Source organism: Magnolia sinica, chromosome 19, assembly GCF_029962835.1.
Source record: "Magnolia sinica isolate HGM2019 chromosome 19, MsV1, whole genome shotgun sequence".
Classification (NCBI taxonomy): Eukaryota; Viridiplantae; Streptophyta; class Magnoliopsida; order Magnoliales; family Magnoliaceae; genus Magnolia; species Magnolia sinica.
Window position 1 is genome coordinate 6,885,436 of NC_080591.1, and position 72,089 is coordinate 6,957,524.

Here is a 72,089-nt window from a genome sequence, read left to right on the forward strand (position 1 = left end):
ACGGTCAGATCTGACAACTTTAATTCTCTTATCGAGTTGATTTTCAACCTCGGCTTTATAGATTTTAAAAGCATCCAGGGCATCTGATTTCTCACTGATAAGGTATAGGTACCCAAAGCGAGAGTAGTCATCTATAAAGGTAATGAAATATTTGTGGCCACTCCATGAGGCTGTAGGGAATGGTTCACAGATATCTGTATGTATAACCTCTAATAGATCTACACTCCTGGTTGCACCTTTCTTTCTCGTTCTAGTCTGTTTGCCTTTTATGCAATCAATCCATACTTTATAATCAGAAAAGTCTAGAGAATGCAAAATTCCTTCTCACACAAGCCTGTCTAATCTCTCACAAGATATATGGCATAGCCGCCTGTACCACAACATGGAGGAATTCTCATAGTCTAGTCTTTTCTTAGATCCCACTACATTTCCATGCAAAGTATTAATATTATAGACGTGAGAGGCAATCAAGTCTAACTGGTATAAGTTGTTTACTAAAGAGCCGGTTCCAACTTTAATCGAATTAAAGTAAATACTAAAACTTTTATTTCCAAAGTGGAACGTATATCCCAACTTATCCAAACAGGAAATTGAAACTAAATTGCGCCTTATAGATGGCACACAGAATGTATTTACTAAATTCAAAAAATGACCAGTCTTCAACTTAAGCCTGTAGACTCCTATTGCCTCCACGTCAACTTTGACACCATTGCCTACGTATACTGAGCGCTCCGCATCAGTTGGTGGCCTGGCCTGTAGTAATTCCTGCATAGAAGTGCATATGTGAATAGTAGTTCCTGAATCTATCCACCAGGAATCCACTGACACATTGGTCAGATTAGATTCAAAACAGACAAGAACAGAATGATTACCTTTCTTTATGAGCCAATCCTTAAAACCTTCGCAGTCTTTCTTTAGATGACCCGTCTTTTTACAAAAGTAGCACGGCTTGCCTTTTACCCGTTTGCGTTTAGATCCATTTCCAGATTGATTCTCATGGTTTCCAGATGGAGGACCAGAGAATCCATTATTAGAGCCTTGTTTCCTCTTCTTTCTACCTTTATTCCCTTGCCCATGCCCTTGTCCTGACGTCACCATATTAACATTTTGAACCTTTATCATCTGTCTGATCTGTCTTCTTCTTGGACGCACTGAGTGATGAGTTCATCCAATGTCCACATGTCCTTCAGAGTGTTATAGTTTACCAGGAACGTGCCGAATTGGGGAGGTAGGTTGTTCATGATCAAATGAACCAGTTGATCATCAGTGAGTACAAGCCCTAGAGCACGGATCTTAGAAACAACTTCGATCTGCTCTACAATGTATTCACGGATGTTGTCTTTTCCATCATAGGACGAGTGAGTCAATTTATTTAGAAGAATGCTCACTTTAGATTTATCAGATTTCTTAAAATATTTTTCCATTTTAGTCAGGAAAACTTTAGCCTTATCTGTTTTAGGCATGACATCCTGCATCAATTTAGAAATTGAATACTTAATGACTTTCAGGCATGTATCATTTGATCTAAACCATGCAACCCATCTATTATATTCACTTGGTGGCATTATCGAGATGGCTTTGGCGGTTACGGTGTTATCAGGGCAAGATCTAATTGAAGACAGCCCAGTACAACTTCAATGGCGTTCTTCCATTGAGTATAATTAGACCCATTTAAGGCAGGGACTTGATGCGTATTAGTTGGAATTGAGACTGAAATATAAGAGATACACATATACTCACATTAATTCATTATTTCACAAAGCAATTTAGTGAATGTAAACAAATATCAGGCAAAGATAACTGATTCAGTTGCTAAGGGAGGCATCAACTGAATCATCCAGGGTGACGATGGGCCCAACCATCTCATCCTAGTGAGAATCTGTTACATTATCATCATTCCTCCTATGGGTGGTAACGACAACATGTTAGTAATCCTCCTAAATATGAAGCTAAGTGATGTCAGTGATGTAAATCTGAGACACTCAACACCTGTGGGTGAGATGAGTCTTTCAGCTTTACATTACCTACACCATTTACTCCACCCGTTCACTTGACTGCCATACGATAATCATCTATATTTTCGTTACCGTACGCATGAAAAATTGAATGCAACTGTATGCAACCCTCATTATCCCAATGTTATAAGTATGTACTTGTAAAGTTTTCATCAATTGAGGTCACTATGGTGGCTAACACAACCGAATCCAAATCTACAAATATAGACTTTAGGATTGCTATTATAATCCTGCCTCTCTATGGATTATTTCTTAATTAGTCCGATGCGGTCCATAAGTTAGTTGATACTGACCTTTTGGAATTCTTCAAAGTGAAATATATAAATAGGTTTCACACCTTATATTCCAACGGTCCATATCAATACTTAAAGATGGGTGATGGGCCAACTATAGGGCCGAATCAGGACTACCTATCGTCAGTTCACACTGAATGAGTAAAGCAAATCTAGTACATTACATTTACATGATAGATAGGAAACATTAACCTTTAAACAACTGGATGTGTGGATTCATTCATGGGTGTCTACAACATGGATGGATCAGCCCACATACTAAATATTTGTCAAATATAGGTTTATCAGCTACATTATCTATCTAGAGAATGTGTCATATTGATTGCTCATAGTGAATTGTTCACACTAGATGTTGGCTAACAAATGACCCAACCAGAATGGTCCAAAATTGGACTTTATCCAAAACAGTCATTCTATATGAATGAGACATTCCATGTAGAAAACGTTATATGTGGGTAATGAGCCGCTGCCCAGACACGGCCCATGATAGACTAAGGTACTAATCAAATGGGCCATATCTGCAATGGCCGTGTTGCAGCGTCAGGTCCATCAGATAAAACAGCGTGAGCCCACTCGCAGGTCCATATGGTGGACCCGAATGCATGTAATCGGGTCTGTTGGACCGATTATCTATAAGGTCGTCTACGACCGAACAGCATCAACGACCGATTGAGGGTATCATCTAGAGAAGAAAAAAAAAATTCCTCTTCCATCGTCCATGATGCCGATTCAAGAAAGATCAGGCCGTATTTTCGACCTGCTGAGAGCAGCTGCAAAAGGGAGAGGAAGATTTCTCCTTCTCCACAGATGGATTCGCTGCCAGTCGAACGCCCGGTCGCCTTCATCGACCACGATGACGATGACGATGATGCTTTCCCCTTGAAGGTGGGCTACATGCCCGACGGTAGTGCTGAAATCCATGACTGCCTCCATTGAAGACACAGGTGGGTATAAAATCCCCAATTTTGGGTTTTTCGGTTTCGAATTAGAATTCTGGAATCAGTAATCTGAAATCCCCAATTGCGGTATATGGGGATTTGAGAACGAAATCCCTAATTATATGAGTATTTGAGATTCGAAATCCTCAATACTGGATTTCTAAATTCAGGGATTCGAAAATCCCTAATATGCGATGACTGTATTTAGGGGTTTTAATGGAAAACCCTAATTGCAGAATTTGGATTTGGGGATTCGAATCTAAATCCCTAATAGAAACTGGATTTAGGGTTGTAGATCTGAAATCCCTAATCTAACTGATTTCTGATTTTAGGGATTCAAAAATCCCTAATTAAATTCTGGATCTGAGGATTCGAATTCGAAATCCCTAATATTTTATAATTTGGGAATTCAAATCTGAAAAACCCTAATTGAAAATCGAAATTTCAATTTGAAAAAACTGGTTTCAGGGTTTTCGAAATTCAAATCCCTAATTTGAACATTTCAGGATTCAGGGATTCGAAAATCCCTGATCACAACTGTTTCAGGAATTCATAAATTCCTGATGTGATCAGATGTGGCTGGATGTGATCATCTATGCCTATGCACAGATAGCTCTGATACCAACTGTGGGATCTAATCTAAATGCGGAATAGGCCCACGGATCTGTCTGTGCATGGGACATGGCGATCAGGGGTTCAGATAGCTTACCTAGCTGATACGCCGCCATGGAAGCCCGATAAGAACTCCAGAATACCAGAATTCCTTTAGAGCTTAGGATCTTCCTTTCCTTCACACCCTTTCTGCAAATCAGTAGATGAGACTCGAATTTTTACTGTGGTGTAGGATTGGGGACCCAGCTCTCTTTTATAGAGTCTGTGGAGAGAGAGTTTGAAACCCATCACAACTCTCTCTCCCATGCTCCACGTTGTAGCATCCTAGTTCAACTCAAACTGCTGTCTGCGTAAGACAGCTATAGCATTCCAGCCCTAGTACGCAGAGCTGCGCAGATAGCTGCGCAGCGCATCACCTGAAAGTGGGGCCCACTGGTTTACTCAATCATCCAGTCCAACTGTATAACAATCCAGACCGTTGATCAGTGAGGCCCACTAAATAGAGTTCTTACAGTGGCATCTACAAACATAAAAGGAGGAGTTTAATTTTAAGGTAGAAAGCACAAGAAACTCAACCCGTAGCTTTAAGATTCAACGAGTACAATTTGGTAAGAATATGTTACCTATGACTTTTATGGCCTCTTCCAAGGCAGACCCGTAACCTGTTGAAATAGCAAACATAAATGTCAAAGGCAGATTGAAAATGATTACTTAGGGTATATATGTCTTGATGCAGTTTAAATTACAACTACCAGTCTAATAAAGTAGAAGAAGAAAAATTGCATCTAGACATTGACCTAGATAGTGTAATTAAGTGCATATACATACTGTCTGGTTAGATGATCCTAACCTCTAATTAATAGGCATTTATTTGCTTTACTTCTGCAGTTGACTATATTTTCATTTTAAGGTTTTTACAAATTCACACATCAATTATAGAATATTTGCAAATACCCACATAAAACATATGACTGTTGTTGCAACTACCCACATTCCTTTAGTTTTTCATAACTTCCATTAGCAACCATTAGCTATTAGCTAGGCTCATGTTTCAGGCTTGGGTTTGACATGACATGCATGGCCCGATCAATTTTCTTATTTAGGCTTGGGCTCGAGTCATTTTAGCCTGACCTAATCTAACCCTCCCTGGCCTGACCTGTCTTCATATATACATCTTATATCCCAACATATATCATTCCCATCCTTGACAAGGTAATCCATCCATCATGAATGTCAACTAATAATTATTATTTTTTTCGTTTTAAGTGTTTTTTGTTTAATGCATGTGATGCTCATGATCAATGGATAGATCAGGAACTTGGTTGGGCTCTTTTGGGACTCAAGCTTGGACCTATATGCATGGAACGAGCTCGAACGTAGGTCCCTAAATGTCAAGCAAGGTTGGGTCTAGCACAAACCCTACCCATTGCCATCCCTAATGTATATTTAGGGCGGAGGGAGAAATGTGAATGCAATTAAAAGAAAAACTACTATTTGAATATTAAAAATAATCATTTTTTCGTTAAAATATTAGCCGGGAATAAAAGTTATTCACTTTTCATTGCTTAGCTAAACACAATTAAAAAAGAGAAAACTCAGTTATTGGTACATCCAAGAAGCCCTTAGGCCCGTTGGGCCATCTTAAATCTAGAAGTTAGAACTTCGAATCTAATTGGTAATTGGGTTGGGCTCGGTAAAGTTCTTCTCTATCATGAATGATTAGTGTCCTAAACTGGTGCTTGTAGACTTGTCATGAACGGCTAATGTCCTAAACGAATAACCCTAGTATCCTATTGACCCTGATGAGTTGGGTCAGCATCCCAAGCCTAACCCATTTACTAAATGGGCTAAGAAATCTAGCATAAGCCCTACCCTCAATCCACTATCCTGAGGTCTAGCCCAATCCATTTGAAATATGCTAAGCCCATGCCCAACCTGACAAATTTAAATTTTTTTGAGACTAAGCCGAGCCCAACCCGACCCAACCCATTTAATCGTAATTGGATTAAGCATGACCAACTCACCCATGTTTTAAAATGTTAGTGTTTTACTAATGAAGTGTTCGTGCATGTTCATCCATTAGCAATAAAATTTAAGAGGTCTATGGATCCAAGCTAAGTGAGAATATTTACTAATGAGTGTGTGGCGTCTACTGGACCTAAGAGAATACCATTCAACTATTTTATTTCATTTGCGTAAGCCTTATTTTTATTGAGTCCTTACAATCTCTAATAAAATTTGTGGAATCTAAAAATAGAATTCCTACCTATCTAAGATCTTTTTTAAAAAAAACTACCTAAATAAAAAAGCATTTTATTTAAGAAATCAGTTAAAAAGAAAGTGCTTAAATGAGAGAAATCTAAGATTATTTCGCCTAATATAAATATGCGAAAGAATGAGAAAATTCTTTAATATAGAAATTCGAAAGAAAAGAAAAGTAAAGATGTTTCTTAATGTAAAGATTTAAAAGAAAAGAAAAGTAGAATGGACTAAAAAGTATGATAATAGGACTTTTCTCATGCACACGTACGGAGGGTGCACATGTGAGATGTGGGGCATCAATCAAACCCATCTTGACTCAAAGAAAGAGAACTACGTACTCAAGCCTATCAAACCTTGAATCCTCTTTCACAAGAGTAGATTCTCCTTACATGCAAGTATTTGTGCGCACATGCTTGATTAACTAATTTCCATGTTAGTTTTCTTATTGTGCTGGCCTTGGCACGCATATAAATCAAAGTATAATAATGCACTAATTTAAAACACTAAGGAGTGAAGATTTATAAACCCTTTAAAATTCTTGTTCCTATCCGTTGTGGGAAGTTGATTGTGGTGTGCCGCACACCACCGACTTTGGTAGTGTGTTAACGTCATCAACTTCTGTGGGCCCACCATGATATATGTTATATCCACACCATCCATCCATTTTTTGAGAATGTTTTAGGGCATGAACAAAAAAATGAGGCAGATCTAAAGCTCAATTGGACCCCACCACAGAAAGCGCTGCCTACTACTGGAAACTTCTTAGGGGCCACAGAGGTTTTGGATAAAGCTAATATTTGTGATTTTACTTCATCCAAGTCCTTGTTAATGTATTAACAAGTTGGACAGCAATTAAACATCGTGGTGGGCCCAAGGAATGTTTCAATGGTGGGCATCATTGTCCCCACTGGTTTATATGGTGTGTTCAACTTGAGCTTTGGACCTGCTTCATTTTTTGGCTTATGCCCTAAGATGATCTCGCAAAATGGATGGACATATGGTGTGGATATAACACATACATCATGGTGGGGCTCATAGATGCGGGTCATGTCAACACCACCCAGTGCATGGTAATGATATCGCAAAATGAATGGACGGTGTGGATATAACACATACATCATGGTGGGACCCAAAGAAGCTGGTCAAGTTGACACACTACGAGGTGCGTGGTGTGTGGCACACCACACAATCTGCCTCCTCCTTAATCGAACCAAACTTTAAAACAAATGAAAATGCCACTTTTTCAAAACATTTTTTTCACTCTTCTATCCTTCTCAACGTACGAACAGCCACAACAGAGGGAAAAACGAAGAAGCAAAATCTCAATTAAAATCATTAAATTCACGCAGGCTGGCCTGCCTGAGTTGTAGGTCAGAGTCATTTGTACAGCCTCCCTACATCCCCGTGGACCCACATCTGATGAACGGTTTGGAAGGAATATACACTATGGTGGCCCCACGCACAAACCATGTGGCATCTCTCTATCACATCTCCATGTGGCACTGCCCAACTGCCATTTCTTTTTTCCCAGAGCGTAACATCGAGTGTCATCCGATGGGCAGCGTAGATGTCGAGCACACAACACGGTCGGCCGTACAAGGAGTGCAATTTGGTAATTTCTATTTTATTAGACTAAAATTGCATTTCAAATCAATAGTGCATCCAAACACGTCCTTGTCTTCCAAGAATGAGAACAATACCTGATATGGTTTCATCAGTTGCTAATTTCCTTGATTGGATTGGAGACACGATCAGAGTAAAGAAGAAGAGAGAAATGAGAGCCACGTAGACATTCTTTTGAGAGCCCTTCATCTTTTCCACACCTTTCAGAAACAAAAACGCGGATAGGAACGGATTAGGTTCGGCCCCGGACTCTTCCAAGAAGGTGCGCCCCTACTGGGAGGACCATCTTGATATATTCACTTTGTATCCACACCGTCCATCCATTTTTTTCAGATCATTTTATGGCATGTGCCTGAAAATTAAGTAAGATCAATATCTCAGGTGGACCTAGGAAACAACGGTGAATGGAACCCCTTACCATTAAAAAAATTCTTAAGGCCCACCATAATGTTTGGGTAATTTTTATTTGCCATCAACGTGGTGATAAGATCACATAAAACTGGATGAAGTGAAAAAAAAAAAAACAAATAACAGCTTAATCGAAACTTTTTTGGCTCATTAATGGTCGATCATCACTATTTCCAATGCTATGGTCCACCTGAAAATTGGATCTACTTCAGTTTTTGGTTCATGCACCAAAATGACCTGAAAAAATGGATGAACGGCATAGATATGAAACAAATACATAAAGGTGGGCCTCACCGTAAGGGCCGAACGGTCCATCCGCATCCAGTCCACTCCCGACATCGCAGATGCAATTCAGTCAACATCATTTAAGGACGCGGATTGCGTCCTACCCCCGCCCGGACAGTAATCCGTCCGGGTGGGGCTCTGTGGGGACCAACGTGATGTAAGTATTTTATCCACACCGTTCATCGCTTTTATCAGATTATTTTAAGGTATCATATAGAAAACGAAGCAGATTCATAGCTCCAGTGGACCACATCAAAGGAAGATGCAGTAACAATGACACCACCATTGAAACCTCTCTAAGGGTCACAATGATTTTTTTTTTTACCACCCAACCTATTAATAAGGTCATGCAGACTTGGATGAAGTAAAAACACAAATTTCAGCTTGATCTGACAGTTCTCCAGCTCCCAAGAAGTTTTTAATGGTGAACGTTCAATCCCCACTTTGTGGTCCAATTAAACCCTTAAACTAACTCAAATTTTGGCTTTTACCTTAAAATAATCATATAAAAATGATTAACTGTGTGGATAAAATACTTACATTACGGTGGGCCCCACAGGTGGGAGTAGGACGCAATCCGCGTCCAACATTTAAAGCATCCCTCACTAGCTGCCATGCCCCGTTGACTAACGAGTGCGACTTGGCTGCCACCCCGGAACAAGCCATGTCGGTGGGATCATGACCGTGCTGCCCTCGCCGTGGACCCACCTTGATGTATTTATTTGTATTTACATTGTCCATATATTTTTTCAGATCATTTTAAGGCATAAACCCAAAAATTAAGAAGATTTAAATCTCACGTGGACCATATTGTAGGAAACGGTGGTGATTGAAATCTCTACTACTAAAAAATTACTAGGGCCCACGGTAATATTTATTTTCCATCCAAGCTGTTGATAAGATCACATAAATCTTGATGAAGTGAAAAAACAAATATCAGCTTGATCCAAAACTTATGTGGCTCATTAATGGTCAATTACAACTGTTTTGTATGGTATGGTCCACCTGAAAATTGGATCTCATCATTTTTGGAAGAAACTGAAAAGATGAATGGACGGTGTGGATATAAAATACATACATCAAGTGGCCACCATGCTTGGGGCCACAGTGTCTTGGTTGAGGCCGGGGCCACACCAAATCCTCCCCCTGATGGATACATACGCACTGAGTAAAAGATAGGTGGTCCTCGAGAGCACGTGATACTTGATGGACGGTTGGAACGGGTCCATATGTGGGTCCCACATTGGCTTGATCTCCTTAGCTGATTTCCCTTCAACGTTGGGATCACTTGAATGGGTTTTGTGTATACCAGTATTGGGTGTGACTTGGGTGAGACCCTGGAAGCAGTAACCAGAGATGTGGGTGGGATTCTGATGTGTCACTATACCATTCGATCCAAGTCAGCACGCTACATTCATTGCACCCTAACGTCCATCAGCCAAGATCCGAGCGCATCTGGGTCTCACCCAAGTCCCACCAGTACGTGGCCTCTCTATTGTGGGGCCTACAACTTGAATGATTGCTATCATCAGGTAGTCTTTCAAGTGTACCCGTGACTTATTCTGGGAGGAATTGCATATTCAAGTCGGCCAACATCATTTAATAAGAAGCGGTTTGGCTGGTGACCCTAATCCCAGCCGACTCGCTGATATCGGAGCTCTATGGCCCCACCATAATTTATATGTTTTATCCACACCGTCCATCCATTTTTTCAGCTCGTAATAAGACATGACCCAAAAAAATGAATCAAATCCAAAGCTCAAGTGGCCCACACAAGAGGAATAAGTGAGAAGAATGATGCCCACCGTTGAAACCTTCCTAAGGCTCACATAGACATGGATGAAAGGAAAACACCAATACTAGTTTGATCTAAAACTTTTACTGCTCTTAATTAAGTTTTTAGCCTTGAGCGTTCAATCCCACTGTTCCCTGTAGCGTGGCCTATTTTAACTGCTTTAATCTGCCTCATTTATAGGCTCATGCTTGGAAAAATAGACAGACACCGTGGATAAAACTAATACATCGTGGTTGGGCCCACTGAGCTTTGCTAGCTAGCCAGCTGATGCTCGAGTCACAGGCAAATCGCCTCGGACGCAGATTGCGTCCTACCCTCGTCTCTAGCAACGAATAGGCAGTTCTCCAGGAGAGCCCACTGTGATGTATCTGTTTATCCATGCCGTCTATCCCTTCTCTTGGATCATTTAAAGCTATCTGCAAAAAAAATGAGGCAAATACAAAGCTCAAATGAACCACAACAAAGATTAATCTTGCATTTAATGTTTTGTGCTTTTAATACAGCCAAACTTATTATTTGGTGTGATCCACTTGAGCTTTGGATATCCCTCATTTTTTGTAAACATACCTTGAAATGATCTGAGAGAAGCATGGACGGCGTGGATAAACAGGTAAATCATGATGGGCCCGCCCACATAAATGCACATTCGTAGCTAGAGATGGGAGTGGGTAGGAAGAAACCCGCGTCCAATTTACGTCACATTTGATAAACATGCTTGACTATTTGACCTTCCCGAAGACTAACGCGCTTAGAAGTGGGCCCACCACGGCATTACCTTTAATAATTCGGATTGACAGGTTAAGTAGCGAGTCGGCTACTGAAGTGACGTCACCAAGTTCTGTGGGCCCCAGTATGATGTATGTGTTGTATCCGCACCGTACATACATTTTGAGATATTATTTTAGGGCATGAACCAAAGAAGGGGTCAGATAAAAAGATGTAGTGGACCACACCACAGAAAATAGTGGGGAGAGTGATTCCTACCGTTAAAACTATCCTAACGCCCATCATAATTTTTATTTGAAATCCAACCTGTTCAAAAGTTAAAAAAGACATGAAATAAGGTAAAACACAAATATCCGCTTGATCTAAAACTTCTGTGGCCTTTAGAAGTTTTTAATGGTGCGCGTCACTGTCTTTACTGTTTTCTGTGCTGAGGTCTACTGGAGCTTTGGATTTAACTCATTCTTTGGGTATTCCCCTAAAATGATCTCTACAAATGGATGGAAGGTGTGGATACAAAACATACATTATGGTGGGGCACACGGAACTTGGTGGCGTCACTTCAGTAGCGAGTCTCGCTACTCAACCTGTCAGTAGCTAATCCGCGCCCAAAGCTAGTGGTCAGGAGCGAGTCAGGACTGACTGTAAAGTGTGTGGTCAGCGATCGAGGACTGACTGTAAATCACGGTCGGCCCTCAGGAAGGTTTCAACCGTGCGGTCATCGCTACCACTGCTTCTTGTTGTGTGGTCCACTCGAGATCGGGTAAAAGGTGAAAACATAACAGATCTAAGTTTCAGATGGGTCGCGCGATCGAAAACAATGAAAAAAAGAAATACTTGCCGTTGAAACCACGTTAACGCCCACTTGGATGAACGGTTTAGATATTTTGCCTATGGTTTCGGGCTTCTCATTGCAAACCTCTTGCAATTTCAAGAAGAAGTCCAGATAAGGAGGTGACGTGAACCAGTTTGTTTGTTGATTTAATGAAACGGTACATGTATGTATAATTAGCAACGTGCATGTTAGTTTGTATTTCGCCTTGATCTTTATGTACATGCGCCAAATGTAGGTAAGGTTTGATGGATGGTCTGTTCAAAAAAGGCAAGTAGAAAATGACGATTTTAAGTCCCCGATGGGATGCACAGTTGAATGGACTCGATTTTCATTAACAATTTAGATCCACAGTTGAAGCAATCCGATGAACAGTCCAGATCGCTGGTTAAATCTTCGGGTTCTAATTGCATAGCTAAATATGTATATGGCATCATGCCATTTTCTATTGTCCCGATTTCTACCGGTCCTGAAGTCTGAATGGACTATCAAATTGGCGTGAAACTTCCACTTCCCATCATTTTAAACGCTTTATCAATAGATTGAGTTGGGTCTTTATCTGACCATGATGACCATGATGATCAAGATGTCATTTTTAATAGGCTCTCACACTTAGTAAACCAAAATAACATTTATATACATATGATAGGAAAGTTAGCTAGTAAATTTGGCACATACCATGTGATCACTACTAGAAAAATGGGCAAAAGCTACAAATTCAATATGTTGCCATATATCCATTGCTATAAATAAATCCGTAGCATAACTGTCGTCGTAGGTCCCAAGACATTGGTCTAAAACTAATAGGTGCCAAGCCTTTAGACTAAAATAGCTATGGATATAATCCGTAGCAAATATTTCTGTAGCCAAAAACACCTATAGCTACGGATATTATTGGTAGAAAGTAGTGTTGGATCCGTAGTAATATGCCGAATTTTATAACAGCTACGGTTGTAAGATTAACAGCTACAGTTAATATCCACAGCTATTGCCTACATTAAAAAAATTATAATCATTCATTCATTCATTCAATTACAATCATTCATTCAATAATGAATCAATTACAATCCTTCATTCAATTAAAAGAAAGTGAGCATAGAGAGTGTCTTGGTAACCAACACATTTTCATTTGCCTCCTGAAAAATCAAATCCTCAAATTCCACATGGTAGAGAGGGCTCAACACAAACCTATTTCAAAAGAATGACCAAAAGCAGATAATAGTTGCCCACATTAGAAAAGAACAATAGAAAATGCTTCCACCCTCATTCTTCATAAGGCCATGGGCTATAGTTGGGCGCTATTCCTTACTCTTCATCTTGCAGATCTCCGTGTTTTGCTGCTCAAGATAGCATGCAAAGTGAACATATGATGCTAAACTTAGGCTACTTTCATATGCAGCACTGATAATTATAGCCATCTTTTTATGCTGCTATGCCCATTTTGCAATCACTGCTGCATTTTCAAACCCCCCCAACACTTGGTTTAATAACTTGACATGACCATCATAGTAAAATCAGGTGATGTTCACAATACAATATATTGAAGTCATTAGTAACATTTTCTCAGTTATAACTTCATAAAGATTAGTTTTTACTTACAACAGCAACTATTCCTGGGTGTACAAATGCCACAAGCTTATTGATAGGATCTCCTTGAATATGGTCAATAGTTTCATCTAAGGCCACAAGTAAACCAGTTTCTTCACAGAACTTTATGATATCATCTTCAGAATGCACGGGTTCTTGAAAATTAGAAAGGTAACATATAAAGAAATTAGCAAACACAATCCCAAAGGTCAACTTTAAGAAGGCATCCATGAATCTTGCTAATATGATTTGGCAAATCCAACATATCAAATCCAATAGTTCCAACAGTGGGACATAATAAACATGGCATCTTGCAGTGCAATTGGACAGAGACTCATCTATGGTGAACTTGTGGAAACGTAGCATGTCCATCACGCTGACATGTGCAAGAGCACATGTAGCAGACAAGCTGCACCTTCAAAGAATGAACTTTAATAGGATTGAACTTCTTGTAGCAGACAAGATACATTGTTTACTAACCTAATTTACTTCACTCAAAATTTAAGCACCATACACAACATTTGGAACCAGGCTACAACATAATTATGAGTAAGAAATGGCATGCAATAAATCATGCTCATATGATTTTAACATAATCTAGAGAGAGAGAGAGAGAGAGAGAGAGAGAGAGAGAGAGAGAGAGAGAGTCCACATGAAAAAGAAAAAAAGAAAAAAGAGAGAGGACTTGTCGAGTACTCAAAACCACTTGATTGATTTTTCTAAGGATTTTAAAGAATAAAGTTTCACCTTTAAAAAAAAAATAAAAAATAAAGTTTTGCCTTTAACTACTCGTTCATATCATTGAGCACTGATATAAGATATCGTCAGAGTTTCACATTTCAAAAAAAAAAAACAAAGTTTTGCCTTTAGCTAGTCGTTCATATTATTGAGCACTGATATAAGGTTACGTTTCAAGTGCAACTCAGTCAAAGTTTTAGAGTAGGGTTTTTGTCCAATATCCGATACAGTTGGTTGAGTTTCAAGTCAGCTGACTAAATTTTTAAATTAGGGTTCCCACAATAATAAACATAACACTCAAATCCAGAATCCAGACTAAAATGTTATGATACTCTGTCAAAACTGTCCAGGGGATTCAAATTCTCTCATGGACCAAAGAGTTGATCTGGCTTTTTATCTCATCAGGTCAACTGTGGCTTATTCCATCTCTAGAAAAGGGGGGAGAGGATAACAAATAGAGAAATGAGGTTTTAGAGGCAAAAGGAAACATGCCTCCATCAGCTTGCCAAGATCAAATTTTAGGGCCTTGAGGATCTTAACTTTCCGAATGAAGACATTCTGCAGAGGATAGATGTTGGATGTTGCCTTCTCAATCTCCTTTCCAATTACCTCAGGGATGAACTTCTGCACTAACTCCTTGAGATCACAGGGTGTTGCCTGGTTAACCATGATTTTCCTTATTTTTCTGCGAATCTGACACCACCACCAACAGTATATTAATGCTACTTGTACAAGATTTGGACAAATACACATGTTTTGCAACAGTGATAATGCTATATAGTAAAAACATATCCAATACAAACAAAAGTTTGTTAGATCTTCACCTGTCTGATTTGGCTTGACTGGGCATAATAAGTTCGCTTAACCTGGTTAGGGCGCCTCTTGGTGAATCCAATGCAAAACATTCTCAGGATGTAGTTGTCTGTTGTCTTCACATCTACATGTGCCTCAATTAAGGTTTGCCACTTATGGACCAGCGATCTTAATTTGTCGGTTGTAAAATCCATTCCCTGAAAAATTCTAGTCGATTAGACTCTTCTTCTCTAAAGAGCATAACAAGTGAAGGTGGAAAGAACTTTTCCTACCCAAAAGTTTGTGAGGACATTCCTTCCTTGGATATCCTCTGCTTTAAGATGGATCTTCCTGTAAGACTGATCCTCATCAGCCTGAAGGTCTGCCAAGGAACACTCAAACACTCGGTGTTTGAGACCTTCAGAAGCAATCTGTCATGGGCAAGAAATAAATATGATTTAGAAGCCAGATTGCTATAGTTCAGATTCCAAACAATAAAAAAAAAAAAAAAAACCATGGATTCAAAATATGTTTGCGAGTGTTGCCCACTGCAGACAAGAATGCCCATTAAATGTAATCTATGAAAAACTAGAAACAATAGCCAGCAAGTTCAAACTAGAAAAAGCCTACCATGATAGTAACCGAGTTATCCTTCAGCTAATGACAACCACATTAGCTTTAGCTACCCAGATACAGATTATAGGCAGGTAGAAACCCAATTATCCTTCAACTAATGACAACCACATTAGCTTTAACTACAGGCATGGTGTGCCATAACAGCCTTTACATAATGGTAACAATGGCATCAGTTGCATTTTACTGGGTTGTAAGTTGCGAAGTAAAGTATAAGTGAAAACTACCAAGAATTTCATATGCCCAATCTCTCAATTTTTGAATGTTAAGCAAAGTGATTACAATTTAGTCATTTCCATTTTCTTACATTAGTGGTGAAACAGAGCAAGCAAGCTGTTGAAGTACCCATCTAGAATCAATAGCCCAACCTGTTCAAAATTCAAAAATTCAAAAAAAATAAAAAAATAAAAAAATCAATACCCATCTTTCCGAATCACCATTGCAGCATTCTCCACATCTGTCTACTGGTCATCGCAATATTTCCTAAATCAAAACCTGAAACAGATGTTTGCTAAGCCTGCACGTGTGTGGAGCTGTGCCCATCCACATGTAGCCACACATGCCAATATGGAAGATGTGTATGAGATCCCAGCTTTTCATAATTTCATTATATTAACTAGATTGATTGGATGTTCTTGTACAAAAATCAGGTAGTGTTGCTTCTCAGGTTGGGGACAAAAGACAAAAGAAATCTTCAGGCAACTTACTGCAAGGCCAATAGTCCCAAGCCCGAAAATAGCAACAATAAATCCTGGTTCTACCTTTGTTGTGTTCCAAACTGCTCCAAATCCGGAAAAAAAGTGGGCCCCACATGTACAGTTTATTAGGCCTAGCGAGTCGGATGTAACCAAATATGCATCAGAATGTTCCATTAATTCAAAACTAAGGATGAATTAAACATCTGTGAACACTTAATGAGTTGGAAAATCCATTCACAAGATGAGCAAGGAATGGAGTCTATAGTTTCAAGGAGATGTGAACGAGATGAAGGAAACAATGGCTGCATTAGAGCATGGGAGGGAAGAGGAAATCAACTATTGGGAACGAAAGAAAGATCAATTGTGGAAAAGGGAAATCCAAATTAATTTCCTTAATTCTGATGGGAGTAAGGGGTAAATAATTGAGTGTTGAAAGAATCTACAAGAGAACCATAAAAGGATATGGAACAAGTTCACACGATACAAAGCCCCCAAGGAAAAATGCTGCAATTTCCCACATCATCAGCCTCTCTCTCTTTTTTATGACAACAGGGTGTCCCTGCCCCTTTTGATGGCAAGACTACCCTGCAGATGCACGCAATCACCTGTAAACCATGTGCATCGGGTAAGAGCGTGGGAGGGGAATTGAAGCTACATCTATGGGGAGCACACCCACGACGCTAGCCATTCCCCCAAACCCACGTCAGGTATCATCAGCCTCTCTTACCACATAGGGAAACAAAATGTTTAGCCTAGAAACAGTTGTGCTGAACTTGGTCAACGGCAAAGGACAACTTTCAAGGCCCCAAATGCTAGGAATATGCCCAAGAGATGACCTTTTGGATCCCTTCCACAATCAAATCATTGAAGAAATTATTGAAAGATCAATGAGCCCTTGAAAAAAGAACTCAAGGTGAAAGCACCTTTAGGAGCAAATTTCCGCAACACAGCATCCCCTTCTTCTAGGAACAAACAACTCGTCCAAAAAGCACACAATGCCATTGAATCTTTTGCTTCTTCCTCCTCAAGGTTCCTTCCACATGTGATATTCCTTAGAAATTTATACATTGGAATACAAGTGAAGGGACCAACAATTGAAGGATGGCATGAAAGAGATGCAAGGAGCATGCATTCATACATAGGTATGTCAATAGACCAAGCTCGGACCTGATTACTGAAGGAGATGGAAAGGGTGTGTGTGTGTGTGATTCATACATATACATGAATGGTGTAATACATACATCACTCATTTCTATTATTATGGTGTGATTCAACAAGCCTAGGAATATCTAGACCAAATCCCAACCCATGACAAGCCGGTTGTTAGGTAGTTGTAATTAGATAGATGCAATGAGAAAATAATATTCGACAAAAAGTTACCATATTTAGTTCTGGTGCATGCTAGTGACCTTGGTAGATGCTGTGGGGATTGATCTGTATGTATGATAACAACATATGCTTGAATCTGAAATATGTAGCTTCAATCCTCCCACATGCAACATCCACCTTAAAGAAAGCGCATAACCGTTATGCATGAGCAATCAATATAGGACTGTACAAGTAAAACCATAAAACCAGAGATACCCATTGCACTATCAGGATCTCCTCCATAATTAACGATCTCATTCTAAAGCCCTTCTCCCTCCTCCTTTACCCGGGCTTGGGACTGGCAATGCAAGGAGTTGCATTAGTGGAATTAAAAAAGGGCTTAGGCTCCATTTGGTTTGAAAAAAAAATGTATTCATAAATACTAATGTGATGACCAAATGGAGCCTAAGACTATAAATAAGTTCAAATATAGAGCACAAAATTCATTCAATATTTAATTAAAAAAAATCAAATCAAATAACATCTAGTGTAACTAGAAAGAACATGTGTACTATAACTATGTTGAACTATAAAATGTCAAATTAGTTCAAAATTAAGAAACAAACAAGCTAAACATCATATAAAGTAACTAAAAAAAACATGCACACCACACATGTTCAATTATAGAGTACTAAATTTATTTAAATTATTGAATTTTCAAAGCCTCTTTCCCCCATTGCACAAATGATCCCGGACCGGCCTCTCCAAGTGTAGATGCGAACCCATCTTCTTTCCACAAAGGAGCGTAAGGTTGTATAACCTCAATCAGGACAACAACAAAAGCTCCATCCTCCAAAGGTTCGCAATGGACAGTTGCATTTGGATTAACTTCGTGTACTTGACCACGAGCAACTTCACCACGTTTTTCAAAACCAAGCAAGTCGCATCTCTTACCAATATATATAATATCCGGCTACATTTACACATAAAATGGCATTGGTATATATTGTTAGCGTTTATAATATAATTGTAAGCTCAATACAGTAAAAAATTTATACTTGCATACCGACGATGCCTAAGTAGATTTAGCGACTGCTGGTGATGAGAGATTTTGAGTATACTGTCCCTCTTTCTGCATATCCACCCAGATTTTCTTCATCTCAGATAACTCTTGAGTTATATCAACCAATGATTTCTTCATCTCAAATAACTCTTGAGTTAGGCTCTCTTTTTCTTTTGTCACATTCTCTACCTTTGAACGAGCATGATATTTACAGCAAGATCATCAGGATTAACAAGGACATATAAAAAAAATACAAAATCATAATCATAAAACGATCATATTCCTTGAAAAACCTTCAAAAGCTTAAATGATATCAATTACCAGATGAAACAATTCCTCAATCCATAAATGAGAGAACTGCAGAAGTGGAATAAATCAAAATAAATATACGCTTCACTCATTAGGAATTGCAAGTAGAATGCCATACCTTCCAAGAAACCCTTCAAATTCTCCAGAAAACTGAAATCTGTTCACAGCTCACAATAAAAACGCTCCAAAGCGAGGTATCCTAACATGAAATCCGAATAAACTAAAATTTAAAATTTAATGAAACACAAACGAAAAATTATTGAGATTTCTAAAGACTTACCTGAGAAAAAATCAACGAAATTGGATTATTTCTTCAGAAAATCTCTGGATTGGACTGTAGAGCAGCGTTGATTTCACGACACTGAGATTTCTCTGTTCTATATATTGATTTTCCAGGAAAAACGAGAACAATTACTTCAAAGCAAATCAAGAAACAAAAAATGAGCAAAATTCTATAACAAATTCAAACAAAAGGCAGGAAAACTAATCTGAAGCTTCGTATTCATGAAAATCTGAAATTACTTCAAACAAGTCATTGAAACCGCTCCTTTTCAAATCTGAACCTTTTTCTATGGAGAATCTCTCGATCTTAGGGCCAAAGAGCATGCATTTTCACATGGGAACATCTTGAAGTCTGTCTATACAGAGATCTTCTTCTCCTTCTCCTTCTTATTCTCCTTCTTATGGCGATACAATGTCAGACTGTGGGGCCCAGCAATGCGTGTCCCAGACAGTGGTGTTTGGATCCGGATTGAGGGTATACCGTGTTCACTCCCCAAGTATAAGGTTGTGATGTAGTAATAAACTCGGTAAGACCGAGGTCGAATCCCATGGGACTGATACTTGTCTATTACCTGAAACTAGGTAGAAATAGAACTAGCTTAAGATGAAATCTAAATCCAATATAAAGTGATGAATAATGGTGAGAGATTAATCTAAAACTTAAACAATTCAGGGAAGGAAAACTAGGGATTCAAAGGATCCACTTGTAGAGATCAGAGAGATCTTATAGCTGCATCAAACATTATGGAAATTAAGCTGAACTTGTTTGATCTAATTTTCACGAGATGAAAGGTATATGAATTAGAATGGATTCCATCACCAAACCATGCCCAGGAGACAAAGCAAACAACAGAATTACACTAATTACCAACCAATCAACAATGCATGAAGGTTAGGAAGGGTACCGTCATCTGACCATGCCCATGAGACAATGGCGAACAACAGGGCTTCCTGACGTCATAAACATCAAAAGGAGGAAGAAATACTCAAAGCCATCGCATATATATTATAATTTCAGTCACAACAAACTATAAAAAAAACTGAAAGTATTCCTTTTAATTGAAGTAAAATCAACATCAGTCAATCTAAACAAAAGGCATAAGCAAAGTCTCTCCCATCAGACTACAAGCTTCACCTCTTAGCCTTAGCTAAGAGGTTCAACCAGACATGGATGGCTAGATCTCTTAAAAAAAGAAAATAAAAAAATTAAAATAATAGGAAAAGAAAAACAAACTCTCTATCCCCTCTCGCTGCTTCAAGCTTCACGTCCCTGATTTCGATCCTCTCTTTTCTCTCTTCTTCTCCCCTCTTATAAGCAACCGAAGACAGTCAGATGGCGCTGGCTGGAGTCGGTGCGGAATGCGTGTCTTTATGCAGCAGGTGCGGAACTTGTTACGCATTCCTGATTTGGAATTTACGCTGACATGTATGGTGGGGCCATGCTTGGTGTAACTTAACAAAGCCAGTCCGTTCATTGGATTGTGCACGGAAAACCAGTTGGACCTGATCGATTTTGGATCTGATTCGTGGTGGTTTACGAATAATTTTAATTCACCGTTAGTCTTCTATTTGGATGATCAAGGATTGATCTTCTGTGGTTTCCTAAATGTGTTACCTAGGTTAGGAAGAGAGGGACCTTGGGCTCTTAATGGACGGTCCAGATCCGACCGATGGAGTACGGTGGCGGCCCACAAGATTCGCCCGTAAGCTCTGTTGCGAAACAGAGCCTGCGCGTTTTAGCGCTGTGATGGTCGGTGGACCCATGATTGATGTTAGTTAAAAAATCCACATCGATCATTGAACTCTACTCGAAAAACCAATTAGAAATAGCTAATTTTTTATTAGAATCGGTGTGACCCACGTCGTTTTTTATTCAGCCGTCCATTCTGCAATTGACGATTGGGAACATGCATACGCTTGCATGGTGGAAAAAGGAAACCTAGGCGTTGGTCTTGGTCGTCTCCTGAGACAATTTAACAGTTCAGATCATCAAACGGATGATGAGTGGGGCCCACAATGATCAACCGGCGAAACCATGCAAAGACGCTGTTGCGTCTTTGCTTTGTTTAGAAATAGTCGGTCAGCGCCCGCTAACCGACCTTTGGAAAACTGGTGCGCGGTCGGAGTGTATATGCTATGCACACACATCGCTTGTGTGGGTCCGAAGGTGATATATTTAAGAAATCTGCTCCGTTCAATTGTTTTATCACCCAATTAAAGCAGTTGAAACCGAATTTGGAGCATATCTTGATATCATACGGGCCCCAAATCGAGATTTTATGGGCTGATCTATCCGTTGAGCCACTTTCACAGGGATCTAATGGTTGAAATTCGACGTGTACAGTTAATTTATGGTCCTCAGGCGATGTATGAATTTTCGAGCTGAATGGATGGTGGCAACCCTGTGATCTTGCATTCTGGATGTCTTTCGGGCCACTTGAGCTTCAGCTTCTTGATTTTCTTGGATCCCTGGCGTGCAAATCTGTCGATCTTGGTCTCCTAGGGTCCGTCGCTTGCCTTGGTGACTTTAGAGCATTAAATTTATACTTTTAGTATCCCGATCCAGTCCCAGCTCGCAATTCCACCTTGCAACACAAACATGATTAAAATGAGCTATTAAACAGTACCATGTTCATAAATTCAGGCAATAACTGGGTCTAATATGCAATATTTGACCCTCAACACAACCCCCAACCAGCATTTTGCTAGTCCCGAGCAAAATATGCAAAAAGTAAGTTGAGAATTACAGAACAATTTCTATAAACTCGAGTGATTTTTGCAGAATAATCCAGATATGAGAATTCTCAGATTCATGAATGTTGGGTATTACTTTCTCCTAGACTCAGGCGCACGGTAAACTTCATAATCAAGTTCAAAGTATTATTCCATTAATTAGAAAAATTCTAATCATTGAGTTCCATGAGTGTATAATGTAATCTCCGCTTTATCGTTAAGGTTCACTTCTCTATTTCGTGATATCATTGGTAACTCATAAGAGAATTCATGTCCACCAAAACCTAAACCCAAAACCTGCCCCATAGATCAACCTACCAACTTCTGATTTTTTCATCGATGAGCAGGGGAATCGAATCTGCACCTATAGGGAGCAAACCCATGGTGAAGACTGTACACCCAACTTTTTCACATATCATCCATGGGGAATTAAATCTACACCTATAGGGAGCAAACCTATGGTATAGACCATTCGCCCAATCCTTTCAAGCTTAGTGATCACCAAGTTAATCCTTTAATATCGAACTGAACCCTTAATGTCCAAGCGAGATGTGTTTTGTGAAATTATGATTCAATCAATATTTAAAACCTCTAACCATGGATTAATAGTTCGAACTTAACTGTGAAATCTAACAAATAGCTGAATCCAAGAATCATAAATTTCCAGCATCACTTATCTTGTAATTCTAAATCTACGATGGCCGTCAAAATCACTTCAAATTCATAAGAAATTTCAGAAAAATTAAAAAAATTTCATAATTTTTGCTCAAGACCAAGAAAACACTGATTAGGAAACCTAATCTCCCACCCCCAACCTAAAATCTACATTGTCCTCAATGTAAAAGAAATAAACATGCAATGCACATGGGACAACAAAAATATAAGAGGAGTGATGGAAATATAGTACCTGGACGAAAGAATCAAGAGGCTTTCCAAAGATATCTACGTAAGAGCGGATCAGCACAAGAAAGAAACCAACAGAAGTAAAACAAAAATAAAATCCTACTTACACCACTTTCGCAGGTGCTCTCGATTGCATTTAGCGTATGCAACAAGCCTTTAAACCCCTAGGTTGCCCCCTAGTGGATGAGTTGTAGTCTCGTGAGGGTTTGCAGCAATGTTACCCATAAACATTGAACTAACTAACTAAGGAAATGAAACAGAATGAAAAGTTGGGTTAGCTCCCAGGAGCGCTAAGTTTACCGTTTATCCTAAAACAGCATAAAGGAAACTATCCTAGTCCTATGAAAACAGGAAACCTACTTATACCACCATAAGATTAGGAGATCAATCCTGGTAAACAGGATCAGTCAGAGGTATGGACATGTCCTCTGAATCAAATTTCTCGACAAATGGCTTTAAGTGATATCCATTTACTTTAAATTCCTTGCCATTGTCAGGATCTCTTATCTCGATGGCCCCATGAGAATATGTAGTAACCACAATGTAAGGGCCGGTCTAACGAGATCGAAGCTTACCTGAAAAGAGATGTAATCGAGAATTATACAAAAGGACTTTCTGACCAGGTGTGAATGATTTCCATAGAATACGTTGGTCATGAAACGCCTTCATTCTATCTTTGTAATTCTCGAGTTCTCGTATGCATCGTTCCGGATTTCTTCAAGTTCATTTAATTGAAGTTTACGTAGCGAGCCAGCGTTGTCCAGATTGAAATTCAGATTTTTGATCGCCCAGTACGCTTTATGTTCCAACTCCACAGGAAAGTGACAAGCTTTCCCATAGACAAGTCTAAAGGGAGACGTTCCAATAGGGGTTTTAAAAGCAGTACGGTATGCCCATAAGGCATCGGTCAATCGGATTGACTAATTCTTACGATCAGGGTCAACTGTTTTCTCTAGTATATGTTTGATCTCCCTATTGAAAATCTCAGCTTGTCCACTTGTCTGTGGATGGTATGGGGTGCTCACCTTATGAGAGATATCGTATTTCTTCATTAAGCTCTCGAATGATCTATTACAAAAGTGTGAGCCCCCAATTACTAATGATGGCTCGAGGCGTCTCGAACCACGAAAGGGTGTTCTCTTTTAGGAATTTAATGACCATGCGATGGTCATTATTTCGGCACGGAATTGCTTCGACCCATTTAGTGACATAATCTACGACGATCAAAATATACAAATTTTTAAATGATTGGGGGAATGGTCCCATGAAATCGATGCCCCAACAGTCAAATGCTTCTATGATAAGGATGAGATTCAAAGGCATCATATTTCGACGGGACAATGCTCCCAATTTTTGACAACGCTCACAAGCCTTGCAAAACTCATGAGTGTCCCTAAACATAGTGGGCCAGTAAAAGCCACACTGCAAAATCTTGGCCGTGGTCTTTTTAGCAGAAAAGTGACCACCACAGGCCTGTGAGTGACAAAAGGAGATGACACTCTGATGCTCAACGTCTGGCACACATCTCCTTATGATTTGGTCTGGGTAATATTTAAATAAATATGGATCGTCTCAGAAAAAGTTACGTACCTTGGTGAAAAATTTCTTCTTATCTTGCGCAGTCCACTGTGTTGGTATGGAACCTGTGGCAAGATAATTAGCAATATCAGTGAACCAAGGTGAATGAGAGACTCTGAACAGTTGTTTATCAGGGAACATGTCGTTGATATTGGTTGCCTCAGGGGAATCAGAGGTATTAAGGCGAGACAAATGATCGGCCACTACGTTCTCTACTCCCTTTTTATCTTTAATTTTCAAATCAAATTCTTGGAGTAGAAGGATCCATCTTATCAGGCGAGGCTTAGAATTATTCTTAGAAAGAAAATACTTGAGTGCCGCGTGATCTGTGTAGATAATAATCTTAGATCCGATCAAGTAGGACCTAAATTTGTCCAAGGCGAACACTACGACTAAGAGTTCCTTTTCCGTAGTCGAGTAGTTCACTTGGGCAGAATTTAAAGTTCTACTTGCGTAATGAATGACATAGGGCCTCTTATCTTTTCTCTGGCCTAGAACCGCCCCAAGAGCATAATTAGAAGCGTCGCATATAAGCTCAAAAGGAAGGCTCCAATTGGGTGGCTGTATGATGGGTGCAGTGGTTAACATGCCCTTAAGCTTGGTGAAAGCTTCCTGGCATTGCTCAGTCCACTCGTATGGTGCATCCTTTTGCAGAAGATTACATAAGGGACGAAAGAGGAGACTAAAGTCCTTTACGAATCGTCTGTAAAACCCTGCGTGTCCTAAAAAGGACCGCACGTCTCTAATGCTCTTGGGTGGAGGTAGGTTAGAGATAAGATCGATTTTTGCCTTATCCACCTCGATTCCTTTGGACGAGATAATATGTCCAAGGACAATTTCCTTATGAACCATGAAATAGTACTTCTCCCAATTAAGTACCAAGTTCTTTTCTTCACATCTTTTCAGCACACATTTAAGACTCTCTAAGCATTCGCTGAAAGATGAACCAAAAATAGAGAAATCATCCATGAAGATCTCTAGATATTTCCCCACCATGTCAGAAAAGATACTCATCATACATCGCTGAAAGGTGGCAGTGGCATTACATAATCCGAATGGCATCCTTTTGTAGGCAAAGGTGCCGTAGGGACATGTAAATGTGGTCTTTTCCTGGTCCTCAGGGGTGATTTCAATCTGATTGTAGCCCGAATACCCGTCAAGGAAACAGTAATAGGAATGACCAGCTAGCCTTTCCAAGATTTGATCAATGAAGGGCAAAGGAAAGTGGTCCTTCCTCGTGACGGTATTCAGCTTCCTATAGTCAATGCACATTCTTCAACCAGTAGTAACTCTAGTTGGCACGAGTTCATTATTGGCATTGGCTATGATGGTGATCCCGGACTTCTTAGGAACTACCTGAGTTGGACTCACCCATTGACTATCGGATATGGAATATATGATACCCACATCCAATAGTTTAAGAACCTCGACCTTAACCACTTCCCTTATGTTTGGATTTAGTCTACGTTGTGATTGCCGAGCGGTCTTAGCATTATCCTCAAGATAAATGCGGTGAGTACAAATCGAGGGGTCGATTCCCTTGAGGTCCGCTATCGTCTATCCAAGGGCTCCCTAATGCTCAATGAGAGTAGATATGAGCATACTCTCCTGTTCTTTCTCTAGGTGGGCAGAGATCACCACCGGGTATGTTTCATTTTGACCTAAATAGACATATTTCAAATCAGAGGGCAAAGGTTTTAGTTCAAGCTTCGGTGGCTTGAGGTTAGATGGTAGAGGCACTACATCAGTTTGGGGCAACTCTTCAAATTGTGGCCTCCACCGGTTAACTTCAAATACCGGTGCAGTATCAAGTAAGGCACACGTCTCCCTAATCATGTCATCATCAAAATCATTGGAGTGGGCCAGGCACGTCTCTAGAGGGTCAGAGGATAAGGTCAGAGGTGTCGAATCTTCCACTAAAGAGTCAATCATGTTAATGTCGTGGAAATCGTCATCATCCTCTAAGTTTCTGCCGTTATTGAAAAAGATGTTTAACTCCAATGTCATATTCCCAAAAGACATAGTCATGACACCATTCCTGCAATTGATAATTGCATTTGAAGTGGCAAGGAATGGGCGACCAAGAATAACGGGGATCTGAGTGCTCATGTTATTGATGGGTTCGGTGTCCAGGATGATAAAATCTACAGGGTAGTAAAATCTATCAACTTGGACCAACACATACTCAATTATCCCTCTGGGTACACGAACAGAGCGATCAGCAAGTTGTAGTGTGGTTAGGGTGGATTTTAATTCACCCAAACCTAACTGTTTGTATACCGAGGAGGGAATCAGATTGACGCTTGCTCCTAAGTCAAGAAGTGCGTGATCAATTCGATGGTCCCCGATTACACATGATATGGTTGGGCTATCAGGATTTTTGAATTTCTGTGGCACGTCTTACTTTAGGATGACACTCACTTTCTCAGTCAAAAAGATCTTCTTTTGAATACTCTGCCGTCGTTTGGTCGTGCATAAGTCTTTCAGGAATTTGGCATATGAAGGTATCTGTTTTACGACATCAAGCAAAGGAATGTTGACTTTCACTTGTTTCAACACCTCTAGGATATCCTGAGAGTTAGAGAGAGATTTTGGTGCGACCAACCGTTGGGGAAATGGAGCAACTAGCTTTTCTAGAAATTCCGGTTCTAATTTTTGTGGGGTCTCACTAGATCCATTATTGTTGTCCTCTTCTGATTTTTGAGACTTTTCGGGCCTAACCGGAAGGGTTTTATTGATGATCTTCCCACTCCTAAGAGTGGTGATGGATTTAGTGTGCCCCATTTGATTTGAAGAGCTGGGATCACTTATCTCGTAATGCGGTTTAGGATTGGGGAGCGGTTGTGCAGGAAGCATCCCCTTTTCTATAACCGTCATACGTGAATCCTTCTTTTGCATAAAGTCTCGCATTGCATGGGTCAGCTCTTGCATGAAATTTTGAACCGGTTCTTCTTAAGGTTTTCCCTGATTTGGATTTTGATTGAAGAAACTTTGAGGGGTAACAGTATGTCTATTTCTTCAACTAAAGTTTGGATGATTTTTCCAACCAGGATTATACGTATTAGAGATTGGTCCATTGAAAGGCCTTTGATAATTATTTACGGCATTGGATTGTTCATTCAACACTTCTTGAAAGGCGGGTATTGTAGGGCAATTTTCAGTTGTATGAATGTTGCAATCACAGATGTCGCAAATACTTTCATTAACCTTATCCTTCTTTCCTTCCATGGCCTCAATTTTCCTTATGAGCATAGTCACTTTACACTTCAGATTATCCTCTTCTTTCAAGAGATACAATCCACCTTTCTCCTTTAATTGAGTCGGCCTAGACGTGGTGTTCGACTTTGGGTAATAGTCCCATGATTGTGTTTTTTCAGCAAGACTATCGAGGTAATCCCATATCTTGTCAACATTTTTATTAATGAATTCTCCATTACACATTGTTTCGACCATTTGGCGCATGGAAGATGTCAGTCCATCGTAGAAAAAATTTGTAATGCGCCCGTTTCAAAGCCGTGTTGTGGGCATGAACTGACCAAATCCTTGAACCTTTCCCAACATTGGTAAAATATTTCATCCTCCTTTTAGGTGAAGTTCATGATTGCTTTTCTGAGGGTAATCGTTTTATGATATAAAAAAATTTTCTTTATAAATTCCTTTTGCATATCATTCCATGTGCCAATGGATCTAGGACGCAGTGAATGTAACCACGTCTTAGCCTTCTCTTTTAAGGAAAAAGGAAAGAGTCTCAGCCTGACTGTGTCCTCAGACACATTTTGAAAATATAAAGTGGCTCTGATCTCATCAAACTCTTTCAAATGTAGATATGGTTCTTCAGATTCAAGCCCATGGAACTTAGGAAGGAGTTGGATAACCCCTGGCTTGATGTCCATATGTCCTGTATTTTCAGGAAAGATCATGCATGAGGGCGTACTCACCCCCGCTGGTTGTAAATAATCTCGTAAAGTACGTGGCGGGGGTGCTTGATACACCTCATTCTCATCCTGAATGTCCTCCACCCTAGGTTGGGGTAGAAGAGGTTGGTTTTCAGCCATCACTTCAATTAACTCAGGGGATTTCGAGTGGTGTCTAGTCCTGCGATGGATAGTCAACCCCTCAACCAATCCTCCTTCAGTCAAGAGACGTCGAGTGTTGTCACGGGCCCACTTGGGCATGGAACACTCACAGCCTCAATCAAATTCGAAACCTAATCCTAAGAAAGGAAAAGAAAATCTAGAAAGAAAGAGAGAGTTGGAAAGAAGTTATCAAATTGAAAGCCCTAAGTAACAACACTTGCAAAAGAAAACAAAACAAGTTAGTTTCTAAAGAGAATGTCTAGAAAATCCTTAAAAAGGAAGATAGAAACAAACCAGTTTCTAAAAGAAGAAATTCCTAAAAGAAAGTGAAAATTTCTAAAATAAATTAGGAAAGTCCTAAACTAGAAAGTAAGTTACTAAAAGAGATCTGAAAAATTGAAAGTAGAGAAAGAACTTACCGAATTAGAAATTTCTACCTTAAAGGCCTACAAAATATGAAAGTTAGTTTCTAAAAATTCTATAAGTAAAAAATTAGGAAACACAATTTAGATTCTAAAAGAGTTAGAATTAGAAAATTACTAAAAAAAAAAAAATAGAAAGTTAATTTCTAAAAAGGGAAATAACTAAAAAAACAAAAGAGGAAAGTTTCTAAAAATAAACTATTTCCTACAAATAGGAAAATACTAGAATTAGAAAATTTCTAAAATTCAAACCCTAATTTTAAAAGTAGAAAAAGTAGAGAAATTAGGAAGGAATTACCAATTTAGAAACTTATGTCAGGATCCTACAAAACAGGGAAACAAGTTAGTTCTAGAAATCAAATAAAAATCTAAAACTAAAGTTAGTCAAATTCTAATCTTAAACTAATTCTAAACCCAATTAATTTCAGAGAATCGCAACCGTCAGTCCCGGGCAACGGCGCCAAAAACTTGTTCACTCCCCAAGTATAGTGTTGTGATGTAGTAATAAACTCGGTGAGACCGAGGTCGAATCCCAAGGGACTGATACCTGTACGTTATCTGAAACTAAGTACAACGAGAACTAGATTAAGATGAAGTCTAAATCGAATGATTTTTGAGGAATAATAGTGAAATACTAATATAAAACTTAAGGAATTCAGAGGAAGGAAACTAGGGATTCAGAGAATCCACTTGTAGAGATCAGGGAGATCTCATGCCTGCATCAAGAATCATGGAAATTAAACTGAACTTACTTGATCTAGTTTTCACGAGATGAAAGGTATATGAATTAGAATGGATTCCATTACCAAACCATGCCCAGGAGACAAAGCAAACAACAAAATTCAACTAATTACCAACCAATTAACAATGCATGAAGGTTAGGAATGGTACCGTCATTCGACCATGCCCATGAGACGATGGTGAACAACAGGGCTTCCTGACATCATAAACATCAAAAGGAGGAAGAAATACTCAAAGCCATCGCAGATCTATTGTAATTTCAGTCACAACAAACCATAAAAAAAACTGAAAGTATTCCTTTTAATTGAACTAAAATCAACATCAGTCAGTCTAAACAAAAGGCACAAGCAAAGTCTCTCCCATCAGACTACAAGCTTCACCTCTTAGCCCTAGCTAAGAGGTTCAGCCAGACATGGATGGCTAGATCTCTTAAAAAAAGAAAATAAACAAATTAAAATAATAGGAAAAGAAAAACAAACTCTCTATCCCCTCTCGCTGCTTCAAGCTTCACGTCCCTGATTTCGATCCTCTCTTTTCTCTCTTCTTCTCCCCTCTTATAAGCAACCGAAGACGGTCAAATGGCGCTGGTTGGAGTCGGTGCGGAATGCGTGTCTTTACACAGCAGGTGCGGAACTTGTTACGCATTCCTGATTTGGAATTTACGCTGACATGTATGGTGGGGCCATGCTTGGTGTAACTTAACAAATTCAGTCCGTTCATTGGATTGTGCACGGAAAACTAGCTGGACCTGATCGATTTTGGATCTGATTCGTGGTGGTTCACGAATAATCTTAATTCACCGTCAGTCTTCTATTTGGATGATCGAGGACTGATCTTCTGTGGTTTCCTAGATGTGTTACCTAGGTTAGGGAGAGAGGGACCTTGGGCTCTTAATGGACGGTCCAGATCCGACCGATGGAGTACGCTGGCGGCCCACAAGATTCGCCCGCAGGCTCTGTTGCGAAACAGAGCCTGCGCGTTTTAGCGCTGTGATGGTCGGTGGACCCACGATTGATGTCAGTTAAAAAATCCACACCGATCATTGAACTCTACTCGAAAAACCAATTGGAAATGGCTAGTTTTTTATTAGAATCGGTGTGGCCCACGTCATTTTCTATTCCACCGTTCATTATGCGATTGATGGTTGGGAACATGCATACTCTTGCATGGTGGAAAAAGGAAACCTAGGCGTTGGTCTTGGCCGTCTCCTGAGACAATTTAACGGTTCAGATCATCTAAACGGATGATGACTGGGGCCCACAATGATCAACAGGCGAAACCATACAAAGACGCTGTTGCGTCTTTGCTTTATTTAGAAATAGTCGGTCAGCGCCCGCTAACCGACCTTTGGAAAACTGGTGCGCGGCCGGAGTGTATATGTTATGCACACGCATCGCCTGTGTGAGTCCGAAGGTGATGTATTTAAGAAATCCGCTCCGTTCAATTGTTTTATCACCCAATTAAAGCAGTTAAAACCGAATTTGGAGCATATCTTGATATCATACGGGCCCCAAATCGAGATTTTATGGGCTGATCTGTCCGTTGAGCCACTTTCATAGGGATCTAATGGTTAAAATTCGACGTGTACGGTTAATTTATGGTCCTCAGGCGATGTATGAATTTTCGAGCTAAACGGATGGTGGGAACCCTATGATCTTGCATCTGGATGTCTTTCGGGCCACTTGAGCTTCAGCTTCTCAATTTTCTTGGATCCCTGGCATGTAAATCTGTCGATCTTGGTCTCCTGGGGTCCGTCGCTTGCCTTGGTGACTTCAGAGCATTAAATCCATGCTTTTAGTATCCCGATCCAGTCTCAGCTCGCAATTCCACCTTGGAACACAAACATGATTAAAATGAGCTATTAAACGGAACCATGTTCATAAATCCAGGCAATAACTGGGTCTGATATGCAATATTTGACCCTTAATAGGCTGAGCGCGTGAGGGAGAGTGGGGGATCGAGAGAGGGCGAGGGAGATGGAGAGGCTGAGTGCGAGAGAGAGATGGAGAGAGAGATTGAGAGATGGGTTTTGGGAGCTTTGCTGCACGCGGGAGAAAAAGGCGAACTGATTTTGGATCTGGGAGGGAGCGTTTAGTTTTAGGAGGGGCGTGTGACAGACGACCCATAAATCCTTTGAGTTTTAGGACCGTGGGGCCCACCGTGATGAATTTTATTTATCCAGTCCATCCATTAATTTTAAAATATTATTTTAAGTATTGATGCGAAAAATGAGTTAGATCAAAGCTGTAAGAAGACCACACAACATATTAACCATAGAAATTTAATTTTTATTATTTCTTATGGTGTGGTCCACTTAGACCCTTAATCTACATAATTTTTGGGCTCATCAATTGAAATTGTATATCAAAATTGATGGGCGGCTTAGATAAAAAAAAAATATATTCTAATGGGCCCCATGGAGCCCCTTAAGCATCATCAATATGTAATAAGGCTCTGGCGAAGATATAAGTTTTAGCTACGGATCAATTATATTTTAGCTACGGATTAAATCCGTAGTTTAATTAATACATATTTAATCCGTACCCAAAAACTTTCAAAGTCCACGCCCTTTGCTCGATTTTTTGGTAGTGGATCGAAATAATATGCTTTTTTTTTTTTTTTCCAATATTTAGATGACTCATTTGGCCAATAGGATAGATAGTCAAACGGTAGGCTAAAATTAAACTAATTAGATATTCATGTATTGGGTTATTGTTAGAGCTGGGCATCGAGTCGATTTGGATCAGATTAGGTCCAACTCAACTCGGTCCGAAATTTCCATGGCTTGACCCAAACTCGATCCGATCCGGGACCGAGTCTGGGTTGCCTGACTAAATCCGATCCGGTTAAGTGCTGGCTAATCCGATCCGAGTCAGATCGGGTTACGTACGGTTCGGATTGAGTCTTTTGTTTTAGTCAAAATTGAAGAAAACGTCCCATAGGACACGAATCTAAAGCATAAATCTAGGAATTGAAGCTTCTTAGCCCTTAATCTAGGGTTTTTGATAGCAGAAATCGTCGCATTTCTGCTCAAAATTCACGAAAGAACACATGCATTGTAGCGATTTGAACCAATAAAGATTGGAGAGATGATGAGATTTGAAGCGTTACTGTGAGATCCAAAGAGAGAACATGATAAATAGAGCATAAATGGTGTTTTGATCCATCGACGGGCGGCAGAAATTTGTGTATTTTTTCAAAATTGTTTTATTGTTTGATTAAGACTCTTTTGATTACGTTTTAGGATTTATTTAAGGATATTTAAAGGGTGTTAAACTCGTTTTTACCATTCATTCATTCAATCAATCTGTCAATAAATTTTTTTTAATTTTTTTTTTTATCTATCATGGATTCGAGCATTTTCTCTTGTAAGTTCAAGAGTACCTTGCAAATTCAAGGTGTTTATCAATTGAGGAATACGGAGCTCGACCTCATCATATCCTCCCCTGCATCAAAATCGACTAACATCTTATATCATAAATCACAAGTTCTAGGATTTTGACAACAATAGCCGTATATATTCGTGTGCATTGGTGTGGACCACCGTAACAAGAGATGACATTAACACCTCAAGTAAGACAGATATCCTTAGCCAAAAAGCCTAAATTGTAGTTTGGTTTAGCATTCACCTAAGAAAAACTTATCCATTTGAACAAGATTGGCTGAAAATTGAATATTATATCGTCAATGGCCTCAGGAAGCTCGACTGCAGGTTACTAAGATAATGTTGTCCTGAAAAATGATAAAATAAAAATGTTATCTGCTCTCCCTATCCCTAATTGAAACCATATGCTGTTAAACACAAGTTCAGATTTTAGCACTGGCATATTATAGGGTTTGGCTTTTGTATTCATGCATTGAATTTGTTCAGCTACAATGTACGTTACAATTCATAGACATGTATGTCCCCATGGTCCACTTTTTAATAAAAAGTTGTTGGAGAGGTGTCAATCAAAAGCAAAACAACAACATTCATGGACAACCTCACCTACGGGCCCAAACAAAATACAAGAACATCCATATCTCAGACTTTTGTCTTGGACATGGACACCCTTATGGTAAGTGAGTTGTCCCGGCATCCAAATGACCTCCAATCACATCTGAAATGGATTTTCAAGCTTTGATTAAGGTAAATTGATTAGTCCTAATGACGGTTGATGATTGCTTGAGTCACAAGCATGGTGGCAAAATAGCCTAACTTAGATCATTCTTGTACGTTGTCATCTTTTCTATCAAAATCCATCTGATTTTCAACACCCTTGTTGGAAAAGTCTATTGGATCCATCTGGCTTTAAAGATGATGTGATTTTGAGTAAAATGGTCTGGACACCGTAATATTTGGCTATCATGTGATCATTTTAGAAAAAGGTGGGGCACACCACCTGTAATTTTGTTGATTTGGTATAAAAATTGTACATGAATTCAGGCAAGCACCACAAAAAAATGACTTCACCTAATGCAAATTGCACAATCCCAATTCAATGCTACTTATAAATGAGTCTGGATCCATTACAAAACTGTGTACTACAAGCTTCTCATACAAAGCTTACTGTGGGGCACACCATGATGTATGATTTACATCTAATCCATCCATCACGTGGGCCTCCTCATGTTCTCCTTGGCACCTAAAATTCAAGCTGATCCAAAACTTAGGTGGGCTACACCATGTCAAATAATCCATCCAAACTGTGGACTTGAATGAGGAAAAGTTGTAGCCATTAGCAAAACTAGTAAAATGCATGTGGAATTGTAGGTAGGTAGGTAGAGATCTTGAAAATCGCTCAGATGAAAGTTTTTAGCGTGAGAAAATTACCAATGGGCATACTACAGCCCCATTTTACATTGAATCTATAAGAAGTTGATTCTCAATAACCATCTTTGGTAAACATACATAAGATTAGAATTCCTTTCGTTTCCTTCATAGTGACTTAAGATCTAACATGTGCCGCCAGCTGCTGGAACCGACATGCCGATTAATGTGGAATTTATGTTATATCAGCGGGTAAGAACAATGAATCAATGGGGCCACATTCAACTCTAAAATCCACATGCACAGTTCCAAAGTGCTTGCGATCAATCATCATACTCTGCTTGAGTATAAAATACCTCTGGCCTTTTGGCACATGGAATTGATTGCTAGGTATCAAATACTCTTGTAAGGTGTGACACTTGATACACAGCCATTCACACATATTAAATGTGCATGGATTAACTCAAGTTAAACAGACTAACTTGTGAAATTGTTACTAAGTTACATCTCCAAAATCAGATTATTAGAAGATTCCTAAAAGTGATAACATTCACGGACACTCGTAATTTGTGGAAATAGAGCATTGGATATTTTTCAATTTTGACTATTAATAAGGGCCTGTTTGGATACCACCAAATAAGTTACTTTTTTTTTTTATACTTACAGTAGATAAGTAACTTATTTGAGATATGTAAGTTTCATTTATGATCAATTATATGTAACTTTTTTACTTAAAAATTATTTAATCACTTTAGCTTAATACTAAGATAATTTACTTGAGGCATAAGTAGCTTATCTTAAGTAACTGACAAACCAAATGCCTCCAAAGGGAGCTTTTGGATCATAAGTTACTTTGGATAAACTACTTATTTCATAAGTAACTTATCATGGTTTCTACTTACTCACCTGATAAGTATGTTTCGTAACCAACATACTTATCAACCAAAATGTAGAAAGCATGCTTGGTTTCCAACATGATAAGCAATTCTCTTTCAAGTCTGTTTGGTCCCCCTCACATAAGCCATCTATCATGTGAGACCAACCTTTGTTGTGGATCATTCATAGTGTGGGCCCGACTTTGACGTGGGTTGTCCATCATACAGGGTCCACCTTGGAAGTGGGTCATTCCTCACTATGGCACGACCTTTAATGTACACCATTCATTATGTTGGGCCCACCTTTTAATGTTGGTAATCCATAAAGTGGGTCCCACCATCAATGTTATTGTCCATCATGTGGGGTCCACCTTTAATATCCGCTGCCCATCATGTGGACCCCACCTATGATATGGGTCGTCCATTGTGTAGGGCTCGCCTTGGATATGGGCCACTCATATTTAGGGTCGAACTTTGATGTGCAGCATCCATCATGTGACTCCTACGTTAATGTGGACCACCCATCATATGGGGCCCACCTTGATGTGGATCATCCATCATGTGGGCCCACCATTATTAATTACCCATCATGTGGAGTTTACGTTTGATGTGGACCATCCATCATGTGGGCCCCACTTTCAACATAGTTTGCCCGTCATGCAAGGCTCGCCTTGAATGTGGGTCATTTATCATTAGGGGACCTTTGATGTGGATAGTCCATGTGGGCTACCTCAATATGGGTCATCCAACATATGGGACCCACATTCAATGTCCATTGCCCATCATGTAGAGCCCACCTTTGATATGAACCGTCCGTCCATCATGTAGGCCCCGCCTTTAAAGCGGGTTGTCCATCATACCGACGTGCTTTGGATGTGGGCTTTCTATCATTATCGGCTGACCTTTGATGTGGACCATTCATATATGGGCCCACATTAATATGGGTTATCCATCATGTAGGCCCACCTTTTATCTGGACTGTCCACTGTGTGAGCCCCACCTTCAATGTGAAGAGTGCACCAGGTGAGGCCTTCTTTGATATGCACCGTGAGAGAGCCTCCGTTAACATGTACAGTGAGAGAGAAAAGTAGAAAAGTCACAAGTTAAAAAGCTAAAAAATTACTTATTAAGATAAATAGCTTTTGGCACCTAAGTTGCTTTTATGATGATCTTACCAAACTAACTTAAGCTAAAAAAGTAACTTAATTACTTAACATAAATTAAAAAGTAACTTATTTGGTAGTATCCAAATGGGCCCTAAATGTCCACTAATCTGATAATCAAATGAGCATAGTTTTTAATTCATGATACATCTAACCTTAGAACCATAATATGAATAGTTTAATTTGACTTACCTGTATACCATGTATGCAATTTCTAAGTGCCTACGTATCATCCGTCACACATAAGCAATGCTTATCATGAGATAAATGGTTAGGATTATCCCTGTCTGAAAGGGAAGGCTAAAGAAGCATAAGGAAAGCACTTGGTAACATTGGGCTGGACACCTGCCAGAGTTACTTTCAGTAATGTGGGAGAAACGACTTAACTTGCATGGAATCCAAGCCATCCAAGCATGTACACGACCCTTTGTTGGGCATTGTTCTTGAAATCAGGCTGCTTCAACACTCAAGTAGGCCACCCTTAAAAAATGTATACTTAAAACTTTTACTACACAACAAGTGAAAAGTACATTGAGGTTATTCTCATCTGTTCACAAAGGAGTCACAAAAATCTCTTTCTAATCTTTTAGTTATTTTTTGGGTTCTGCTAAATCCTCACTCACTTTTACATACAACCATTTGTAACTTAAGTAGTGCATGTGGCACCCAAGGTACAATGTGGTGAATCACTAGGTAAGTGGACCTGGCTGATGTTTTGGTCATGTCATTAGCAAAATGCGACCTACTTGATGTGAAGGCACGTTCACATGCTACCCTTCATTAATAAAATAAAACCCAAATGTGTGGGGCACGGCTAGCTAGCTAGGCAGCCACACCACATAATGAGCATGTGAAAATGTTGGTTGGACCAAGCAATGGATTGGCTCTCAGTAGTAGACGCATTGCGTTTATCGGTGAGGTAATGGGTTTGAATGCTCATGTGGTGTGCGTGTGTTAAAAAAATAAAAATAAAAACAATAGATCAAAGCTTCATCCCATATATGAACTGTGCTTGTTTAATTCAAAGAATGTTTTGCCATATGGTCATGAGCTAAAGCATTAATTCAATGTCATCATCATCGTCCTCATAATCTTTCTCCGGGCAAATTAGTATTGGATCTCAAATGCAAATATCAGTGGCTCAGAGTCTTTTCAGAACAATATTAAGTAAATAAGGAATATGTTTCTTTTCAGACGAAAGATAACTTATTTTCTCTAATTGTAATAGATTTGGAGAAGCCAAGCCATTATTAGCTTTGCCTAGAAGAATATATTTTGAAAACATGAAAAGTATATAACGCAGTGCTACATACATAGAATTGAAAATGTTGTGCAATTAGCAATTATTAGTCCCACAACATCACTTGTACTTATCCAAGTGAGTATTTCAAAAAGAATTTACCATGTTCTCACATGACCAATTAGTAAACATGAATTTTCCAAATTTTCAAATGCAATAGAAATTACCTTCTCACAACATGGATTGGATTCTCCCAATCTTTTCCATCCACCCATTTTGCAATAATTTAAACATAACAAAGTAGCAAACATGGACTTCCCAAACATTTAATACATAAATGGATTGAACTTTGATGGATAGATAGAGAAAATCGACAATAATCAATCTATATTTGGACGTCTTAATAATGCTACTTTCTCGGTAAGAGAAAGATCTTCGATAGGTTGTTGCTCTGGGAAATCAAGTAAAGGCCTCGGTGGCATTTCAAGAAGCTCATTCTTACCTTCTAACATTTCCACAACTTTGTTAATTGAAGGGCGACTGTCTGGATTTGTTTGTATGCACCAAAGCCCAACTATTGCCATCTTCCTAGCGATATCCCCATCGGTCCTAGTCCCATTGCTAATTTCCATGTCCCCCTCTTGAGCGATTCGGTCATAAACCCATGTCAGGAAGTGTACCTGACTTGAATGTTCTACGCGTCGGTTGAAATTCTTACTCCTTCCAGCAATTTCCAATAGCAACATTCCGAAACTATAAACGTTGGATTTGTATGAGATGCCTTCAAAATTCGTTGCAAATAGTTCTGGTGCCATGTATCCCGTTGTCCCTCCAGCACTAGTGGAGACAGCTCTGTGATCATTGGGGCACAGCTTTGCGAGTCCAAAATTGGAAATTTTAGGATTGAAGTTGCCATCTAGCAAGATATTGTTGGGTTTGATGTCGAACTGGAGTTTTCGCATGTTGCATTCTCTGTGCAGGTACTCAATCCCATGGGCAACGCCTAACACAATCTCATATAGTTTTTCCCAAGTAATCATTTGGCTCTTTCCATCATTTGAAAATACGTATTTTTCTAAAGGTCCATTGGGGATGAACTCATACACAAGAGCGTATCTCAACCCTTCAAAGCAAAACCCAATCAATTGCACTACATTGACATGATGAATTCTACCAATCGTAGTAACTTCATTGATGAATTCTTCAACATTACTCTTTGAATTATCCAACATCTTTATTGCAACAGGTTGCCCATCATGAAGTATACCTTTATAAACAGACCCAAAACCTCCTTGACCTAGTTTTTCCTTAAAATTATCAGTCATTCTCGCGATATCCGAATAGGAATACCTAGATGGACCCAGGGCTTCATGGTTGTGTTGTAAGTTCTTTTTACCATTCATGCGTCTATATCTCCGATAGATCACATAGATAATTACGACGACGAGATGCAATACACCCAATAAAGCTCTCACAAATAGAGTGGCAACTACAAACAGAAAAGAGGAGTTTAATTTTAAGGTAGAAAGCACAAGAAACTCAAACCCTAGCTTTAGGATTCAACGACTACAATTTGGAAAGAATATGTTACCTATGACTTTTATGACCTTTCGCACGACCAACCACGTTTCTGTTGAAATAGCAAACAAAAATGTCAAAGGTGGATTGAAAATGATTACTTAGGGTATATATGTTTTGATGCAAGTCAGCTAAAATTGCAACTACTAGTCTAATAAAGTAGGAAAAAAAATTGCATCTAAACATTGGCCTAGATATTGTGTAATTAGGTGCATATACATACCGTATGGTTAGATGATCCTAACCTCTAATTAATAGGGTTCAAATCCTTAATTACCTCAGTGGTAGAGAGGAGTTTCAACACGAGGTCTTGGGTTCGATACCCATAGGTAGTGAAATCCCACTACGGTGTGCATGGGTGTGTGTGTGTGTGTTGGGTGCATGTGTAATAAACAAAATTTTAACCTCTAATTAATAGGCTTTTTTTTTTTTTTTTGCTTTATTTCTGCAGTTGACTATATTTTCATTTTAAGGTTTTTACAAATTCACACATCAATTATAGAACATTTTCAAATACCCACATAAAAACATATGACTGTTATTGCAACTACCCACATTCCATTAGTTTTTCATAATTTCCATTAGTAACCATTAGCTATTAGCTAGGCTCATGTTTCAGGCTTGGGCTTGACATGACATGCATGGCCCAATCAATTTTCTTATTTAGGCTTGGGCTCAAGTCATTTTATCCTGACCTAATCTAACCCTCCCTGGCCTGACCTGTCTTCATATATACATCTTATATCCCTACATATAACATTCCCATACTTGACAAGGTAACCCATCCATCATGAATGTCAACTAATAAATTTTTTCTTTTTTTTTTTTTTTGCCTTTTAGCTTTATGCATGTGATGCTCATGATCAATGGATAGATTAGGAACTTCAGGTGAGAAATAGAGATTTCATCAATTTTCAGGCCAAGCTTGGTTGGGGTCTTTTGGGACTTGAGCTTGGACCTATGCATGGAAAGAGCTTGAACGTAGGTCCTTAGATGTCAAGCAAGGCTGGGTCTAGCACAAACGTAACCCATTGCCATCCCTAATGTATATTTAGGGGAGAGGTAGAGAGACGCGAATGCAGTTAAAAGAAAAACCACTAGTTAAATATTAAAAAATAATCTTTTTTTAAAACATTAAAGGGGACTAAAACTTATTCACTTTTCATTGCTTCGCCAAACACAATTAAAAAAGAGTTAATTCGGTTATTCTTTTAACTTTACCAGTTATTGGTGCATCCAAGTAGCTCTTAGGCCCATTGGGTCATCTCCGATCTAGAAGTTAGAAGTTCGGGTCTAGTTGGTAATTGGGTTGGGCTCAGGTAAAGTTCAGCTCTATCACGAACTATAACTGTCCTATATTGGTAATCGTAGCCTTGTCATGAACAGTTAATGTCCTAAACAAGTGACCCTGGTATCCTATCGACCTTGATGAGTCGGGTCAGGGTCCCAAGCCAAACCCATTTACTAAATGGGCTAAGAAATCTAGTCTAAACCCTACCCTCTATCCACTATCGAGAGGCCTAGCCCATTCCATTTGAAAAATGCTAAGCCCACGCCCAACCACACAAATTTATAGTTTATCGAGACCATGCCCAACCCAACCTAACCCGACCCGACCTGACCCAACCCATTTGATTGTAATTGGATCAAGCATGACCAACTCACCCATGTTTAAAAATGTTAATGTTTTACTAATGAAGTGTTCATGTTCATCCATTAACAATAAAATTTAAGAGGCCTATGGATCTAAGCTAAGTGAGAATATTTTCTAATGAGTGTGCGGCATGTACCGGACCTAAGAGAATACCATTCAACTATTTTATTCTATTGGCATAAGCTTTATTTATAATGAGTCCTTGGTAGTGTGTTAACATCACCAACTTCCAACTTTTGTGGGCTTCACCATGATGTGTGTTATATCCACACTATCCATCCATTCTGCAAGAACATTTTAGGGCGTGAGCTAAAAATAAAGTGCTTAAATAAGAAAAATCTAAGATTGTTTCGCCTAATATAAAGATACAGAAGAAAAAAAAAAATTCTTAATATAGAGATTTAAAAGAAAAGAAAAGTAAAGATATTTCTTCCTGTAAAGATTTAAAAGAAAAGGAAAGTAGGATGGGCTAAAAAAGTGTGATAAAAGGCCCTTTTCTCATGCAAATGTGTGGAGCGCGGACATGTGAGATGTGGGGCAATTGCATCAATCAAACCGATCTTGACTCAAAGAAAGAGAACCACTCAAGCCTATCAGGGCTTGAATCTCCTCGCACACAACACAGGTAGATTTTCCTTACGCACGAGTATTCGTGCGCCCACGCCTAATTAACTACTTTCCATGTTAGTTTTCTTTTTGGGCGGGCCTTGGGCACGCATTTAAACCAGAGTATAACAATGCACTAATATAAAACACTACATACTGGAAAGATTTATAAACCCTTTAAAATTCTTCTTCCTATTCATTATCGAAAGTAAATCGTCTGGTGGTGTGGTGGTGTGCTAGACTTTGGCGGTGTGTTAACATCACCAACTTCCAACTTTCGTGGGCTTCACCATGATATGTGTTATGTCCACACTATCCATCCATTCTGCAAGAACATTTTAGGGCATGAGCTAAAAATTGAGTTAGATCTAAACCTCAAGTGGACCCCAGCACAAAAAGCAGCGCCTACCACTGACAACTTCTTAGGGGCCACAGAAGTGTTGGATAAAGCTAATATTTGTGTTTTCCCTTCATCCAGGTTTGTGTTACCTTATTAATAGGTTGGACAACAATTAAACATCATGGTGGACCCAAAGAAGGTTTCAATGGTGGGTATCATTGTCGCAAGCTTGCCTTGATATTTATTGCACCTTTCGAGATTACCGAGTGCGTGGGCGCTGTGGCCTACAAGCTTACCTTACCTTCTGAGTTGTCCATGATTCATGATGTGTTCTATGTTTCTATATTACGGAAGTGTGGGTCGGACATCATACCTGTGATTGATTGACAACCCCTCGAGGTCTGTGAGGATCAAGGTGTCCTGTATCGGTATCGGTTGGCGTAACGGTGACCTCCAAAACCGATACGGATACGGGAGCGTAACGGTGATACGGGGGCGTAACGGCCCGTAACGGCGCAAAATTTTTTTTTTGCCAAAAAAATATGAAAAAATATGGATTAAATCCGGAATATTCTAAGCATTCCAAATATGCATTCATTTATAGATTGGAACATGTTTATGGTGGTGTAACGGTCCACTCTTTGGTGAGAAGTTGTATCGGACTGTCTGATGAATTTATGAACCGGATAACCTGAATTTGACTACAAAATTCATATATTTAATTTTCTAACTATCTACTATCAATGATAGATATATTAGAATGAATGTAATATGAAAATATCTTACATTTAAGTGTTTGCAATTATTTTTGAGGGCCAAAATTCATGCGTAAATAGAAAAAATATATATAAAAAAATATAAAATGGCACCCCAAATATGTAAAATGCACATTAACATGTTCTACTATGATTAACACATCATATGGCATCATTAAAACGGCAAAAGAATCATTAAGAAATGATTTTTCGAATTTTCAAAAAAAGGGCCGAAATAAATGCGTAAATAGAAAAAAATAAAAAATATATAAAATGGCACCCCAAATATGTAAAATGCACATTAACATGTTCTACTATGATTAACACATCATATGACATCATTAAAACAGCAAAAGAATCATTAAAAATGATTTTTTGAATTTTCAAAAAACGGGCTGAGTAAATAGAAAAAAAAAATATTAAATAAATATAAAATGGCACCCCAAATATGTAAAATGCACATTAACATGTTCTACTATGATTAACACATCATATGACATCATTAAAACAGCAAAAGAATCATTAAAAATGATTTTTCGAATTTTCAAAAAAAGGGCCAAAATAAATGCGTAAATAGAAAAAATATAAAAATATATAAAATGGCACCCCAAATCTGTAAAATGCATATTAACATATTCTACTATGATTAACACATTATATGGCATCATTAAAACAGCAAAAGAATCATTAAAAAATGATTTTTCGAATTTTCAAAAAAGGGCCAAAATAAATGCGTAAATAGAAAAAAATATAAAAAATATATAAAATGGCACCCCAAATCTGTAAAATGCACATTAACATGTTCTACTATGATTAACACATCATATGACGTCATTAAAACAGCAAAAGAATCATTAAAAAATGATTTTTCGAATTTTCAAAAAAAGGCCAAAATAAATGCGTAAATAGAAAAAAATATTAAAAAAATATAAAATGGCACCCCAAATCTGTAAAATGCACATTAACATGTTCTATTATGATTAACACATCAAATGGCATGATTAAAATAGCAAAACAACCATTAAAAATTGATATTTCGAATTTTAGAAATAGGGGCCAAAATTCATGCGTAAATAGAAAAAAATATTAAAAAATTATTAAATGGCACCCCAAATCTGTAAAATGTACATTAACATGTTCTACTATGATTAACACATCATATGACATGATTAAAACAGCAAAACATATTAAAAAAAGTATAAATACCTATTTTTGACGAATTTCTGAAAAATGGCCCACCGAGCTTTGATTCAAAAAAATCTGTAATATAATGTGTTTTTATCTCAAATACCTAACTAAGGTTGGTCGAAATTAGTAGTAGAAGGAGTGAAAAATAGTTTAGAAGCAAGAGGTTTCAAAAAACAGAAAAAATGAGCTAAAAATGAAAAAATAAAAGTTACCATTACGGGCCCGTATCGGTAGATACGGTACAAAATCGTATCGGCCGACACGCGAAACGGGTAACGTTCGCAGTTACCATTACGTATCGGCCGATACGCCCATATCGTAACGATATGCATAGACTGGTGTGGATATAACACATACATCATGGTGGGGCCCACATAAGTGGTCAAGTTGACACACCACGATGTGCGTGGTGTGTCACACACCACGCAATCTGCTTCCTTCTATGAATCTAATGTTGGAATATTTGGTTAAATTAAATAGACTATTAAAAATTGAGAACCAAAAAAGAAAATAAAATTTTGAGAAAGAAGAACTTATTGAATTGAGTCGAGGCGTGCCTGAGTCACTCGGCTTGAAATCAAATTTGCTCCCCTTGGACAGCGTCCAAAGTACACTCTCACAAATAAAGTCCCACGAGTACTCATACACACACACCCCCGTGAGTACACTCACACTGCACTCACACGCGCACCCATGCCCAACCCGTCCCGTCGCGCACACGGACTCGGACTCGGACTCGGACTCGGACTCGGCACAGCAAGGCTCGGCTCGGTGGATCTAGGCCATGAGTCGGGATCCTCTGTATTCAAGTCAAAAGAGAACTCCTGTTACCCTAATGGTTTGGCGTCGGAAGCTGTTTTTTATTATTTTTATTTTTTTAGTGAGTGATGACGTGGACCAATGAGAATTAGGGTATCAGGGATTCTCTGTTGACCTTATAAGAGAGGATCCGGACTCAACTTTAAAACAAATGAAAATGCCACTTTTTCAAAACATTTTTTTGCCTCTTCTATCCTTCTCAACGTACGAACCGCCGCAACAGAGGGAAAAAAGAAGTAAAATCTCAATTAAAATCATTAAATTCACGCAGGCTGCCCTGCCTGAGTTGTAGGTCAGACTCATTTGTACAGCCTGCTTAAATCCCAGCGGACCCACATCTGATGAACGGTTTGGAGGGAATATACACGATGGTGGCCCCACGCCCAAACCATGTGTTATCTCTCTATCACATCTCCATGTGGCACTGCCCAACTGCCATTTCTTTTTTCCCAGAGCCTAACATCGAGTATCATCCGATGGACAGAGTAGATGTCGAGCACCCAACACGGTCGGCCGTACAAGGAGTGCAATTTGGTAATTTCTATTTTATTAGACTAATAATTGCAATTCAAATCAATAGTGCATCCAAACATGTCCTTATATCAATCTTACAAGAAAGAGAACAATACCGTATACTTCTTCATCAGTTGCTAATTTCCTTGATTGGATTGGAGACACGAACAGAGCAAAGAAGAAGAGAGAAATGATAGCCACAGAGACCACCTTTGGAGAGCCCTTCATCTTTTCCACACCTTTCAGAAACAAAAACCCCAAAACTTCTCTTATTATCTCTGAATTCAAGACTGCATTATATTCTACTACATGTGATTTCGTGGATAGGAGCGGATTAGGTGCGACCTTGGACTCTTCCAAGAAGGTGCGCCCTTACTGTGAGGACCATCTTGATATATTCATTTTATATCCACACCGTCCATCCATTTTTTCAGATCATTTTACGGCATGTACCCAAAAATTAAGTAAGATCCATATCTCAGGTGGACCATACTATAGGAAACAACGGTGATTAAAACTCCTTACCATTAAAAAATTCTTAGGGCCGACCGTAATGTCTGTGTAATTTTTATTTTCCATCAACGTGCTGATAAGATCACATAAAACTGGATGAAGTGAAAAAGACAAATAACAGCTTAATCCAAACTTTTTTGACTCATTAATGGTCGATCATCACTATTTCTAATGCTATGTCCACCTGAAAATTGGATCTACTTCAGTTTTTGGCTCATATACCAAAATGATCTGAAAAAACGGATGAACGGCATAGATATGAAACAAATAAATAAAGGTGGACCCCACGGTAAGGGACGAACGGTCCATCCGCATCCAGTCCGCTCCACGAAATTGCAGATGCAATTCCGTCAACATCATTTAAAGCATCCTTCGCTGGCGCCTGCCATGCCGAAGACTAACGAGTGCGGCTTGGCTGCGAACCCGGAACCAGCAATATCGGTGGGATCCTGATCGTGCCACACTCGCTGTGGGACCCACCTTGATGTATTTATTCTATATTTACACCGTCCATACATTTTTTTCAGATTATTTTAAGGCATAAACCCAAAAATGAAGAAGATTTAAATCTCAGGTGGACCATACTATAGGAAATGGTGGTGATTGAAAGCTCCACTATTAAAAAATTATTAGGGCCCACCGTAATGTTTATTTTCCAAAGAACCTGTTGATAAGATCACATAAACCTTGATGAAGCAAAAAGACAAACAACTTGATCTAAAAGTTATGCGGCTCATTAATGGTCAATTACCACTGTTTCATATGGTATGGTCCACCTGAAAATTAGATCTTTTCATTTTTGGCCTAGTGGCCTAAAATAATCTGAAAAAATGAATGGCCGATGTGGATATAAAATACATACAACAAGTGGGCATCATGCTAAGGGCTGTATTGTTTTGGGTGAGGCCTGGGCCGCATCAAAAAGATAGGTGATCCTCGAGAGCACGTGATACATGATGGACGGGTGGAACGGGTCCATATTTGGGTCCCACATTGGCTTGGTCTCCTTAGCTGATTTCCCTACAACGTTGGGATCACTTGAATGGGTTTTGTGTAGAGCTGTGCATCAGTCCGGGTCGGATCGGATCGGGCCTAATTCGATCTGACCCGAAATTACAGTGGTTTAATTCGAACTCGATTCGATTTGGGACTGAGTCTGGATCGCCTGGTTCAAACTGATCCGATACATGGCTAGCCTGACTCGAACCGAGTCCGCCTCGGTCACCCTGCCCGAGTCGAATCGGGTTGGGTAAGATTCGGATCGTTTGAATTTAATCAAACTATTTCATGTGGTGTGGTCCACTTCAGCCTTCAATATACCACACTTTTTTGCTCAACGCCTAAAATGCTATATCAAAATGGATGAACGGCTTAGATAAAACATATACATTAAGGTGGGCCCCACATGTCTCTGAAAGAACTTATCCGTAATTTCACCGGAGGTATTATATTGTTGACGTGCACTGCACGAAAGTGCAGTGCCGTCCTTTTCACGCAAGTCTGGGACTTGCTTGTATTGACGTTAGCAAGTTCTAGGGGTGTAATCATGAGATATGTGTTATATCCAAACCGTTCATCCATTTGGTGACCTGGTCTTAAGGTTTGAGACGAAAATAAGATAGATCTAACTATCATGTGGACCACACGAATTGTTTAACGGTGAAAATCATTCTCTGTTGCTATTTGTGGTGTGGTCAAGATGATCTTTAGATCTTATTCATTTTTTGGATAATGCTCTATAATGATATCTAAAAATACATGAACGGTGTAGATATAATAAATACATCACTGTGGACCATGTAACTTTGATATCCTTTGAACCCTTCGTACAACTCGGAGCTCGAGGAGCATCAGTGCTCGGCTTCGCAAGACACGTACCTACGCAGCTGGCGTGGTTGTCAGACAGACATCATGGTGGGCGGGAAACAGATTGGCTACTCCCCTGACATGGTCGGTGCTATGTGAGCCCCACCATAACATGTGTTTCATCCATGCTGTCCATCTATTTTTAGAGATCATTTTACAACATGAATCCAAAATTTAGGTATAACCAAATCTCAATTTGATCACATTACAGGAAACAGTATTGAATGAGAGTCGACCATTAAAAACATTTAGAGGGCCATAAAAGTTTTGGATCAAGCTGATCTTTGTTTTATCTCTTCATTTGGGACTGTATGACCTAATCAACAGATTGGATGTCAAATAAACAGTATAGTAGGCCTTAGGAGGATTTTAATGGTGGATATCCAATCACTATTGTTATCCTGTGGTGTGGTCCACTTGAGATTTATAACCCTTTTTTTATGGAATAAAACTCTACAGTTATCTTTAAAAATGGATGAACAGAATGGATGAAACACATACATCATGTTGGGTCCCACAGATCACCGACCACGCTGTATCCATCCTGGTGGAGTTATTTAATACTCTGACTGTGTATGAAACTCAATACGCAGCTCCTTCAAATTGCACACATCAAAGGTATTAACTCAAATCAAACCGTCTAAGCTGTGAAACACCAGCAGTGATGGGAAGGGGAGGTTGGAGACTGGAGAGTGGAGAGGAAGAAGAAGAAGAAGATCGGGAAGGGGAGGCTCGTTCGTTCGTTAGGGTAAGAAAAGAGGGGAGGGGTGTAATTTAAACGAGTGAAAATAAAAGGTATAAAAGAATATTTATACTACCCGTTCCGGGTCAGGTCGGGTCAGTTCGGGTCGGATCCTTTCGGTTCGGGTATTCGGGTCGAATCGGTCTGGATCAACCTCTATCTGGATCCAACCCGAAAGACGATCGGATCTGGGTGGACAGACTCGATCAGGCTGATCTAAGCCGTCGGTTCTGTTCGGAACGGTACCGAGTCAGGTCAAATTGGGTCGGATCCACTGGATCGGGTCCAAAATGCCCACCTCTAGTTTTGTGTATACCAGTATGGGGCGTGACTTGGGTGAGACCCTGGAAGTAGTAACCAGCGATGTGGGTGGAATTCTGACATGTCACTATACTTCGTCCAGGTTAGCACGCTACATTCACTGCACCCTAACGTTCATCGGCCAAGATTGGAGCGCATCTGGGTCTCACCCAAGTCCCACCAGTATGTGGGCTCTTTATTGTGGGGCCAAAAACTAGAATGATTCCTACTATCAGGTAGTCTTTCACCATTTACTAATATACTCGTGACTCATTCTAGGAGGAATCGCATATTCAAGTAGGCCAACATCATTTTATAGGAAGCGGTTTGGCTGGTGACCCTAATCCCAGCCAGCTCGTTGATATCGAAGCTCCATGGCCCCACCATAATTTATGTATTTTATCCACACAGTCCATCCATTTTTTCAGCTCATAATAGGACATGAGCCAAAAAAAAATAAATGAGTCAAATCCAAATCTTAAGTGGCCCACACAAGAGGAATAAGTGAGGAGAATGATGCCCACCCTTGAAACCTTCCTAAGGCCCATAGTTAAGTTTATTTATCATCCAACTTGTTCACAAGGTTACATATACATGGATGGAAGGAAAACACTAATACCAGTTTGATCTAAAACTTTTACCGCTATTAATAAGTTTTTAGCTTCGAGTGTTCAATCCCACTGTTTCGTGTGGTGTGGTCTATTTTAATTTTGAATCTGCCTCATTTTTAGGCTTATGCTTGGAAAAATAGATACACAGTATGGATAAAACTAATACATCGTGGTTGGGCCCACTGAGCTCTGCTAGCTAGCTAGCTGATGCTCAAGTCACAAGCAAACCGCCTCGGACGCAGATTGTGTCCTACCCTCGTCTCTAGCCACCAATGGGCAGTTCTCTGGGAGGGCCCACTGTGATGTATTTGTTTATCCATGCCATCTATTCCTTCTCTCGGATCATTTAAAGCTATCAGCAAAAAATAATAATAATAATAAAATTAGGCAGATACAACGCTCAAGTGAACCACAACAAAGATTAATCTCGCATTTAATGTTTTGTGCATTTAATACAACCAAATTTATTATTTGGTGTGATCCACTTAAGCTTTAGATCTGCCTATTTTTTTGTAAACATACCTTGAAATGACAGAGAAGCATGGACGGCCTGGATAAACAGGTAAATCATGATGGGCCCGCCCACATAAATGCGCGTTCGTAGCTAGAGTCTGCGTCCCATTTACGTCACATTTTGACCTTCCCGAAGCCTAACGCGTATAGAAGTGGGCATCCAAATGACCTCCAATCACATCTGAAATGGATTTTTCAAGCTTTGATTAAGCTAAATTGATTAGTCCTAATGACAGTTGATGGTTGCTTTAGTCAGAAGCATGGTGTATGTTGTCATCTTTTCTATCAAAATCCATCGGATTTTTCAACACCCTTGTTGGAAAAGTCTATTGGATCCATTCGGCTTTAAAGATTATGTGATTTTGAGTAAGATGGTCTGGACACAGTAATTTTCGGCTATCAATTACAATCTAATCTTTTTAGAGAAATGTGGGAGTACACCATCTGTAACTTAGTTGATTTTGCATAAAAGTTGCACAAGAATTCACCCAAGCGCCATAGAAAGAAAATGGCTTCATCTACTGCAAATTGCATAATCGCAATTCAATACTACTTAGTAAAAGAGTATGTATACATTACAAAACAGTGAACTACAAGCTTCTCATACAAAGCTTACTAGGGGGCACACCACAATGTATAATGTACATCTAATCCATCCATCATGTGGGCCTCCTCATGTTCTCTTTAGCGCCCAAAATTCAACCTGATCCAAAACTTAGGTGGGCTACACCATGTCAAATAATCCATCCAAACTATGGACTTGAATGAGGAAAAGTTGTAGCCATTAGCAAAACTTGTAAAATGCACGTGGAATTGTAGGTGGGTAGAGATCTTGAAAATCACGCGGATGAAAGTTTTTAGCGTGAGAAAATTACCAGTGGGCATATATACTACGGGCCCATTGTACATTGAATCTATAAGAAGTTGATTCTCAATAACCATCTTTGGTAAACATACATAAGATTAGAATTCCTTTCGTTTCCTTCATGGTGACTCAAGATCTAAGGTGTGTTGCCGGCTACTGGAACCGACATGCCGATTAATGTGGAATTTATGCTATATCAGCGGGTAAGAACAATGAATCAATGGGGCCACATTCAACTCTAAAATCCACAGGCGCAGTTTCAAGGTGCATGCGATCAATCGTCGTACACTGCTTGAGTATCAAATATCTCTGGCTTTTTGGTACATGGAATTGATTGATAGGTATCAAATACTCTTGTAAGGTGTGACACTTGATACACAGCCGTTCACAAATATTAAATGTGCATGAATTAACTCAAGTTAAACAGACTAACTTGTGAAATGGTTACTAAGTTACATCTCCAAAATCAGATTATTAGAAGAATCCTAAAAGTGATTACATTCACGGACGCTTGTAATTTGTGGAAATAGAGCAATGGATATTTTTCAATTTTGACTATTAATAAGGGCCTGTTTGGATACCACCAAATAAGTTACTTTTTCTACTTACAGCGGTAGATAAGTAACTTATTTGAGATATGTAAGTTTCAGTTTTTTTTTAATTTTTTTTTGATATGTAAGTTTCATTTATGACCAATTATAAGTAACTTTTTTACTTAGAAATTACTTAATCAATTTAGCTTAATAAGTAGAAACTAAGATAAGTTACTTGAGGCATTAGTAACTTATCTTAAGTTTGGATCATAAGTTACTTTGGATAAAGTACTTATTTCATAAGTAACTTATCTTGGTTTCTACTTACTCATCTAATAAGTATGTTTTGTAACAAACATACTTATCAACCAAAATGTAGAAAAGCATGCTTGGTTTCCAACATGATAAGCAATTCTCTTTCAAGTCTGTTTGGTCCCCCTCACATAAGCCATCTATCATGTGGGGCCAACCTTTGTTGTGGATCATTCATAGTGTGGGCCCGACTTTGACGTGGGTTGTCCATCATACAGAGTCCACCTTGGAAGTGGGCCATTCATTACTATGGCACGACCTTTGATGTACACCATTCATTATGTTGGGCCCACCTTTTAATGTTGGTCATCCATCAAGTGGGTCCCACCATCAGTGTTATTGTCCATCATGTGGGGTCCACCTTTAATATCCGCTACCCATCATGTGGACCCCACCTATGATATGGGTTGTCCATTGTGTAGGGCTGGCCTTGGATATGGGCCACTCATATTTAGGGTCGAACTTTGATGTGGAGCATCCATCATGTGACGCCTATGGTAATGTGGACCATCCATCATATGGGGCCCACCTTGATGTGGATCATCCATCATGTGGGCCCACCATTATTAATTGCCCATCATGTGGAGCTTACCTTTGATGTGGACCATCCATCATGTGGGCCCCACTTTCAACGTAGTTTGCCCATCATGCATGGCTCGCCTTGAATGTGGGTCATTTATCATTAGGGGACCTTTGATGTGGATAGTCCATCATGTGAGCTACCTCAATATGGGTCATCCAACATATGGGACCCACATTCAATGTCCATTGCCCATCATGTAGAGCCCACCTTTGATATGAACCGTCCATCATGTAGGCCCCACCTTCGAAGTGGGTTGTCCATCATACCGACCCGATTTGGATGTGGGCTTTCTATCATTATCAGCTGACCTTTGATGTGGACTATTCATATATAGGCCCACATTAATATGGGGTTATCCATCATGTAGGCCCACCTTTTATCAGGACTGTCCACTGTGTGAGCCCCACCTTCAATGTGGAGAGTGCACCAGGTGAGGCCTTCTTTGATATGCACCGTGAGAGAGCCTCTTTTAACATATACAATGAGAGAGAAAAGTAGAAAAGTCACAAGTTAAAAAGCTAAAAAAATTACTTATTAAGATAAATAGCTTTTGGCACCTAAGTTGCTTTTATGATGATGTTACCAAATTAACATAAGCGAAAAAAGTAACTTAATTACTTAACATAAATTAAAAAGTAACTTATTTGGTGGTATCCAAATGGGCCCTAAATGTCCACTAATCCGATAATCAAATGAGCATAGTTTTTAATTCATGATACATCTAACCTTAGAACCATAATAATTTGACTCACCTGTATACCATGTATGCAATTTCTAAGTGCCTGCATATCATCCGTCACACATAAGCAATGCTTATCATGAGATAAATGGTTAGGATTATCCCTATCCGAAAGGGAAAGCTAAAGAAGCATAAGGAAAACACTTGGTAACATTGGGCTGGACACCTGCCAAAGTTAATTACTTTCAGTAACGTGGGAGAAACGACTTAACTTGCATGGAACCCATGCCATCCAAGCATGTACACCACCCTTTGTTGGGCCTTGATCTTGAAATCAGGCTGCTTCAACACTCAAGTAGGCCACCCTTTAAAAAATGTATACTTAAAACCTTTACTACACAACAAGTTAAAGTACATTGAGGTTATTCTCGTCTGTTTACAAAGGAGTCACAAAAATCTCTTTCTAATCTTTTAGTTATTTTTTGGGTTCTGCTAAATCCTCACTCACTTTTACATACAACCATTTGTAACTTAAGTAGTGCATGTGGCACCCAAGGTACAATGTGGTGAATCACTAGGTAAGTGGACCTGGCTGATGTTTTGGTCATGTCATTAGCAAAATGCAACCTACTTGATGTGTAGGCACATTCACGTGCTACCCTTCATTAATAAACTAAAACCCAAATGTGTGGGGCATGGCTAGCTAGCTAGGCGGCCACACCGCACAGTGAGCATGTGAAAATGTTGGTTGGACCAAGTAATGGATTGGGTCTCAATAGTTGACACATTGAGTTTATCGGACAGGTCATGGGTTCAGTGCCCATGTGGCATGCGTGTGTTATAAAAAACAATAGATCAAAGCTTCATCCCATATATGAACTGTGCTTGTTTAATTCAAAGAATGTTTTGCCATATGGTCATGAGCTAAAGCATCGATTCATTGTCATCATCGTCGTCGTCATATTCTTTCTCCAGACAAATTAGGATTGGATCTCAAATGCAAATATCAGCAGCTTAGAGTCTTTTCAGAACAATATTAAGTAAATAAGGAATATGTTTCTTTTCTTATGGGGACATCTCGCGCACACGCGCACGCACGCCGCCCCACCTACACATGTATGCACGGAGTAGGAGGGCTCCATCATCGATCTGGCTCGATGATGACGTCCAGAGAAGGCTTCCTAGCTAGAAGACGAAGTTTGATTCAAAAGAGTGGGCCCGATAGTAAAGAAAAGCCCATCATGAAATCTCATGATCGTGGCCCAATAGTCGGATTGATTTCATATTTTATGTTTTTCTTATTGTTATTATTTAGAACACCATGAACGCTTTGAATTTCTTTGCTTGGTTTTTATTTTAGTTTACTTCATTGCCAAGTAAGAGGTTGCGCACATGGGGCGAGTTTAAGGGTACATGATTTTTCCTATAAATAGGCATCCCTTGTAGTTCTTTTGATTCATTAAAGATTAATAAAAATTCTACGTTTTCCTACTCTTTGAGTTGTAAAAGCCTAATTGGGTGCGAAGCCCTCCCTTCATCGAAGGGTTAACTTCCGTGGTGCAAAGCCACATCTATCCCGATTTGCCCCCATCCATCGTCATCTCTACTACCCATCTTCTACCATCCCTTCTTCTCATCTCACTCCATCATCTACACTTCGAATCATTCATCTATTACAGCAATTCTCCTTCCCACAATAGAATTTCAGAATCTTACCCTACAGGAGAGCTGAAACTTCGGTGGAGCACCACGCACAAATCGTACATCAGATCGAGCTGAGATTTAAGGGTTTTGGAGTCCATCCCTTTCCGACCAGGGCCAATGTAGCCTTTTTCTGAATAGTGGGTCCCACACATGTGCGGTAGGGATCACATGCACATGAGTCTGGGCCATTGTTATTGTCCACGCGTGCAGTACTTCTCTAGTTCGTCTCTATCCTCTCTTTCACTCCGCTTTCACCCGAAATCCCTAAACCTAACCGTAAATTACTCAAATCTCCAATTTTATGCTCCTTTTCTTACCCAAGGGTTCTCCGAATTGAAATTTCTGAATCCCTTTGATTATAGACTGATTACTATGCATGTGTGGATGATTATTTCTTATCTTTGAGTATTGTTTGGTTCATGATTTTTATTGATCCAGTCCTATCATGTGAAGGCCTGGACCCACATAGATTCCTCTTAATTGAATATTTGGACTTTCATGTGGGATATGGAATTTGTGTAATTGTTTCTGAACTAACGTGATCTTAAGCCTGAAATCTCGCATATCATATTTAATTTTCATGTCCTGCATCAAATTTGGTATCAGAGCTTAAGGTTCTTATAGGGAAATACATCACATATTTAGGGTTTAGTTTGTTTAAGTCCATCATACATCCAATTCATCATATATAGCCGCTTAGGAGTCTGTATTTACTGATATTAGTTGCTGAAATTTCTGATTATCAGGAAGTTAACAATTCACATTGCTGTAACTTTCTGTTATTCCCTTATTTTGACAACTATATTGTTGAATATTAGTAACGGTGTGTAGTTTCCTTCATATAGTCTCATAGGTTCATTTAGATTCTTTTAGACACGTATAGTCGTCGTAGAAGGTCCTTAGGTTGAGCGAGTCAGTGTATGCCCACACGTACGGGTCGTGGCTTCAGTTTGCATCCTACACTAAACATGGAACAACTGCTAGAGTTATTAAATAAGCTGTCCCAGTAGATCGAGTCTTTGGATAAGTGCTTGGAAATTGACCAATACTTTGAACTGCTTGATGTGCGCATTACTCGACTAGCGACCATCGTCAGGGCAAACCCCACCATTGGGAAAGATGCCCAATCTTAGGCAGGTTGTCAAGAAGCTAGTTTAGAGTTACCCACTAAGGCCATTCCGGTAGAAGATGAATTTCGTGATGTCTTTCCTGATAATCTACCGGATAAGTCTTCCCCTAGGAGGAATATAGAGCACACCAGAACATGAGACACTGTAATATCTATAGCCGAGTTTGCGTTTAATAGTTCTGTCGATAGGTCCACAGGTCTCAGTCCTTATGAAGTCGTTACTGGTTATAAACTTGAAAAACCTATTGATCTTGTCCCTATGTCACCGTCTCATAGGCCGTCAGAGCCTGCAGAGCCTTTTGCGTATCACATTCATTCATGGCATCAAGAAATCAGGCAGAAGATCATGACTAGTAATGAACATTACTCACTTTCTGCAGACCAACATAAATGTTTCAAGGAATTCAATGTAAGAGACTGTGATGATTCGCATCAAGCCATGCTGGTACCCTCAGGGAGCCGTTCAAAAATTACACGTGTATAGGGCTGTACCCTTCAAAATTATAAAACAAAATGGTCTCAATGCATATGAGGTAGATCTTCCACCTTCTATGGGAATTAGTTTCACATTCAATGTGGAGGATCTAGTTACTTTTCTGATACTTTGTTCGACCCTTCACCTACCCGTCCTGATTCCCCAGATTTATCACTTGATCCATGACCCCCTCTCGACCCATTTTCCAAGCCTCTACGTCCTATACCTACCCGTCCCAACCCATTTTCCTAGCCTCTACCTCCCATACCTACTCATCCCTACCCATTTTTCCAGCCTCTACATCCCATATCTACCCGTTCCGACCCATTTTTCCAACCTCTACCTCTCATACCTACTCTTTCCGACCTTTCTTCCCAGCCTCTACCTCCCATACCTAACCTTCACACACCCAGAGAGTAAATATAAGATATCCTGGACTATCAGATAGTTTCAACATCGGACGACGGGTTTAATAAGTAGCTGGTTAAATGGAAGTCACGCCCAGCTTCAAACAACACATGACTCACTATGGAGGAGCTTCAGAAACTTGATCTTAACATCCTGGAGCGGTTCAGGAGTTTTATTTCGCCAGTGGCGAAATCTTCGCAGCCGATGAGAATTAATGGAGACATTTTGCCCACACGCGCACGCACGCCGCTCTACCTACGCACGTACGCACGGAGTAGGAGGGCCTCACCGTCGATCTGGCTCGATGACGTCTAGGAAGGACCTCCTATCTAGAAGACGAAGTTTTGTTCAAAAGAGTGGGCCCGATAGTCAAGAAAAGCCTATCATGGGATCTCATGATCGTGACCCACTAGTCGGATTGATTTCATATTTTAAGTTTTACTTATTGTTATTATTTAAAACATCATGAACACATTGGATTTCTTTGTCTGGTTTTTATTTTAATTTACTTCATAACCAAGTAAGAAGTTGCGCACATGACGCGAGTTTAGGGATATAGGATTTTCCCTATAAATAGGCACCCCTTGTAGTTCTTTTGATTCATTGAATATTAATAAAAATTCTACGTTTTCCTACTCTTTGAGTTGTGAAGCCTAATTGGGTGTGAAGCCCTCCCTTCATCGAAGGGTTAACTACCGTGGTGCAAGCCACATCTATCCGGATTCGCCCCCATCCATCGCCATCTTTACTACCCATCTTCTACCATCCCTTCTTCTCATCTCACCACATCATCTACACTTCAAATTATTCATCTATTCCAGCAAATAGCAAAATTTCAGAATCTAGCCATATAGAAATACCGAAACTTCGGCGGAGCACCACACATAAACCGTACATTGGATCTAGCTGAGATTTAAGGGTTTTGGAGTCCATCCCTGGCCGACCAGGGCCAAGGTGGCCTTTTTCTGAATAGTGGGTCCCACACGTGTGGCTGGGATCACACGTACGTGCGACTGGGCCATTGTTGTTGTCCACACATGCGGTACTTCTTTGGTTCGTCTCTCTTCTCTCTTTCACTTCACTTTCACCTAAAATCCCTAAACCTAATCGTAAATTACTCAAATCTCCAATTTCATACCCCTTTTCTTACCCTAGGGTTCCCCGATTTAGAATTTTTGTATCCATTGAATTATGGACTGATTATTATGCATGTGTGGATGATTATTTCTTATCTTTGAGTATCGTTTAGTTCATAATTTTTATTGATCCAGCCCTATCATGTGTAGGCCTGGATCCGCATAGATTCCCCTTAATTAAATGTTTGGACTTTCATGTGGGATATGGAATTTGTGTAATTATTTCTGAACTACCGTGATCTTAAGCCTGAAATCTCGCATATCATATTTAATTTTCATGTCCTGCATCATTTTCAGATGAAAGATAACTTATTTTCTCTAATTGCAATAGATTTGGAGAAGCCAAGCCATTATTAGCTTTGCCTTGAAGAATATATTTTGAAAACATGAAAAGTATATAAAGCAGTGCTACATACAGAGAACTAAAAATGTCGTGCAATCAGCGATTATTAGTCCCACAACATCACTTGGTACTTATCCAAGTGAGTATTTCAAAAAGAATTTACTAAGTTTTCACATGACCAATTAGTTTCAAAAAGAATTTACTAAGTTTTCACATGACCAATTAGTAAACATGAATTTTCCAAATTTTCAAATGCAATAGAAATTACCTTCTCACAACATGGATTGGACTCTCCCATCTTTTCCATCCACCCATTTTGCAATAATTTAAACATAACAAAGTAGCAAACATGGACTTCCCAAACATTTAATACATAAATGGATTGAACTTTGATGGATAGATAGAGAAAATCGACAATAATCAATCTATATTTGGACGTCTTAATAATGCTACGTTATCTTTCTCGGTAAGAGAAAGATCTTCGATATGTTGTTGCTCTGGGAAATCAAGTAAAGGCGTCGGTGGCATTTCAAGAAGCTCATTCTTACCTTCTAACATTTCCACGACTTTGTTAATTGAAGGGCGACTGTCTGGATTTGTTTGTATGCACCAAAGCCCGACTATTGCCATCTTCCTAGCGATATCCCCATCGGTCTTAGTCCCATTGCTAATTTCCATGTCCCCCTCTTGAGCGATTCGGTCATAAACCCATGTCAGGAAGTGTACCTGACTTGAATGTTCTACGCGGCGGTTGAAATTCTTACTTCTTCCAGCAATTTCCAATAGCAACATTCCGAAACCATAAACGTTGGATTTGTATGAGATGCCTTCAAAATTCGTTGCAAATAGTTCTGGTGCCATGTATCCCGTTGTCCCTCCCGCACTAGTGGAGACAGCTCTGTGATCATTGGGGCACAGCTTTGCAAGTCCAAAATCGGAAATTTTAGGATTGAAGTTGCCATCTAGCAAGATATTGTGTGGTTTGATGTCGAATTGGAGTATTCGCATGTTGCATTCTCTGTGCAGGTACTCAATCCCATGGGCAACGCCTAACACAATCTCATATAGTTTTTCCCAAGTAATCATTTGGTTCTTTCCATCATTCGAAAATATGTATTTTTCTAAAGGTCCATTGGGGATGAACTCATACACAAGAGCGTATCTTAACCCTTCAAAGCAAAAGCCAATCAATCGCACTACATTGACATGATGAATTCTACCAATCGTAGTAACTTCATTGATGAATTCTTCAACATTACTCTTTGAATTATCCAACATCTTTACTGCAACAGGTTGCCCATCATGAAGTATACCTTTATAAACGGACCCAAAACCTCCTTGACCTAGTTTTTCCTTAAAATTATCAGTCATTCTTGCGATATCCAAATAGGAATACCTAGATGGACCCAGGGTTTCATGGTTGTGTTGTAAGTTCTTTTTACCATTCATGCGTCTACATCTCCGATAGATCACATAGATAATCACGATGAAGAGATGCAATACACCCAATAAAGCTCTCACAAATAGAGTGGCTTCTACAAACAAAAAAAAGAGGAGTTTAATTTTAAGGTAGAATGCACAGGAAATTCAAACCCTACCTTTAAGATTCAACGAGTACAATTCGGTAAGAATATGTTACCTATGACGTTTATGGTCTCTTCCACGACATACCACTCATCTGTTGAAATAGCAAACATAAATGTCAAAGGTGGATTGAAAATGATTACTTAGGGTATACATGTTTTGATGCAAGTCAGCTAAAATTGCAACTACTAGTCTAATAAAGTAGGAAAAAAAAATTGCATCTAAACATTGGCCTAGATATTGTGTAATTAGGTGCATATACATACTGTCTGGTTAGATGATCCTAACCTCTAATTAATAGGGTTCGAGTCCTTACCTCAGTGGTAGACTCTGAGGAGTTTCAACACGAGGTCTTGGGTTCAACACCCATAAGTGGTGAAATCCCACTGCGGCGTGTGGGTTTGTGTGTCAGGTGTGTGTGTAAAAAAAAAACTCTAATCAATAGTTTTTTCTTCTTCTTCTTTTTTTTTTTTTTTGTTTTTTTTGCAGTTGACTATATTTCCATTTTAAGGTTTTTACAAATTCACACATCAATTATAGAATATTTGCAAATACCCACATAAAAACATATGACTGTTGCAACTACCCACATTCCATTAGTTTTTCATAACTTCCATTTGCAACCATTAGCTATTAGCTAGGCCCATCTTTCAGGCTTGGGCTTGACATGACATGCATGGCAAGATCAATTTTCTTATTTAGGCTTGGGCTCATGATGAGGACATCGTGCACACGCACGCCCGCACACCACCACCCCTACGCACGTACGTGCGCAGAAGGAGGACCCCACCATCGATCTGGCTCGATGACGACGTCCAGAGAGGGCCTCCTAGCTAGAGGTCAAGTTTTGGTTAAGAAAAAGTGGCCCGATAGTCAAGAAAAGCCCACCATGAGATCTCATGATCGTGGCCTACTCGTCGGATTGGTTTTATATTTTAGGTTTTGCTTATTGTTATTATTTAGAACATCGTGAACGCTTTAGATTTCCTTGTTTAGTTTACTTCATCGCCAAGTAATAGGTGTCTCCCATGGTGCGAGTTTTTGAGTATATGATTCTCCCTATAAATGGGCACCCCTTGTAGTTCTTTTGATTTATTGAAGTTAATAAAAAATTTCTGCTTTATTTTTCTACTCTCTTCGTGAGTTGTGGAAGAATTCAAAAGTGGGTGCGAAGCCCTCCCTTTTCAAAGGGCTAACTACCGTGGTGCGAAGCCACATCCACATCGATCCTAATTCACCCCCATCTTCCATAATCTTTTTTTCCATCTTCCCTCATCATCTGTACTTCAAATTTGTCATTTTGTTGCATCAGATTTCTTCATTACAACAGGTTTCCAAATTTGGCCGATTCGGCACACCCTGAGCACCACGCACAAACCGTACATCAGATCGAGCTGAGATTTGGGGGTTTTAGAGTCCATCCCTGGCCGACCAGGGCCAAGGTGATCTTTTTCTGAATAGTAGGCCCCACACACGTGCGGCCGGGATCACACGCACGTCCGTCCGGGCCATTGTTGTTGTCCACACGCGGGATTATCTTTTGGCTCAGGTTTTTATCCTCTCATAGCGGTTTTTCATGAATCCTAACCCTAGATTACATGATCCCTAATTGATTTGTCCCTTTTTATCACCTTAGGGTTCCTTGAATTAAAATTAGGGAATCCCTTGAATTAGAGACTGATTTTTATGCATCAGTAGTTGATTTTATTTCCTTTTGACATCGTTTGGTTTATAATTTTTATTGGTCCAGTCTTAGCCTGTGTCGGCTTGGACCCGCATAAATTCCCCTTTTAATTAAATGCTTGAATTTTCATGTGGAATGTGGATTTTGTGTGATTGTTTCTGAATTAATAGGATCTAAGCCTGAAATCTTGCATATCAATTTTCTTATTTAGGCTTGGGCTCAAGTCATTTTAACCTGACTTAATCTAACCCTCCCTGGCCTGACCTGTCTTCATATATGCATCTTATATCCCTACATATATCATTCCCATCCTTGACAAGGTAATCCATCCATCATGAATGTCAACTAATCAAAATTTTTTTTCCTTTTAAGTCTTTTTTATTTTATGCGTGTGATGCTCATGATCAATGGATAGATTAGGAACTTCAGGTGAGAAATAGAGATTTTATCAATTTTCAGGCCAAGCTTGGTGGGGTCTTTTGGGACTTGAGCTTCGACCTATACATGGAACGAGCTCGAATGTAGGTCCTTAAATGTCAAGCAAGGCTGGGTCTAGCGCAAACTTGACCCATTGTCATCCCTAATGTATATTTACGGGAGAGGGAGAGAGAAGCGAATGTGGTTAAAAGAAAAACCACTATTTAAATATTAAAAAATAATCTTTAAAAAAAAAAAAAAAAACATTAACGGGGAATAAAACTTATTCACTTTTCATTGCTTAGCCAAACACAATTAAAAAAGAGTTAATTCGGTTATTCTTTTAACTTCACCGGTTATTGGTGCATCCAAGTAGCCCTTAGGCCCATTGGGTCATCTCCGATCTAGAAGTTAGAAGTTCAGATCTAGTTGGTAATTGGGTTAGGCTCGGGTAAAGTTCAGCTCTATCATGAACTATTAGTGTCCTAAATTGGTAATCGTAGCCTTGTCATGAATAGCTAATGTCCTGAACAAGTGACCCTGGTATCCCATCAACCTTGATGAGTTGGGTCAGGGTCCCAAGCCTAACCCATTTACTAAATGGGCTAAGAAATCTAGCCTAAACCCTACCCTCTATCCACTATCCAGAGGCCTAGCCCAATACATTTGAAATATGCTAAGCCCACGCCCAACCACACAAATTTATAGTTTATCGAGACCAAGCCCAACCCAACCCGACCTGACCCAACCCATTTAATTGTAATTGGATCAAGCATGACCAACTCACCCATGTTTTAAAATGTTAATGTTTTACTAATGAAGTGTTCATGTTCATCCATTAACAATAAAATTTAAGAGGCCTATGGACCTAAGCTAAGTGAGAATATTTTCTAATGAGCGTGCGGCATGTACCAGACCTAAGAGAATACCATTCAAGTATTTTATTCTACTGGCGTAAGCTTTATTTATAATGAGTCCTTATAATCTGCCATAAAATTTATGGAATCTAAAAATAGAATTTCTACCTATCCAAGATCTTAAAAACAAAAAACTACCCAAATAAAAAAGCATTATATTTAAGAAATTAGTTAAAAATAAAGTGCTTAAATAAGAAAAATCTAAGATTGTTTCGCCTAATATAAAGATACAGAAGAAAAAGAAAATTTCTTAATATAGAGATTTAAAAGAAAAGAAAAGTAAAGATATTTCTTACTGTAAAGATTTAAAAGAAAAGGAAAGTAGGAAGGGCTAAAAAAGTGTGATAAAAGGCCCTTTTCTCATGCAAATGTGTGGAGCGCCGACATGTGAGATGTGGGGCAATTGCATCAATCAAACCCATCTTGACTCAAAGAAAGAGAACCACTCAAGCCTATCAGGGCTTGAATCTCCTCGCACACAACACAGGTAGATTTTCCTTACGCACGAGTATTCGTGCGCACGCGCCTAATTAACTACTTTCCATGTTAGTTTTCTTTTTGGGCGGGCCTTGGGCACGCATTTAAACCAGAGTATAACAATGCACTAATATAAAACACTACATACTGGAAAGATTTATAAACCCTTTAAAATTCTTCTTCCTATTCATTATCGAAAGTAAATCGTCTGGTGGTGTGGTGGTGTGCTAGACTTTGGTAGTGTGTTAACATCACCAACTTCCAACTTTTGTGGGCTTCACCATGATATGTGTTATATCCACACTATCCATCCATTCTGCAAGAACATTTTAGGGCATGAGCTAAAAATTGAGTTAGATCTAAACCTCAAGTGGACCCCACCACAAAAAGCAGCGCCTACCACTGACAACTTCTTAGGGGCCACAGAAGTGTTGGATAAAGCTAATATTTGTGTTTTCCCTTCATCCAGGTTTGTGTTACCTTATTAACAGGTTGGACAACAATTAAACATCATGGTGGAACCAAAGAAGGTTTCAATGGTGGGTATCATTGTCCCCACTGGTTTATGTAGTGTGGTTCACTTGAGCTTTAGACATACCTCATTTTTTTTTGGCTCATGCCTTAAAATGATCTAGCAATATGGATAGATGTACAGTGTGTGTATATAACACATACATCATGGTGGGGCTCCCAGAAGCTGGTCACATCAACACACCACCCGGTGCGTGGTAATGATATTGCAAAATGGATAAACAGTGTGGATATAACACATACATCATGGTGGGCACACATAAGCTGGTCAAGTTGACACACCACGATGTGCGTGATCTGCTTCCTCCCTTATGGAACTAAACTTTAAGACAAATGAAAATGTCACTTTTTCAAAACATTGACATTTTTTTCACTCTTCTATCCTCCTCAACGTACGAACAGCCTCAACAGGGGAAAAAAAAACGTAAAATCTCAATTAAAATCATTAAATTCACGCAGGCTGCCCTGCCTGAGTTGTAGGTCAGACTTGTTTGTACAGCCTCCCTACATCCCAGTGGGCCCACATCTGATGAACGGTTTGGAAGGAATATACACTATGGTGGCCCCACGCACAAACCATTTGGCATCTCTCAATCACTTCTCCATGTGGCAAATTGCGATTTTTCTCTCAGAGCCTAACATCGAGTATCATCCGATGGACAGAGTAGATGTCGAAAACACAACACGGTTGGCCGTACAAGGGGTGCAATTTGGTTATTTCTACTTTATTAGACTAATAATTGCAATTCAAATCAATAGTGCATCCAAACATGTCCTTATATCAATCTTCCAAGAAAGAGAACAATACCTGCTACGATTTCATCTCCATCAGTTGCTAATTTCCTTGATTGGATTGGAGACACGAACAGAGCAAAGAAGAAGAGAGAAATGATAGCCACAGAGACCTTCTTTGGAGAGCCCTTCATCTTTTCCACACCTTTCAGAAACAAAGACCCCAAAACTTATCTTATTATCTCTGAATTGAAGACGGTGCGACCTTGGACTCTTCCAAGATGGTGCGCCCTTACTGTGAGGACCATCTTGATGTATTCATTTTATATCCACACCGTTCATCCATTTTTTCGGATCATTTGATGGCATGTGCCCAAAAAATTAAGTAAGACCCATATCTCAGGTGGACCATACTATGGGAAACAACGGTGATTGAAACCCCTTCCCATTAAAAAATTCTTAGGGCCCACCGTAATGTTTCAGTAATTTTTATTTGCCATCAACGTGCTGATAAGATCACATCAAACTGGATGAAGTGAAAAAAGCAAATAACAGCTTAATCCAAGCTTTTTTGGCTCATTAATGGTCGATCGTCACTATTTCCAATGCTATGGTCCACCTGAAAATTAGATCTACTTCGGTTTTTGGTTCATACACAAAAATGACCTGAAAAAACGGATGAACGGCATAGATATGAAACAAATACATAAAGGTGGGCCCACGGTAAGGGCCGAACGGTCCATCCGCATCCAGTCCGCTCCCGAAATTGCAGACGCAATTCGTCAACATCATTTAAAGCATCCTTCCGTAGATGCCATGCCCGAAGACTAACGAATGCGACTTGGCTGCGACCCCGGAAGGGATCCTGACCGTGCGCCCTTGATTTGGGACCCACCTTGATGTATTTATTCTGTATTTATACCGTTCATACAATTTTTTTTAGATCATTTTAATGCATAAACCCAAAAATGAAGAAGATTTAAATATCAGGTGGACCATGCTATAGAAAATGGTGGTGAATGAAAACTTTACTATTAAAAAAATATTAGGGCCCACTATAATGTTTATTTTCCATTCAACCTGTTGATAAGATCACATAAACCTTGATGAAGTGGAAAAACAAATATCATCTTGATCCAAAACTTATGCAGCTCATGAATGGTCAATTACCACTTTTTCCTATGGTATGGTCCACCTGAAAATTACATATCTTCATTTTTGGCCTACTGGCCTAAAATAATCTGAAAAAAATGGATGGACCGTGTGGATATAGAATACATACATCAAGTGGGCACCATGCTAAGGGCCGCACTGTCTTGGGTGAGGCCGGGGCCGCCCAAATCCGCTCCTGGGATGGATACATGCGCACTGAGTAAAAGATAGGTAATCCTCGAGACCACGTGATACTTAATGGACGGTTGGAACGGGTCCATATGTGGGTCCCACATTGGCTTGATATCCTTGGCCGATTTCCCTTCTTCGTTGGGATCACTTGAAGGACGCGGGTTAACTACTGACAGGTTGAGTACCTACCAGGGAAAACAGTGAGAAGAGTGACGTGTACAGTTGAAATCCTCTTAAGGTCCACCGTAATGTTTATTTGAAATTCAACCTGTTTACGTGGTAACGAGAAATTTGCGACTGTACGACCCATTTATGGCCCATTTAGGAAACTACGCCCACCTCATTTTCCTTTGCGAGAATAAGCCCGAGCTGTACGGAAGGCTTGTCAAAGGTCGAAAATGCCCCAGCTTGTTCCTTCAAGCGGATACGTGGCGCTCGAAGACAAGCGCTAACACTCCTCGAAGTCCGAGTTGTACGAACGGTTCAAAAGATATCAGAGTTACATGGGCCCCACAGTGACGTATTTATTATATCCACAACGTTCATCCATAGTGCGAGATCATTTCGGAGCATTATATATATAAAAAAAAATCCTATCCAAAGATCAACTGGACCACACCACAAAGAGCAACGGGAAAATTGATTTTAACCGTTAAAAATTTTGTAGGGCCCACCATAACATTTATTTTCCATCCAATATATTTATAATGTCACAAAGACCTGGATGAAGAGGAAAAACAAATTTTGTAATGGTCCAAAACTTCTGGGACCCCTAAAAGGGTTTCAATGGTAGACGTTCAATCTTCCACTGCCTTTTACAGTGTGGTCCACTTGATAGCTAAATCTGTCTTATTTTTCTTCCCAAGCATTAGTACGAGTTCGCAAAATAGATGGACGGTTTGGATATAACACATACCTCATAAAAGGACCCACAAAGGCGGTGGGGATTACAACAGGGAAAAAAAAGAGCTGGTATCTTTGGCTACGGATTATAACCGTAGCGATAACCGCAGCCAATGCTTTTTCAATATGTCCTCTACTATACATCGAAAGTCTTTCGATATATACTTCGATATATCGAATGTCTTTCGATTAATCGGAAAAGGTCCAAAACTGTCCAGCAACTTTGCATAAAAAATCCTGCAATTTTCGATTAATCGAAGTGTATTCGATATGTATCGAAGATATAGCTACAGATTATAGCTGTAGCCATAACTGTAGTCCGTAAAAGTCTATGCAAATTTTTTTATTTTTTTATTTTTTATTTTTTAGTTTTTATTTTTTACATGGAGAACTTTATTCTACCTACAATTTTCTCTAATACATATTTATATAAATATGTATATATAAGCATATAAAAAAAAATTCTCTCTTTTTTTCATTATTTATTTCTCTATTCATTCAACAAGAATATCTTATGAACCAAAATTAGTTACTTGATGTACCCTATATGATTTTGGGGTAGGAGAAGATACTTTATCCAACTAACCTAGTTATTTTCTAAGATTCCATCAGTTCGATGGGTGAAAATCCATTTCATTCACTTTGCGGCCAATTTCAATCGGTTCGTGGTCATTTCCATGCATTTCACCGTCAATTCCCAACACTTCACGGACAATTCCATGCATTTTCACGGTCATCCCAAACTATTTCGTGTTGATTCACGTCATTTCGACGCATTTCGGTGATTCTTCTTCACTTCACGATCATTTGCATGCATTTCGCTCTTTTGCTTAAACCATGATCATTCTCATGCACTTCACGGTCATCCCAAAAATTCAGTGTTAATTCACGATCATTTCGAGGCATTTCCTGATCAATTCCCTTCACTTCACGCGCATTTCCATGACCGCTGATCATGAATTGATGCGATTTGAGCGCGAAATGCATGCAAATGACCGTGAAGTGAAGGGAATTGACCGCGAAATGCCTCGAAACAACCGTGAATCAACACGAAATTGTTTGGGACGACCGTGAAATGCATGAGAATGATCATGGTTTGAAGCGATTTGAGCGCGAAATGCATGCAAATGACCGTGAAGTGAAGGGAATTGACCGCGAAATGCCTCAAAATGACCGTGAATTAACACGGAATTGTTTGGGACGAACGTGAAATGCATGGGAATGATCATGGTTTGAAGTGATTTGACCGTAAAATGCATGCAAATGATCGTCAAGTGAAGGGAATTAACCGCGAAATGCCTCGAAACGACTGTGAATCAACACGGAATTGTTTGGGACGACCGTGAAGTGCATGGGAATGATCATGGTTTGAAGCGAATTGACCGCGAAATGCATGCAAATGACCGTGAAGTGAAGGGAATTGACCGCGAAATGCCTCGAAACGACCGTGAATCAACACGGAATTGTTTGGGATGACCGCGAAATGCATTGGAATGATCATGGTTTGAAGCGATTTGACCGCGAAATGCATGCAAATGACCGTGTAGTGAAGGGAATTGACCGCGAAATGCCTCGAAACGACCGTGAATCAACACGGAATTGTTTGGAATGACCGCGAAATGCATGGGAATGATCATGGTTTGAAGCAAATTGATGCAAATGCATGCAAATGACCGTGGAGTGAAAGGAATTGCCGAAATGCCTCGAAACGAGTGAATCAACACGGAATTGTTTAGAATAAGTGAAATGCATGGGAATGATCATGGTTTGAAGCGATTAGTGAAATGCATGTAAATGACCAGTGGAGTGAAGCGAATTGACCACGAAATGCCTCGAAATGACCGTGAATCAACACGGAATTGTTTGGGATACGCGAAATGCATGGGAATGATCATGGTTTGAAGCGATTTGGCGAAATGCATGCAAATGATCGTGAGTGAAGGGAATTGACCGTGAAATGCCTCAAACGACCGTGAATCAACACGGAATTGTTTGGGAGCAGTGAAGTGCATGGGAATGATCATGGTTTGAAGCGAATTGGCGAAATGCATGCAAATGGACCGTGAAGTGAAGGGAATTGACCGAAATGCACGGAATTGAAGTGAATCAACACGTAATTGTTTGGGATGACCGCGAAATGCATTGGAATGATAATGGTTTGAAGCGATTTGACCGCGAAATGCATGTAAATGACCGTGGAGTGAAGGGTATTGACCGCGAAATGCCTCGAAACGACCATGAATCAACACGAAATTGTTTGGAATGACCGCGAAATGCATGGGAATGATCATGGTTTGAAGCGAATTGAACGCGAAATGCATGTAAATGACCGTGAAGTGAAGGGAATTGACCGCGAAATGCCTCGAAACGACCATGAATCAACACGGAATTGTTTGGGACGACCGTGAAGTGCATGGGAATGATCATGGTTTGAAGCGAATTGATCGCGAAATGCATGCAACTGACCGTGGAGTGAAGCGAATTGACCGCGAAATGCCTCGAAACGACCATGAATCAACACGGAATTGTTTGGGACGACCGTGAAGTGCATGGGAATGATCATGGTTTGAAGCGAATTGATCGCGAAATGCATGCAAATGACCGTGGAGTGAAGGGAATTGACCGCGAAATGCCTCGAAACGACCGTGAATCAACACGGAATTGTTTGGGATGACCGCGAAATGCATGGGAATGATCATGGTTTGAAGCGATTTGACCGCGAAATGCATGCAAATGACCGTGGAGTGAAGGGAATTGACCGCGAAATGCCTCGAAACGACAGTGAATCAACACGGAATTGTTTGGGACGACCGTGAAGTGCATGGGAATGATCATGGTTTGAAGCGAATTGACCGCGAAATGCATGCAAATGACCGTGAAGTGAAGGGAATTGACCGCGAAATGCCTCAAAACGACCGTGAATCAACACGGAATTGTTTGGGATGACCGCGAAATGCATAGGAATGATCATGGTTTGAAGCGATTTGACCGCAAATGCATGCAAATGACCGTGGAGTGAAGGGAATTGACCGCGAAATGCCTCGAAACGACCGTGAATCAACACGGAATTGTTTGGAATGACCGCGAAATGCATGGGAATGATCATGGTTTGAAGCAAATTGACCGCGAAATGCATGCAAATGACCGTGGAGTGAAGGGAATTGACCGCGAAATGCCTCAAACGATGAATCAACAAATTGTTTGAATAACCGGAAATGCATGGGAATGATCATGGTTTGGATCTGACCGGGAAATGCATGTAAATGACCGTGGAGTGAAGCAAATTGACGCGAAATCTCAAATGACCGTGAATCAACACAATTGTTTGGGATGACCGCGAAATGCATGGGAATGATCATGGTTTGGCGATTTGACCGCGAAATGCATGCAAATGACGTGGGTGAAGGGAATTGACCGGAAATGCCTCGAACGACCGTGAATCAACACAATTGTTTGGGACGCCGGAAGTGCATGGGAATGATCATGGTTTGGGAATTGACCGCAAATGCATGCAAATGACCGTGAAGTGAAGGGAATTGACCGCAAATGCCTCAAACGACCGTGAATCAACACAATTGTTTGGGATGACCGCGAAATGCATAGGAATGATAATGGTTTGAAGCGATTTGACCACGAAATGCATGCAAATGACCGTGGAGTGAAGGGAATTGACCGCGAAATGCCTCAAAACACCGTGAATCAACACGGAATTGTTTGGGATGACCGGAAATGCATGGGAATGATCATGGTTTGAAGCGATTACGAAATGCATGCAAATGACCGTGAGTGAAGGGAATTGACGCGAAATGCCTCGAAATCGACCGTGAATCAACACGGAATTGTTTGGGAATGCGAAATGCATGGGAATGATCATGGTTTGAAGCGAATTGACCAGAAATTGAGAAATGGCCGTGGAGTGAAGGGAATTGGCCGTGAATCCGAAACGAGAGTGAATCAACACGGAATTGTTTGGAATAAGTGAAATGCATGGGAATGATCATGGTTTGAAGCGAATTGACGCGAAATGCATGTAAATGACCGTGAGTGAAGCGATTAGACCCCTCGAAATGACCTGAATCAACACGGAATTGTTTGGGATGACCGCGAAATGCATGGGAATGATCATGGTTTGAAGCGATTTGACCGCGAAATGCATGCAAATGACCGTGAAGTGAAGGGAATTGACCGCGAAATGCCTCGAAACGACCGTGAATCAACACGGAATTGTTTGGGACGACCGTGAAGTGCATGGGAATGATCATGGTTTGAAGCGAATTGACCGCGAAATGCATGCAAATGACCGTGAAGTGAAGGGAATTGACCGCGAAATGCCTCGAAACGACCGTGAATCAACACGGAATTGTTTGGGATGACCGCGAAATGCATAGGAATGATCATGGTTTGAAGCGATTTGACCACGAAATGCATGCAAATGACCGTGGAGTGAAGGGAATTGACCGCGAAATGCCTCAAAACGACCGTGAATCAACACGGAATTGTTTGGAATGACCGCGAAATGCATGGGAATGATCATGGTTTGAAGCGAATTGATCGCGAAATGCATGTAAATGACCGTGGAGTGAAGGGAATTGACCGCGAAATGCCTCGAAACGACCGTAAATCAACACGGAATTGTTTGGGAGAACCGGAAAGTGCATGGGAATTATCATGGTTTGAAGCGAATTGATCGCGAAATGCATGCAACTGACCGTGGAGTGAAGCGAATTGACCGCGAAATGCCTCGAAACGACCGTGAATCAACACGGAATTGTTTGGGACGACCGTGAAGTGCATGGGAATGATCATGGTTTGAAGCGAATTGATCACGAAATGCATGCAACTGACCGTGGAGTGAAGGGAATTGACCGCGAAATGCCTCAAAACGACCGTGAATCAACACGGAATTGTTTGGGATGACCGCGAAATGCATGGGAATGATCATGGTTTGAAGCGATTTGACAGCGAAATGCATGCAAATGACCGTGAAGTGAAGGGAATTGACCGAAATGCACGGAAACGACAGTGAATCAACACGGAATTGTTTGGGGACGACCGTGAAGTGCATGGGAATGATCATGGTTTGAAGCGAATTGACGCGAAATGCATGCAGAATGACCGTGAAGTGAAGGGAATTACCGCGAAATGCCTCAAAACGACGTGAATCAACACGGAATTGTTTGGGATGACCGAAATGCATAGGAATGATCATGGTTTGAAGCGATTTGCCGAAATGCATGCAAATGACCGTGGAGTGAAGGGAATTGACCGCGAAATGCCTCGAAATGACCGTGAATCAACACGGAATTGTTTGGAATGACCGCGAAATGCATGGGAATGATCATGGTTTGAAGCGAATTGACCGCGAAATGCATGTAAATGACCGTGGAGTGAAGGGAATTGACCGCGAAATGCCTCGAAACGACCGTGAATCAACACGGAATTGTTTGGAATGACCGTGAAATGCATGGGAATGATCATGGTTTGAAGCGAATTGACCGTGAAATGCATGTAACTGACCGTGGAGTGAAGGGAATTGACCGCGAAATGCCTCGAAATGACCGTGAATCAACACGGAATTGTTTGGGATGACCGCGAAATGCATGGGAATGATCATGGTTTGAAGCGATTTGACCGCGAAATGCATGCAAATGACCGTGG

General features: G+C 39.8%; 3 protein-coding genes, 1 long non-coding RNA gene and 1 other non-coding gene across 5 annotated transcripts; 1 reads left to right on the forward strand and 4 right to left on the reverse strand.

The window, feature by feature from the left end:
* Window positions 1–14,279: 14,279 nt before the first annotated feature.
* On the reverse strand, window positions 14,280–15,646 carry LOC131235561 (small ribosomal subunit protein eS1-like). Its single transcript, XM_058232767.1, has 4 exons — window positions 15,534–15,646; window positions 15,197–15,334; window positions 14,936–15,121; window positions 14,280–14,804 (listed from the first exon to the last, which is right to left on the reverse strand). Exons 1-4 carry the CDS (start codon window positions 15,534–15,536, stop codon window positions 14,529–14,531), a joined length of 603 nt encoding a protein of 200 aa, XP_058088750.1. The 5' UTR covers window positions 15,537–15,646; the 3' UTR covers window positions 14,280–14,528.
* Window positions 15,647–17,662: 2,016 nt separating this feature from the next.
* On the reverse strand, window positions 17,663–19,598 carry LOC131235562 (uncharacterized). The gene is made up of 4 exons (XR_009166215.1): window positions 19,437–19,598; window positions 19,195–19,328; window positions 19,033–19,113; window positions 17,663–17,740 (listed from the first exon to the last, which is right to left on the reverse strand). It is a non-coding gene; the product is annotated as an uncharacterized LOC131235562 (long non-coding RNA).
* An 8,322-nt stretch (window positions 19,599–27,920) lies between these two features.
* On the forward strand, window positions 27,921–28,027 carry LOC131235778 (small nucleolar RNA R71). Its single transcript, XR_009166299.1, has one exon. It is a non-coding gene; the product is annotated as a small nucleolar RNA R71 (small nucleolar RNA).
* Window positions 28,028–37,862: 9,835 nt separating this feature from the next.
* LOC131235559 (rust resistance kinase Lr10-like) lies at window positions 37,863–45,632 on the reverse strand. Its single transcript, XM_058232765.1, has 3 exons — window positions 45,247–45,632; window positions 39,269–39,307; window positions 37,863–39,166 (listed from the first exon to the last, which is right to left on the reverse strand). The coding sequence occupies exons 1-3, from the start codon at window positions 45,356–45,358 to the stop codon at window positions 38,058–38,060; spliced, it is 1,260 nt and encodes a 419-aa protein (XP_058088748.1). The 5' UTR covers window positions 45,359–45,632; the 3' UTR covers window positions 37,863–38,057.
* Window positions 45,633–58,111: 12,479 nt separating this feature from the next.
* LOC131235558 (rust resistance kinase Lr10-like) lies at window positions 58,112–64,439 on the reverse strand. Its single transcript, XM_058232764.1, has 3 exons — window positions 64,261–64,439; window positions 59,482–59,520; window positions 58,112–59,377 (listed from the first exon to the last, which is right to left on the reverse strand). The coding sequence occupies exons 1-3, from the start codon at window positions 64,376–64,378 to the stop codon at window positions 58,263–58,265; spliced, it is 1,272 nt and encodes a 423-aa protein (XP_058088747.1). The 5' UTR covers window positions 64,379–64,439; the 3' UTR covers window positions 58,112–58,262.
* Between the last annotated feature and the right edge of the window lie 7,650 nt (window positions 64,440–72,089).

Coding starts and splice junctions, on each gene's coding strand:
- LOC131235561 (XM_058232767.1), bottom strand. Junction 15,122..15,196: donor ATGTCCTCACAAACTTTTGG/GTAGGAAAAGTT, acceptor AGAATTTTTCAG/GGAATGGATTTTACAACCGA. Junction 14,805..14,935: donor AGTCAAGCCAAATCAGACAG/GTGAAGATCTAA, acceptor TGGTGGTGTCAG/ATTCGCAGAAAAATAAGGAA.
- LOC131235559 (XM_058232765.1), bottom strand. CDS start 45,358: ATGAAGGGCTCTCCAAAGGTGGTCTCTGTGGCTATCATTTCTCTCTTC. Junction 39,308..45,246: donor AACTGATGAAGAAGTATACG/GTATTGTTCTCT, acceptor CTATTTCAACAG/AAACGTGGTTGGTCGTGCGA. Junction 39,167..39,268: donor AAAGGTCATAAAAGTCATAG/GTAACATATTCT, acceptor TTCTGTTTGTAG/TTGCCACTCTATTTGTGAGA.
- LOC131235558 (XM_058232764.1), bottom strand. CDS start 64,378: ATGAAGGGCTCTCCAAAGAAGGTCTCTGTGGCTATCATTTCTCTCTTC. Junction 59,521..64,260: donor TGGAGATGAAATCGTAGCAG/GTATTGTTCTCT, acceptor CTATTTCAACAG/ATGAGTGGTATGTCGTGGAA. Junction 59,378..59,481: donor AGAGACCATAAACGTCATAG/GTAACATATTCT, acceptor TTTTGTTTGTAG/AAGCCACTCTATTTGTGAGA.